Source organism: Poecilia reticulata, chromosome 18 (genome assembly GCF_904066995.2).
Source record: "Poecilia reticulata chromosome 18, P_reticulata-male-v2, whole genome shotgun sequence".
Classification (NCBI taxonomy): Eukaryota; Metazoa; Chordata; class Actinopteri; order Cyprinodontiformes; family Poeciliidae; genus Poecilia; species Poecilia reticulata.
In genome coordinates this window covers 12,777,473-12,849,561 of record NC_088847.1, presented here as the reverse complement: position 1 = coordinate 12,849,561, position 72,089 = coordinate 12,777,473, and the positions used below count along the sequence as shown (strand labels likewise).

The 72,089-nt window shown below is 38.1% G+C and overlaps 1 long non-coding RNA gene across 4 annotated transcripts; it reads right to left on the bottom strand.

Annotated features, from left to right (window-relative positions):
- Positions 1 to 12,910: 12,910 nt before the first annotated feature.
- LOC145548699 (uncharacterized) lies at positions 12,911 to 70,338 on the bottom strand. 4 transcript variants are annotated; one of them, XR_014084703.1, is made up of 6 exons: positions 69,868 to 70,338; positions 65,480 to 65,620; positions 54,152 to 54,250; positions 15,634 to 15,902; positions 14,062 to 14,227; positions 12,911 to 13,625 (listed from the first exon to the last, which is right to left on the bottom strand). It is a non-coding gene; the product is annotated as an uncharacterized LOC145548699 (long non-coding RNA). The 4 variants fall into 4 exon arrangements; XR_014084705.1 differs by lacking the exon at positions 14,062 to 14,227; XR_014084704.1 differs by lacking the exons at positions 14,062 to 14,227; positions 15,634 to 15,902.
- Positions 70,339 to 72,089: the final 1,751 nt, after the last annotated feature.

Genomic DNA, 72,089 nt, shown 5'->3' with positions numbered 1-72,089 from the left:
AAACCAGACTGTCGCTTATTTAAATAAGCCCAAGCACCGGCGTTTCTTCGCCGCGCAAAATTACACATTGCTCACTCTTTGCCCTTGGGTTTGCAGACTAAAAACAGGAATAACACAAAAGATGCTTAATGTCAAATTTCACACAACAGTAAGTTGCTCTCTAAGCAGAGCAATGAATCATGTATGACTGCGCTGCTCAAAAACTTTATCCCTCCCAAAAAAAAAAAAAGCAGTGTCGTCTCGTTTTTTCACTCTAAACTTGTGTGTGCTCTGGCATGTCGACTCGAGAGTTTAGTGAGCTGACAAAGGTAAAGTCGTAGGAAAAAACAATTGTTTAGCTAAGCATGTTATAGATGTTTTTTTTGTTGTTTTTTTCTAAAATCTCCAAACTGAATGGAGGCAAAATCTACTTAGGTAAAGTGAGATTTAGCCTGTATGCAGCCACAGGATCAGGATCCATTCCTAAATTCGCATTAAAATGTTCAAAGCTGCCTCATGATGTTGTTTCTCATGTTTTCAGGTTTGTTGGCCACACTAAAGCCAGGGTTTACCAGGTTGGTAGCCTAAGGCTTAGGGACCTCACAATAATCTATAACACAAAGAAAGAACAAGGTGCAAAGTTGAATTTTCAAATTTTTGAAGTTAAATCTACTAGGCTTTTGCCGTCTTGTTTTTAATTTTCCAACCGTTACCGGTCAGTCGGTTCCTTAGTGATGGGCTGAAGAGTTAAAAAAAAAAAAAAAAGGCGTTTTGAAATTTCAATTGATATTTGTTCGATTCCATTCCCTTCATATTTGTGATGATGATTCACCAGAGCATGATGTGACGGTTTTAACGGTTGAGCCAGCTGGTTCAAAGAAGAAGGAAAAAAAGTATTAAGGTTAGCTGCGCTATTCAAGGTCACTGAATGTCCCAGTGGTCAAATCATTATTAGCCGAGTTGCTCAGGAAGTTGAGACAACTCCCTTATTCTGTTAGCCGCTCCAAGAAATCCGCATCCCAGGGTGAGTAAATCTTCCTGGTGCAATCGGAGACCCTGCATGGTGTTGCGTGAGATTGAGTTTTATTATTAATGAGTTGACGTTTGTGCAGCCTTTGCATGAATTTTGTAGCGTTGGCTGGTATGTGCAGTGAATCTAGTTTCTCTAACTTGCAATATTCATGCAACAGAGTTTTTCAAAGGGCAAAGTTAAAGTCGTGTGTCTTTGCATCATTTTTTTTTTTTTTACTTGGATGTACGATAGCATAATTTCCTTTGCTCAGTTCTTCCACACTCGCCGTGTTTGCGCGCAGCAATACCACCCAGAAACACAGACGTCGAGAGTTGCACAAAATCTCTAGGTATGTTTGTATTTCTAGAACTATTCAGAACTATTTCATACAGAAGTACTAAACCATCAGTCACACCAACTGTAATTGAATGAACATTTATGCATTAGTTATCTTTTTTTTCCCGTTGCGTGTCTTGCTTGCTTTGCTCACCCGTGCGTTCTCTTGTCATATGTGTCTTGGCACAGCGAGTGGAAAATAACATAACGGAAGACGGTTCTATTTCACTCCTCGCTTCCTGAAACTGCTTTATTATGCACCACTGCTAATAGCTTGTGACTGAATGAGTTGCCGTTTAGTCAAACTTTTTAAGTGAGCTGTGTGGAAATGATGCGCAGGTATTTTAGAAAGGAAAGTTAAGAAATGTTAGGTAGAAGAAAGAGAAAATCCAACTGCGTGGTTTTCTTTTATAACGTAAGGGGATTTTAATTCAGACTCTGAAGCCCATCTAACTTTACAAAGCAGATTTCCTTTGAACCTGATGCACGTAAAACTGAGTATGATGGTACCCAGAGGATTTTTGCCATTTCAAACTGACCCCACTTACATTTCATAGCTGAATGTGTATGGGAAAAATAATATACAAAAATGTTTGGAAATTTTTGCAGGCTTTTTTTTTTTCCCCCCATAGATTATATTTTAAAGGCTGCAAAGCTTTCAATCTAGAACCCATTTATAAATAATGGATTCTACTTTGAATTTATATTTAAATCACAATCCATACCACAATTTTACTCATCCGTTTTGTTGTTTTGACTCACTGATGCAATGCTCACGTGCTCAAAAAGGCCAATTTCACTACTTTTTGAACTGTAGACAACTTTGAATTCACGTGAAAGTGAAACGGTGGTTTTAAAACGGATCTGTTTACAATGTGACAGTACGAAACCTGCTGCGTTTAAATGATTATAATTGGGACAAAAGTATCAACGCTCACAAACTATGCTTTAAAGAATCGGATTTTTTGACTTGGAGAAACAAGTAAGAAAAAACCCCCACCCTGTTTTCTTTTATTTCCGATGCCAAAAGGTGGTGGAAGGGTCCCAACAGAAAAAATCTCATTTTTAGTACAGCAATTCATAATTATTAGAAAAGCTGGTTACAACCCAAGCAGTAAAGGGTAGTAATTTTGTACTAATATTTACAGAATTAGAAAGAAAAGATGGAAAAAAATGTGGAATATTAATTTAAAATTAAATGTGGAGGAGTTTTTAGTCCTTCACTTATGTAGAATAACCACAAAAAAAAAAACCTTAGAAAATAAAAGGCCCTACTGAAATTCAAGCTAGCTCCGCTTCTGTGAAGTACAATTTTTGTATCTCTAAATTCTCCTTCAATCAATTCACATTGTAATTTAGAAAGGCCAGAATGAGGAAAGTATTAAATCTCCACCCTCTGAAAGTTGACAGTAGTATCTGTACAGTAGTAAAATATAAGCTTATTAGATTGATCCTGCTGAAAACCTTCTAACTGTGGGCCTTTTCTTTCAAGCCTAGGCTTCAGTCAGCTTCTAGTTTGAGGCGTATCATTGAATCTTTCATGTATGTGTCAAAATGTTCAAATGTGATTCGCGTAGTTGGGACAACAACATTGTAATAACCCCTGGAATAAAACTCCATCTTTTGATACCTCATCATAGGTGCACACCACATCAAACTAAGCATTGCTAAGCAGAGAAAAGCTCCAGGGAAAACAAACCATTAACTCTCAGAGAAGTTCATATAAAAGCTACTTTAACAACCCCAAGCAATGTGATTGTAAAGTTGAAGCAATCTGACGGTAAAATTGCCTTTTTGATTTAACTATGAAATGGTTTTTTGTCCTCTGTGGCACATTAGAAACTCCGATGATTGGACTAATCTGAGGGCGGTAACTGAAGGAAGTCTATTGCTCTGTTGTTTTAATGATTAAAGAGTTTAAAGCAGATTACTCTGTCAGAGCGGGAGAAAAGAAAAGATTTGTAATTTTGTCTGTTTCCCTCCCCGGGGTGTACATGTGGTTGGAATAAATGTGATGAAAAGGTGCAGGAGTTTATCCCTGGACTTTTTAACACTCTTCTTCACTTTGTAGCTTAGGCCTTTGTAGCCTCAACACATGATACCCAAATATTCCCGAGCCGAAGCTTCAGGCAGGAGATGAATAGTGCGAGCGTGATGGATACCGGAGGATTGAAGTGGGCAGAAACTGACTTATAGGGACATCCGATTGAAGGTGGTTCGTTATTTGGATAATAAAATGAACCTCATTCTGGTTATCTGATGTGACCACGCAAGCTAAAAAAAAAAGAAAAAAAAAAAGTAACCTTTTCACCCAGATACACATTGTAATAATCTTTTTTTGTATTAAAGCAAAACAGGCCACTCAGAGAGGAAGAAGCCTTGACTTCAAAAGGAAGAAAAAGGACCTTAGCTTATGGACACATGTTCCACTGACTGATGAAAATAAAAGCTAATTGTTTAATCGTCATTAGTAGAAGTTCCTAATCAATAACTAACTAATAAGCAAGGCCATCATGTGAATATTTTCCTTTAGAAAGGAAGGTAAAACTTGATCAAATAGAGAACATCTTGTGGAAACAACATTAAGTGGACATTATTTAAGCTAAAGCTTGCACACAAACAGGTTTTCCCAAATGGACAATGACCCATACAGCAGAGAGCCAAATGGCTACTAAGTGGCTTGAGGACCAAAAAAAACAAAAACAAAAAAAAAACAGTACTCCATTTATAGATTGGCTGTTTCAAAGCCACCTTCTTCTCAGTCCCATAGAAAAGGCAGAGGGGGGCAGACTTGAAAGGTGTGTGAGCAAAATGGCTCACAATGTCAGAGTCACTCAAGAGGCAGTTCTTAAAAAAATGTTAATGTTAAATCGCAGCTAAATAATTCCGATCCCTCAGTAAAAATAAAACGTAGCCGTCACCACTTGATTCAATGGTGAGAAACAATTAATTGTTTACTTGGACCTATTTGCCACTTAAACCCAGTGAATATGTCCAATTCTATCCCTTCATATAAAACAAGATGGCTAGAGACTAAAAGTCTAATACAAAGCTGCCCATATAATATCTGCAACCAAGTTAGACTCTTTTTGACAGTTAGGTTTTTTTCTTTTTTTTCATAAGTTTGCTGCAGTGCAACTGCAACTTTACTCTTAATCCAAACAACCTGAATAAAGCTGAAATATTCCCCTGCAGAGAGCATTGTTCAATATTCAGCATTTTTTCCCCCCACATAACACTGCAGCGAGTTGAATACCTAACATTGATTCATGAAACCTTTACTCCTGTGGAGATAAAGTGCTGTGAAAATATGCCCTAGTATGAATACTTTAACCTTGGTTAAAAAAATAAAATAAATCTTTCTGTCTGACAATTTAAAATAATTTTTTCTTTTTACAATACCTATTGCGTGACCCTTATATCTGAATGAGGACGACCTCTGGCCAAAAGAAGTTAACTCTGCATTAAAGAGTCAGAAAACATTTGGGAGACTTGCTTTGTTTTGTTTTACACACACAGAGGCATATCTTTAAGCCTTCAAAAATATCTATATTTCTTAGAACATCGCATTGGAAGACATTCTAGTTTTAAAAACACACATTGCTGCGTTGGAAGGATCAAATTATTTGTCTGTTTTGAGCAAACAGAACAACCAAGAAAATGAGAGAAAAGTAAGAGAGAGAAATAATTAAATTTAGACAGAAAAGTGGTGAACACTCATTGTTGCAAGGTGTACATCGGTGGTTGGAAAAAACTGATTGGAATAAGAAATGACATAAAGGCAATCATTTTATCTGGTTTTATTAGACCCATAGCTTGTCAAAACAACAAGACATTTTTACAGCGTGGTGTGGATGTGTGTTCATCCTACTTTACCCTGCTGCCTCCAAGTTAAATCCAGCCCAACCAGTCACTTGAATTTTTTTTTTCTTGCGTGATAGCAATGCGCTTCCGTAGTTTTCTTTACAAAGACAATAAAATATGTTGGCTGTCTGATGGTAGCTGGACTGTACTTTATCTAATGCTGAGGACCCCAAAGTCCTTATACCCCAAATGCAGTCATTCACCCATTCGCTTACAGAAAACAAAACATATATTTTCAAGCATTTAAATGTAATCATGTTTGGTCTACACGGATATGGATGCTGCTTTGCACTGTGGTTAAAACCATTAATAGCATGCTACTCTGAGCAGGATCCTACACAGAACGGGGCTGCACAGAAGGAAACGTCAATTTGGTTCTCTAGCTGTGGCGGCGTTCCTGACTGTCTGGATCGAAGCTGAAGTTGGCTTTCGATTGTAGCTTCTGATTCGGGAAATGGCTAAAGAGCGATTAGAACGGAGGCTCAGATGTATTTGCTGAACATTTTCTGTAAAACATTTTTATTGAACAGTACAATAGGTGCATAACGGCAACGGCTGTTCGTAACCAAGCAACCAAAATAAACAGAAGGCTAGATAGTGGCAAAAGACAAAAAATTAGATCCTGTTAAGCATTCTTCAAAATAAAAGACTTCCTCTCTCTTCTATTTTGTCAAAATAAATCATAAATAAAGCTTTGAATTTAATTATTTTTCACATCACCTTTTTGTAATTATGTACAATCAAGTTACATTCAGTAAATAATAATAAGCATTTAAATTATACTTAACATATGACTGTAATTAAGTAACTCCGTCCATTTTCTTTACACCCTTGTACGTTAGTGGGCTCGGGAGGGGTGTTGGTGCCTATCTCCAGCTGACATTCTGGGCGAGAGACGAGGTACACCCTGGACAGGTCGCCAGTCTGTCGCAGGGCAACAAAGAGATACACAACAACACACACACACACTCACACACCTAGGGACAATTTGGAGAGGCCATTTAACCTGACAGTCATGTTTTTGGACTGTGGGAGGAAACCGGAGTACCCGGAGAAAACCCACGCATGCACAGGGAGAACATGCAAACTCCATACAGAAAGACCCGTGCCAGGAATCGAACCCAGAACCTTCTTGCTGCAAGGCAACAGCTCTACCAACTACACCACTGTGCAGCCCTGTAAATAAGTAACTAATCATGGAATTAGATTTAACATGCAAGTGTTAAGAAATCACCTGATATGCTTTAAAAACAAACATACATCGACACTTCAAATCTGGAGTAGATTATTCTACGCCAGTGGCAGAATATTTCAAACCTAGTTTGTGATTTGTGAAACCTTTATCTGAATTGTGAAACTTCAAACGAGAGATTTAAAAACCTTTTCGTATCTGGAATGCATTATAAATGAACTATCACATTTACAATATTTGTTATTATTTTAGCCTTCTGTTTTCTTTCATTTATTTTGTCCTAGAGCACCTGCCTTTCTGTTTGGCTATTGTTTCTTACAGGGATGCATTTTAACTTGAGAGGAAGTCTTTTATTTTGAAGAATGCTTAACAGGATCTAGTTTTGTCTTTTGCCACTATCTAGCCTTCTGTTGATTTCGGTTGCTTGGTTACGAACAGCCGTTGCCGTTGTTCAGCAAGTGTACTGTTAAAAAAAAAGAAATCTGAACAGAAAATGTTCAGCAAATACATCTGAGCCTCCGTTCTAATCGCTCTTTAGCCATTTCCCGAATCAGAAGCTAAAATCGGAAGCCAACTTGACGTTTCCTTCTGTGCAGCCCCGTTCTATTTAGGATCCTGCTCAGAGTAGCATGCTATTAATGGTTTTAACCACAGTGCAAAGCAGCATCCATATCCGTGTAGACCAAACATGAAGGGAAACCTGACCAATTCATGTCAGCCACTGTACTAGCCTAGCATAATACCGCCACTTCCTGGACATAGAATTATCACGTTTTAACAAGATACGTATCACGTTTTAACAAGATAACTATCACGTTTTAACAAGATACATATCACGTTTTAACAAGATAAATATCACGTTTTAACAAGATACGTATCACGTTTTAACAAGATAAATATCACGTTTTAACAAGATAACTATCACGTTTTAACAAGATACATATCACGTTTTAACAAGATAACTATCACGTTTTAACAAGATACGTATCACGTTTTAACAAGATATGTATCACGTTTTAACAAGATAGTATCACGTTATAACGTGATATGTATCACGTTTTAACAAGATACGTATCACGTTATAACGTGATATGTATCACGTTTTAACAAGATACGTATCACGTTATAACGTGATAGCGCTCGCATTTTTTTTTTTCCTGCGTGATAGCAATGCGCTTCCGTAGAAAACACAACTGCTGTGAATGTGGATTTTTTTTTTCTGTTTCAGAATATAAAAGTGAAATTCAGTCGTATGGATGGACCCATCAGCTGTAAAGAGATATTACAATGACATTTTCATTTTTGGTCTCATGAGACTCTTGACTCAAGTGAGAAAGGTTTTTCACTATGACACTCAAGCTGGCAGAAAACTGGCTCATTAGCTTTAGCAGCAATTGTGACATTTTCAGTTGCATGAATGAAGACAAAAGTGTTTTTCTTTTTTTTTTTAACTACTTGGATTCATCACAAAGAGCTTCCAAAGAACCACTGGTAATACTAAATATATGTTAGGGCAATCACAAAGTAACAAAATGTGGATTTTTAAAACTTTATTTCATATTTTAAAACGAAGATTATAGCGAGAACATCAGTGAGTACTTTGGCTGTGCCAACACATTTTCGAAAAACGAGGAAGGAAATGATCCATTTGGAAACATTTCGAGTGAGATGCAAAAGAAGAAAATAAACTCTCAAACAAGTCGAAGCAAGATATTTATATGCACTATAAAAAATGTTTGCGTTTTTCCACTGTGTGAAACTAAACCAAACTAAACTTTTCTTGTTTTAGTTAAAATAGGATTAGCACATTTAGTTGCATTTGTCAAATGCCAGAATATTTGAATATGGATTTTTCAAAAAAATATATTTTTTTAAAGTATTGACATATGCTTTAACGGGAATACCTGTCAAAATAGAAATAATTCAACAGTGATTCTTTTTCTCACACCAGCAATCAAAACAGTTGTTAGCTCTTTTAAAAGCAGCATCATTATTTCTCCCCAAAAATAAATTAAATATTAGGTAAAATTGGTCAATTTGAACATAGGATGATAATCGCAGAAAATTTGTAGCTAAGGGAAACCTCCCTAAATATATTTGGATTTAAGAAATTTCTATATTACAGAAAGAAATGGCTTTTTGTATGTGATATAGTGTTTACTCCATTCATTATTATGAATGGGCACGATGGCAATTTTTTATTTTATTTTTTTAGTAAAATTTCACTAAAACTTTCAGAGAGAAAGAGAGAGACAGAGAGAGAGAGAGATGCAAAATCATGGAAAACACTGCCACCTTCGAACAGTCCCCATCTCCCCCTCATTATGACTGTTCCTATCAATCCATTCATTTGGAGATAATTAAAAAGTTGCCAAAATAACAGGACTCAAATCTGCAGGCCAAAGCCATTAAAACACTTTCTCGCTCTCCCTCTGCCGGTGCAGCTGCCAAGCGAGGTGACACTCCAAAATGGCCAGCTGTTATCAGCGCTCTCCATACCAGTTGGTCTCAATGCTTTGGAGAATTTGTTTAATAAGATCCCCCACTAACACCACCCCAAAACCCAGCGCTTCCTTCCCGTGCAGGCATGCCAAAAATTCCAGGCACACGCGGATAAGGGAGAGCAGGAAAGCCCGACTGTTGCAAGAAAAGCACTCAGTCGCTCCGTTTAATGCGTGCCAGTCACAGCAGAATAAGAGCAGCATAAAGAGTTATTGCTCATAGGTTGTACTTTTTTTTGAAGACGCTGTTCTCAAGTGTCAACTAAAGCCTGGTTGGAGAGGGAAAAAATAATAAGGTAGATTTAGCGCCAAGCATGATTCAGGGACGTTCCTTTTTAACTGGAAACTATGTTAAGCGAGAATGATCTTCAAAAAGCAATAATTAATCAGGCTGGGCTACCTCGAGGTCAGAGCGAAGCCGATTAAAATGTTGCACAATTTTATTTCCGTCTCTTTAGCTTGTCATGCGTTTTGTCTTTTTCTTTTATCCTTGTGCCCTTTTTTCTTTTTTTCTTTTAATGATTCAATGCCATGAACGCAAAACAAAATTGCAGCAGATTCAGGAAAGTATGGAAATAGAAAGAATGAATGAAATGATGCAAACATCTCGAGTGTAACAGAGGCTGGGGAGGTTCGTCCTGTTGTTGCTGATGGTGTGAGAACACATTTTTATTTATTTGTTGTTTTTTTGCTAGTATTATGTTTTAATCGTTACACAGTTAATTACTCAGCTATGTGAGTACTCACAGAATGTATAAAAATAAAAGATGACCAAGATATTAAACTGCAGTTTCTTATACAAAAAAACAATATATATATATATATATATATATATATATATATATATATATATATATATATATATACAAATATTTTTTTTGTTAGTTGAGGGCTAACTGTCACTATATCCTGACAGTATATGATACAGATAATCTGTGAAAATATTGAGCTTCTCGATCTCATCCTTGTAGTCAATAACCCGCTCACGGTCAAAAACAACCAATCAGAGCTTTCGACCACTAATCACCCTCGTGTACATGCTCCTCATGCCCTCCCCCTTGTTCTTTGCAGCTACTTCCCTACAACTAAAACTGCCATAAATGCACAGGCTAATAAGCATGGCCACTGATGACGACGGATGAACAAATTGTCTGGAATGCGAAATTGTTTGACCTCTTCTTGGCTCTGACTGACTTGGGGCTAAAGCTATTCTGTTTTAGACAACAGAAGAAAATGAACAACACAGGAGACTAAATTTCTATACATCAGTTGAAAAGCATTTCAAGACTTCAGATTAACAAAAACTGAAAATAAGAGTAAACTGATAATATATTTAACAAATGTCACCATCATCAAAAGCTAAACCAGTTGATATTTCACTTTGGATGTAAAGATGCAGCAGCAAGAAAAGTTGAAATCATGAGTGTATATTCAGCAAATCCTTCTTGGGGGGGCGAACATATCAAAGGGTTGCTCTCCTGAGGATGCAATCAAAAAATGCAAATGCAAGTAAACTCCCCATCCTGATGTAATTTAACTGTACAGAGGGAACTGGATAATGAGGAAAATTCAGCGCACATGTTTCCACATTTTGCATATGCTTTTGTGGAGACGCTCATGACATGAAACGTAGTTTTTGCTAACTGGAATTAATTGTCTTTAGCACATGGCTCGCAGTCTAATTAGCCGAGGGGGTATGCTGATTGCGTTGATGGCGCATTGTACCGGGTCAGGGGTGGTGTAAGTGAGTGCTTTAAATGCATGAAATCCTGGGAAATCAAGATTGCTTTTTGTCCTCTCTTTACTGCCTCCAATCTGGGGTTTTAACGAAACTGTTATTGCATCCCACCCACTTCTCTGCCGCTTTATGAGTGCTAGCTTAATCACAGACAAATTTGGGCATATTTGTCAAACAATAAAAGAAAAAAGATGAAACAGCAGAAATGGTTGGGATCTGTTTGTGCTAAGGTACAATCGTTTCGTCCTGAAGTCTTTAGACGACCTTTTAAAATCATTATATGGTTTTTACACCGACCGAGACGGCCCAAGTTATCAGCTCCTCTGACAGCCATTTACACTGCAGTATTTCTGCTACTTGTAGGCAAATGTGACACTCATTTGAATAACTCACACTTGAATAACTCTCTGGTCAGCGTTTAGCATTTAAAGCCACATTAATGTTTTCCTGTGGTGCTTAAATCATGAGACATCTGGCTCCTGCTCTTTGCCAGGCTGCGCAGAAAAGTTGCTCTTCAATAGCTTCCCTGTTAGGACAAGATATCAGTTTAAATACTGTATTTTTCGGACTATAAGCCGCTACTTTTTTTCCTACACTTTGAACCATGCGGTTTATAGACCGGTGCAGCTTTTCTGTAGATTTTTCTTCAACCACCAGGGGGCTCTTTAGCAAGAAGTGAATCACTGGAAGTCAAAATTGGAAATCAAAGAAGAAAGTGCTGATTTTCATTTAGAACAAGCACATGCTAGCAGCAGGCACGACAGAGACACGTCTTCAAACTCATATGATGCAGCTTTAAAGTTGAGGGCTGTCAATCTGGCAGGACAGGAGGGAAATAGAGCCGCTGCACGTAAATTCGGTGTGAACGAAACCATGGTTCGGGTTTGGAGACGGAGGGCAGCTTCCTGAATAAATCCAGCAGATTTATTAGGATGTTGCCCTCTGCTGCATCCTTATGGAAGACAGAGAGCGGCGGAGATACCAGCGACTTATAGCCCGGCGCGGCTCTGTAGTCCGGAAAATACGGTAGTTTTGGAAGGTTCCTAAATGTCATTTAATTGGACTCATTACAGGACATTTCAAGCTCCATCCATTGATTTTTCTATACATGTTTATTCATGCATTCAATCACAAGGCAACATGTAGTGGAGGCTCTTTAGGAACAGCTCACTAAAAAGCTGATCAAAACTTCGGTTCCCAAACGTCTACTCAGATTTTGTTGCATAAATTACTAAAATGCTTAATATATGTCACTATGACGGGAAAAAAAAAAAATCAAAACCAAAATTATATAAAATGTTATTTACATGGAACAGCAAAAAGTGAAGCAACAGCTTCTAGAAAAAAAGAGAGAACAGAGTGCTACAAAACAATGTGTAACATGTGACTAAAAGAAAAGACCCATCAGAAATTTACAGAAGGGTTAAATCACACATTACGTGCATTGTTTCTAATGCTTGATATGAAACTTTTCCGTCACTGAACTCACATTAAAATGTGTCCTAATTTTTCTTTTAAGCATATCACCCAGCATGTGGCCTCTGTCTGAACGGAGGCTACAAAGCTTTTGAAAGTTCAGGTTGAGCAAGAGGTATGGGCTTTGAAGGAGACCAGAGGATACTTACTTATGCTCATCTACCAACCCTGAATAGGAGTATCTAGTTTATTTACTTTAGATCAACATTATTCACTTTTTCTTCTTTTGCTCTTTCCTTTGGTTTGTTATTTTGTTTGTATTTCCTTTGAATTCCTGTAAAGCACTTTGCTGACAATGTGCTGTATAAATAAAATGACCTTTACCTTTTTACCATTGCATGTACATGGAAACATGCAAACTCAAGACAGAAAGCTGTGTGAAGTAATTGTTAGAACCACCAATACACACTGCACACCTGGTTTGGATCACAAAAAGAACCCATTTGTCAGCTGCTACATGTCATTCTCAGGGGAAAAAAAACAAACAGTATCTGCCAACTATGGAGCGGCAGATAATAGATCTGCCAAAAATAATTGAAAATATAATCTCCCTTAAAAATATATCTATGATATAAACATCAGTATAACAAATCAAGCAGCAATATATACTGTGAGTTTGATTACAAATGTTATAAAGGTAACACTGGTTGTAATATGTAAATAAAGAAATACTTAAGAATTTTCTCATTTTCTGTTAGATTTAAAACTACAATCTAAGTAAAAAAAAAAATAAAAAAAAATGGATTCTGTTTTGCTACAGTTCTGAGAAAAGAAGACACATTGCATGAAAAGGCAAGTCCTGAAGGTCAATTTTGATAGGTAAGGTTTATGGCTGGTTCTTTTTATTGAAAATATCTTTTCAGGAAACATTTATCATCAACACAGTCTTACCGGGAAGCACACACAGCGATCTCTAGAACCGAAATGTTGCTTTTTTTTTTTTTCTGATTGAGAAGACTTCTCAAAACAGATCTAGGAGAAACATTACTAACTTTGGAGAAAAACGTCTACAAATGTCATCCCGAATCTCTAAATGCCAACAGACGAACAGATCAAGAAGTGAGCACAAGAAACCCGGAGATATCAACATCTGGGAGTGTGATAGTTGAGTTACTGGGATTGATAAACAAGGCCAATACTGTGATAAGGTCCATTTAACACTTTACACTGTCTTATCAAGGCTGCGTCGGAGCCACAGGGCTGAGTAGATATGCACAAGTGCGGATCTCTCTCTCTCTCTCTCTGAGTGTGTGTGTGTGTGCATGTGTGTTTGATGGAACCCGTCAGATGTTTTCCCCCAAGCCACCCAGATATCATCAGTCATTATCCTCGTCATTCATCAAACACTGCAGGTGCACGTGAGCATGTGTGCTTCACTGGTGCTCCCCTCCTTCATCCCTGCTGCCTCTTCGCTGCTGCTCCTTCACTCACTTCCTCCACAGAGTCCCTCCAAACACACGGCTCCCCGGAGGCCGCAGGAGATGCAGATTTGTACATTCTGGGTGAAGAAGGCTGATGCAGGGACTTCTGGAGAAAAAAAAGAAGAAGAAAAAAGGTAAAGTTATAAATAAGATGGGGAAGTACTTTTGACAATACTTCAATTTGTGGATTTGCGCTGCTGTCCACATTTTGAACTTTCACAACATATGATGTCACACACCCAACTAGTCAGGAATCGGGTTCGGAAAAAAGTTTAAGCCAGGGTTAAATAGTATCCCATAATCTATTTGAAAACATTTTATGACGCAGTAAATAGTTTCTTCTGGACAGATATCGCCAAAATACAATAAAATCAAAACCGTGTTTGTGATGGAAAAGTAACGAAGCAAATAACCCAGAATGCACAATCGCCAGGAGGAAGGATGATGGTGGGAGAATCATGTTGTGGGTGGTTTTTTTATTTGTTTGTTTTTTTGGCAGTGACTGTGACGTTGGTCAAGGGGTTGATGAAAAAAGAGCAGACCTGTGGTTAAAGATGCTCTCCATTCATTCTGACTGATCTTGAGCCTCGTTCCAAAGAAGAAAAGGCAAAAACTCTCGATGTCCAAAGCTGGTAGAGACATATCCCAGTGGCAATTGCAGAAAAAAAATGGGTTTCTTCTATTGCTAGGTAGCATCATCTCAGGGGGCTGCATATGAATATATATACATGGACAGACAATAAGGTTTTAGTCTATCATAGAAATTTCCAATAATGCACACTGAAATCTGTGGACGTAAGGTGACAAAATGTGAAAAAGCTCAAGGGACATTTGTAGGTGTGGAAACATTGTTTGACTTTTCAGTTTAACAATCTGCCTCCTGAAAATACATAGTTTTGATATTCACAGATATGAAATAATAAATTCCAATGAAATAGAAGTCATGAACCCGAGCATTGCTCTGGCTCTCGTATGAAAAAAAAGATAAAACTACTGCTTAGCAACTACTACGCTGCTCATGTGTGACATTGTCCACATCACTACATTAGACGACATAGATTAATAAACCATGTTTATTAAATCAATCTGATATGCACTGGTTTGGAAAAAAACGACAACTCATGAGCTATAAATGTTGAAGGTAGACATCTAAAGTCTGAATGTCAAAGAGTTTTTTTCCCCAAAGATTAGACAAATCAGTGTGAGAGCAGCATAAGACTGTGAAACGTTTGAAGGTTGATTGGACGGTTAATGGAGCTCTCTCTTCACTCATGGTAAAGATTTGCAAAAAGGTTAGTTAAATAAATCTTTCATTGCTGTACTAAGATCTCACTCTCAAAGTACATTTGTTCAGGGTGGAATAAATCCCACATTAAAAGAAATGTGTTACGTTTCAGTCACCAGTACCACATTTCTAGGCACCCGTCCTGTTGAAAAGCATGAAAAACGAAAATGGATTTTATGGAAAAACACAAAATAGCTTTTTGTTTTTTAAATAATTTAGCTTGTTTTTCAACTTCCCAATCATTTTAGATTTTGATTTCCTAAAAGCTAAAACAAGCAGCAACCCTCCCGATCCCACTAAGGGACAAGGGTGTAAAGAAGATGGATGGATGGATGAAAGCTAAAACACACAATCTTTCCAAAACTAACAACAAAAACAGTCAATTTCCCTGTCTTTATGGGCTTTAGATCATTTTACTTAAGTGAAAACAAACAAAAATCATCCTGAGTTGTTTGGTTCAGAACCCATGTAAATGTTTTATTTCTTTAGTTTGGGGAAATCAACGTGTTACTGATCACAAACTGTGATTTCAGCGCCTGTTTCATTCCAGATTCATCAGTCTAGACTTTCTAAGTATTATGGAATTAACAGATCTAGTTTGTCTAGAAGTCGTCCAAAAAAAACTAGATTGTTCACCTGACTGCTGAATCAGACGGTAGTTTCACCACAAGGAACAATAATAAACCCAAATATGGATATGTATTAAACCCATTCACCCATAATGTGATACAAAACAGCTGCAAAAATCTATAAAAGTTATAACTTTGAACCATTTCACTCAAGATAGCTACCCCGTCCCCCCCACACCCCGTTTCACATCATTCTTTACCTTGTAATTAGCTGTTTAATTCAAAGCCACATCTTTGCATTACTTGTTGATATACAGACTCGTTTGTCGGCCAGCCTTTGATTTCTGAAACCATGTTTCCCAGACTGAGTTGGCTTCACCTCGGCTCCAGTGCTGCCCATTGGCTGACTGAAGGCTCTAATTGGGTGGCTTGCCTGATACATGGCAAAGACATGTGCAGCTGCGCCGTGCCTCTTCTGCTCTTTCGGTCCCACGTTCCCACTTGCCTCCAAAAACTTCCACCGCCAGTTCTGAAAGAGTTGGACAACAGAGGATGTTTTCCTGTTTGCATGGTTGGCAGAGCACACTGCTAAACGCTAGTGTTCAGCAAAAGGGATCCATTGGTGGAGGCACCGACTGTGATGACTTATAAAGTGGTTGCAGAGCAGCACTTGTTAGCAGCCTTCTCTATTACCCCCTTAAAACTAATATTACATGGTCCATCTGTTGTTGTGTTGCCCCCCTCTCCACCAAAATGAAGTTATGCTAATAGGACATTTCTAAACATCGTTTTTAAATGTTTATTACAACATCTGCATTTTTTTTCTTCTGTAAAAGTGTGTTTAGTTGTCAAGCTTTTTTTTTTTTCAGTCAAGCAAATTACATATGACATTATCATTAAGTTAGCACATCTCAATTGCTTTTTACCCCAAACATCCAGATGGTGACCAATGAAATTATTCCTCTAAACCAAATTAAGGATGAGAGCAAATGTACAGATGGAAAGTAGAAATTAATTTCTTGCAAAGTATGCTTCATATGTGGATTGCTATCACATTAAAGTTCTGGTTAATGCCTCTGCAACCTGTAACGTGCAGAGAGGGGGTGAGAGAACCTATCGATCATTCCTACCCACTGAATCTGTCCCAGTTTGCTGCGTTAAAACTAGAGATGTGCCGATCAGGTTTTTCCTGCCGATACTGATACCGATCATCCATGAGGTACTGATCACTGACACCGATACCGATCACATAATTATTATTATTATTTTTTTTATCATAAACACTACCGGTTACATTATGTGGAAAAAGGAACCATGAATTCACCTTAATTTAGACAAAAACTTGTTTTTAATAACTTTATCCAAGAATAAAACTAAACAAAACAAGCATTATGCAAATTGTACTGCTATTGGTAATACTATCTTTAACAGACTTTTAACATATGAAGGCACTGAAGAGGCTAAATAATGCAAAGAGCCAAAATAAAACCTCTCAACATTGCCAAAAAATTCAAGTATAAAACTTAACATTCAAAGGCAAATACAGGTTCCATTACAATGAACAATCCTGAGTTACTGAATGAAAACTTCCTGATAGCATGGCGGTTAGCTGATTACTGCTAGTTCTGATTGGCTGTTTCTGACTGAGTAATTATGCAGAGCAGGGAGGAGATCGATTATTTTTTTAGAGATTATCTGTCTCATGGTAGGACAGCGAAAGTTTTAATACGTATGTAAAATGTATTTTTTTTAGGTTAGATGCTGCAGCTTTAAACAGAGGTTCGGTGTGAGAGTCACTACCAGGTGGAGGAGAAGCGGTGCTCCATCTGTGAAATATTACTACCTGCAGCGGTTCAACAGCGAGAGCAGAACCAGCGTCTTACATCGCAGCTTGAAGACTTAAATAATTTTGCGGGTTATTTGTTTAGCTTTCTGACCGTCATGCTAATCCGGGTGAGTGTTTGTAGCTGTGTGCTGCTTTACCTGCTATCTGATCCTCCATATGTCTTTTTTACTGCAATGAGCCTCGATGTAGCCAAACTCCTTCAAGTATGGCATTGTTTTTATGTCCTATTAGCTTCGTTGTGTTGATGCATTTTGACCTGCTTCAATTTTCCGCTGCAACACGCAAACGTCCCCATTCACTCAGTGCGTTATAATTTCCTTAGGATTTGTTGCTGCGCGTTTGCACAGTGTGAAGGAAAGAGGAGACCAGCTGCACAGGCAGGCTGTGAAATGAGAATCAGGTGATCGGTATCGGCAACAAGAGCCAATGATCGCCGATCACCGATCATGCACTTTTTCATGGAAATCGGCCCGATTATGATCGGTGACCGATCGATCGGCACACCTCTAGTTAAAACCAAAACGTTTCATTCATTCGAGGATTGTAGGTAGAACGGCACAAAGTTGTTCGTATTTTATTTACAAGTAAAAATCTGAAAAGGGTTGCATTCCTTTCTAGTAACCTCATGGAAGTCTGACACCCCTAAATAAAATTCATAATGATTTTATAAACAGGACATGGGGAAACAAACGGCACCATGCAGACCAAGATTCTGTAGAGCTGCAGGACTCAGGTGATGGGGCAACCACTCGATGTATGATGTATAAATCTTTCAAGTTATTGTTGAAAGAAAACTATAAGTAGTAATTTTACAGTTTTCTAAATCACGTAAGGGAGATGGAACCAAAATAGTATCAGGATGCTTTTCTTTGAAAAGCAAAAACAAAACATCAAAATCAGAGAAGCTGGTCAAAAAGGATTAGGATAGTTGCTGTGGCAACCAACATTGGATAAAAATCTTTCACTTTTGTTGGAGACTAGATTGGTGGTTCTTCTTCCTGCGAGACAACAACCATTATCACAGAGCCAGAGTTCCAGTGGAATGAGTTACATCAAAGCACATTAATACAATTAGTAGGCTAAAATGTTCCAGTTAAAGTCCAGATCTAAAACTAATGAAGAATGTCTAGATTCCATTGCATCTAACTATGCTTGAGCTACGTTGCAAAGACGAATGGGCAAAACCTTTAAGACGCACAGTTGTTATTTCTGCAAATGGTTCTCCTACAAAAAAATAAAATAAAACAGCCTCTCTGGGACTGAAAACAACATGCCGCTCTACATTTTCAGGCTGCTCTTCGTATAGAAAAAAAAATCCATACATCATTTTTCTTCCTCTTCAAAATAATGAATTATTTTGTGTTTGTCCATCACATAAAATCCTAATAATTTACGCTGAAGTTTGCAGTGTATTTACCTCTTAATGTGTAAAAGTGCAAAGCCTATGAACGGTTTTGCGGGAGGGGTCAAATAGAAAAAAGCTCAACAGAAGCAGCCACAACTGTAGCCAACCTGTCTGCACTTTCTGTAATTTAGCTTCCTAAAGTGAGGTAACAGTGCCAGGCCAAGAAAGACGAGGGAGGCGGAGGGAGAGGGGTGTGTGTGTGTGTGTGTGTGGGAAGTTGAAGAGAGCATACTGACAGAGCTACTGTAGCATGGGGAGAACCTTTACTCTGTCAGTGTGTCTGCTGTTCCTTCTCTCTGTCACTATTTCACACACATACAGACCCAGAGTCAAGAACATTTACCACTTGACCTCAGCGCCGTTCAATGCTCACATTCAGCTTTTCCCAGCCTGAGGAGAATTTCTTGTCCCTTACTGGGAATTGCAGATTTATTGTGGATTTTATTTATTTATTTTTTTACACTGGCAGGTGCTTTTGTGAGACATAAGATACTAGTGGCAGCTCTAAGTACTATTTTTATTTATTTTTTACATTTATTTGAAGTTTACTGAGGAAATCTGCCTTTCATGTCGGTAATAAAATCCGTATTTATTGTGTACAATGATTCATGCCAGTTCGTGAATAGCCAGGACGGATCTGTCTAAAACGGGAAACTGCTTATTTAACCGAACTGTAAATGTTTATTCATTTTCATTCAAAAACATACAAGTTAACTACAGGGTCTCCCCTCCCCCAAAGCACATTTTGGCAAAAAGGTTTATCCCAGAGCTCAAACAAAACTTGCTCATAAACTGTCTTCCTTGTAACTGAAAGGAAAAGATCAAGCCGCAGAGAAAACAATGCGAGTCTTTGTTTACCCGTGGATCCTGGGTCAGTTTTGGATCAACAGAGCTGCTATGTCACTGTGTTTGTTTACAGCAAGTCTTTCTGAATCCCGTGCAGCTTTTACTGGGGCGTCTTGACTCGCTTCGATTCCTTATCAGCAGTCAAAGCTCGTGGGTATTTTTCATGTTTGGAGCCATCTGCCACAGCAAATGCAAGAAGAGAAACATTTGTCGGAAATAAATTCCGAAATTGTGCCTCAGAAAACTGTAAACTTTCCGTTTGAGTTACTTATTTTGCAGCCGATCGCCGAGAGATAAAGGAATTGAGTTAAAAAACACACCTCTCATTTTCTAAGACAACAACAAATGTTGTGGTTGATGAATATTGATGTTATTAGGAACAAAGAAAAAGTTTGTAGTCTTCCCACTTTTACTTTGTTGAGCCTCTCGGTGTTAAATCCTTTAGTTTCCAGGGCTCCTTTGTTTAGATTGAGACATGTTCCCCTTAGTTCCAGTGTTCCGATGCTGATCCCAACAAATGAGCCCCATTATCATACAGATGAATGGAAATTAGCTAATTATTTCACCTATCTAATGGCCTCACGCCATGTAAACAAATGAATGAGCTTAAAGCATCAGAAGCTACTCAAACCACATTCAAAATGACTTACGGATGTGCTTTGATTGGAAAAACATGCACTAGGTAAATTTGCCTTTGTATGTCCCTTTGTATATAATAAAGAGCTCTGGTAAGCTAATTTGCAAAACATAACAACGTTAAAAGAAAATATTTGTTTTATTGTCATTTTAGAAATTGAGAAGTTTTCAGGCTCTAAAATGGAGTTGTTCATGCAGTGAATTACCTGTGGAAAAAGGTTCACAAATTGTATTTTTAAATTCTATTAATTTCATTGTCTTAACCCAACTAAGACAAAGGCGCCATTGCAACATGTGAAACCGTAGAAATTCTGATCATAAGGGAATTGAGGTCACAGTCTAGTACTTATCACAAGATAAATAATACATTAAGACTGCTGACAATCTCACCCAGATGATTTTTTGCGGTAACACTTTATTTGAAGGGGTGTGCATAAGACTGACATGACACTGTCATAAACATGACATACTGTAACACTTGTCATGAACATAAAGAAGTATTTATGAATGTTTATGACAGTTGTCATGAAGTGTCATTTGGTAAATAATGACACTTTTAATGCAAAGTTGCTCTAAAAGTTGCATTAAAAGTCCATTGAAAATGCCAACTTTGCATGATTTTGTAAATTAGGATATGCAAAGTTGGCACTTTTAATGGACTTTTAATGCAACTTTTAGAGCAACTTTGCATTAAGTGTCATTATTTACCGAATTACACTTCATGACAGTTGTCATAAACATTCATAAAGACTTCTTTATGGTCATGACAGGTGTTATGTCATGTTTATGACAGTGTCATGTCAGTTTTATGCACACCCCTTCAAATAAAGTGTTACCTTTTTTTTTTTTTAAATGCTATTTTCAATAAACACTGTTGTCTACAATGTCACAAAAGATTAGATCAAAACTTTTTTTTTCTGGGAGAGGTTACTCATTTCAGACTTTCTTTATACTGCATGAGGTCAAGGCCAATGAAGCAAGTTCTTGTGTCAAGCAGAAAATTAGACATGCACCATTTAGTTATGGAGTTAAACTTTTTAAATCTTTAAAAACGTACATGTAGACAAACAGAGCCGTCTCCCGGTGTCTGCTATCTCAAGAGTCTCCCTTCTAGTTAGAACTATTTGATTTTGTTTTTTCTGAGGATCCATACGCTCAACTCACAAACGGGTCCTTCAACTTGAGAGCTGCTGGATCCACTAACTGGAGCAATTTCTCAAAGCAATGTCATGAACTCTGTTGTGTCCTTCCCTTGAAGCCAAGGTTTTACTTGTTTTATGATGTATTTCAGAAAGCGACTGGTTTTGATGCATGGGAAGAAATCTGCACTCTTTGTCTATTTCTCTCATTAATGAGTTCCTTTTCCTGAAGTTATTTCAATGAAAGAGTACTTATCCTATTCCCGGTTGACAATAGCGTAAGTAGGCACATACCCAGTCAGCATATTCCCACCAGAGAGGAATTTTTTCCTTTTTTTTTGTCAAGAAAAATAACGTGTAGGCAGTCACAGACTGCGGCTCCAGACAATAAGTAATCATCAATATATTGTTTCTTGTTGTGATTTAGAGAGGTCTGGCTCCCGAGGCAGTGTCGATGTCAACATTGTGTTTTAGAGTGACTTGTTTGCTTTGAAGAAAGGAAGAAATCTTGGTTGTGGACTGTTTGGATTTCCTACTGTAAGCATTATTTTAGTTTTAGCTGAGGGTTATTTTAGAGGAACTGCCTCAGTGCAACGGCTTACATTGCAAGTTTTACAATTTCATAAAACCTCGGTGAACCTGTAGGCAGAACTTTGCCAAAAGAATGTTGTAATTTTACTGAAAGAAATAATTTTTTTTTTTGGGAGGGTGATATGTCTTCTTTATCCTGGCTTCTTGGTTTTGACATTTTCTGTGCATAGATGTAAAAACTAATCATGTGGAGAAAATTGGTGTTCTCGATCCTGGCAATTACTATTTAAACAGCTTAGTCATAGCATTTATGGTACTCATGTCCACTGCTGGAGCAGGATAAAATTACAGCCTATCAACTTTAATTCTAACCTGCTTCACCTCTCAGTTCCTTGCTTAGCATACAAGTCAAGCTGTATATGTGCAATTCTAAATGTTAAGTAAAAGAAAAAGCACAGAAAATGTAAATTTATTTTCTTTGTGTGGCTTCCTGTTTTTACTTGAACGTACAATCGGGTTAAGGTTTTTTAAACGTGCCTGTCCAAGACCACAAGCCGTACAAGAGCTTGAGTGCTATGTAATTATCAGCCTCTCTAATGGAGGTCCCTCTCAATCTTGTATGGCCTCAAAAGGCTAGAATAGGCTATTTTCTGTTACTGGTCTTAGAAAAAAAAACAAAAAACAACAGAGCAGGTCTGCATCAGTAGGAATAAAAACACAAAACAAACTAGAACACGTAGAAATTAACACAAAACAAGAGGAGCTCACTGTTGAATGAGATAACCCCATTTTTCTGCAATACTTTTTCAGATAGATTTTTTTGTTTTTGAAATGCAAAATGAAATAAAAAATCCTGGCAGTGTGTCCTGACAAAAAAAAAAAAAAAAAAAGCCTACCAGGTAAACAAGGGAGCAAGTACTGATAATGTGGATGGACACTCAAGAGAATGGAAGAAAACAAACATTTCTGACGGTTTGCCAAAAGATGCTCATCGTGAAACATTGACTTGACAACTGTGTTAGAAAATAATGTTGCTCTATTCTTCTATCTCAAATATTTCTTCAGACTAGCAGGATGGATGCTAAGCCAAACTACATAACCAGACAGCAATGTAAACCTTAGAATGGCTTGTTTGTTTTAGGGACCTGACAGAAATTATGACCATGACGTCATCAAAGGAGCTACATTTGGTAGATATGATTAAAAAGCACCAAGAATAAACAAAACTGCACCCATTCTAAAGACAGCCGTAAATAGAATAAAACAGAGAGGTACATAGTAGAAATGTTATCAAGCAACTATGGTACATGGTAAATGGCCTGTACTTGTAGATAGTGCTTTATTAAATCCAGGGAATCCAAAGCATTTCACACCACAATTAGTCATTCACCAATTCATGCACACACTGATGGTGAAGTCACAGCTGTGCTGAGGCAGACCTGGTGTCAGACCAGTAGCTTGAAGACCTTATAGACCTTTACTCTATATGTGGATTTAAAATTGTTTTCTGCTGAGAAAAGCCTACCTAAGCAGCAATTTAGCCTTGGTCTAATATGACAGCTTGGATCAAAACTTGTGAAAAAACAAAAACAAAACAAAAACAAAAGTTCTGGCAGCATTCAGGCAGAAATAATTAGTGCTTTGGATACAGCGTGCTGGTACTCTGTGTCACCAGCCAAATAGCTGGCTGGTGGTAACAGAAATACCTTTTACTTACACAAACAGTCCATGTTTTACTATGGGTTAAACTTCATCAACATGGTAACCGATATGTTATTCGGCGGACACTGTCCATCACACCGGTCAATGTTCTAAGTCTATCTTTAGTTAATTCCACTAGGCCTTCAACTAATCCTAAATATGTGATGATGGTTTGTAGGAAAGTAAAAATTCTCAAATACGACCTTGTTCATTTGCTCAGACAGACGGGACACAATAAGTGCTTTAACTATCTATTGTGAATAAAGTTGCATGATTATCATTGGGGACATGTTTTGTTTTGATAGAGGGCATGTAAAATTAGAAAAACAATATTTAACCTGGGAAGACTCCATGCTCAGAAAAAAAACACCCCGCTGATAATATGACCTTTAACTATTGTTTGTAGCTCTTGCATGAATCCTGTTGTGGTCTCAAAATTGAGCTAATCCTTTCATTAAAGCCAGGATTTAATTTTATTTTATTTTTTCCATAATTCTAATGTTTTAGATGGAAAAGCAAAATCCCTTTCGGATAAAGAGCGGTCTCATCACAGTGGTTGTTTGAGAGTAACTGCTTTGTGGAGTGATGATTACAGCTGGTTGTTTTCCAACAAAGAAATTAAAGAAACTTCCTAAAGAATGTTGACTGTTGTTAATAGAGTGGTGTGTCAACAACATTTACATTAGGTTGTTTGTGCAATGTTTGTTAAAGTAATTTCATTTGGCATGGCACTGCCATCTAAGTCTGATTACACTCACTTGCACTCACAGTAGTAATCTTTATAGGCAATAGTCTTAGTGGAATTTCCAATTAGCACTCGGTCTTGAGCTTTTGACCACAGAACTCACTCGCTACTTGCTAATTTCAACAGATGAGGTGATAAAAAACATTTCCCTGAGCCCATTTTCCGACAAACTTCCGAGTACAGAACCAAAACAGATTTTCTTTTTATCCAAAAGATTGTCGATTTGCAAAATACAAACTAATGATATGTATATCATGATTGCAAGTAGATGACATAAAATTTCACAGATTGGCTTCAACAGTAAAGTAGGACTGAGCAGGCAAATTTTTTTTCTGAGCAGCAGCCATGACTCTCCTAAGTGGTAAATTATTGAGCGAAACTTCCAGTCAAGGCTTTTGAATCAGGAGTAAACCAAATGAAATTCATAACAACTTTAGGATTAAACAACCTGTCAGCAGTGCCCTCTGCACATTTTTATTGCAAATGTTCCGAACCTTTTTCTCGGTAAGCTTTCCAGAGTTCTTTGTTCTTCTTTACTTTCAGTTTAAGAAAGGAAAGAAAGGAAGAACAGAAAAAGGAAGGGGTTATTAACTGTAAGTGGAAAATCATAATTAACAGAAATAAAGGGTTGAAAACATCAGTTGGTGTTTAATATTTACGTTGTGCTTCACTTTCTCAATTGAGTTACTGAAACAAATGCACTTTTTAAAATAATATTCTAGTTTATTGAATTTAACTGGATTTGTCTGTGGTTTTTTAGGATTTGTTAGTCAAGGCTTTGCTTCACCGGTGACAATTAATCACCATGATAAAGGAACCTTCAAGGCCAAATGTTGTACTGCTAATGTTCTCACTGAAACGTACAAAAAAATTGTTTTTCATGTGAAAATTTTGTCTTGAATTTCAACAAAGCACCCCTGCATTTTACGGTTCTGGTATTTTAGTGACAAGACCTTGAGCTGTCAAGCACACGGCATCTAGATGACACAAAATGTGTACAAATATAAACACAACTCACGCTGGTGGTGGTGCAACACAGGTCACGGGGTCTTCGAAATCAACAGTTTGTTCGCGCAGTCACAGCAAATGTTGTATGGGAATAGGTGAGGGGTCAGGAGATGAGAGGCAAAAGTTTGGTCTGATACAACTTAAGAAAAGGTTTCGGGGGTCACCAAAATCAATATCATCCTTCCCCTTGATAGCACAATCATGAGAAAGGCCAGTTTTCATGTGTTGTCCTGAGACAAACACCCAGGCGGACAGAAAGAGTTGCCCAGAAAACATCACTGGAGGTAAATAGAGGATCAATAAAAATAATATACTACATTACCAGCGGGCATATTCTAAATATGGATCCATATTAACAAGTGAGACTTGTCAGAGCCTATGCAGCTCGCAGATAAAATAAATATATTTCTTTAGCTTCACTTGTCTGCCTTTTTGATTGCCAGATGTTGGGCTTTGCATTCTACGCAATTTATCAGCTTTACTCTTCGAACACAGGTATGTTTCGTAGGTTTTGAATTTGTTAAATCCAGCTGTCATTTCAAGTTTTATTTTCCAAAGTTTAGACAGTGGAAATCCTTAATACAAGAAAAGATGTAAGAGCTGATCAGCCGAATTTTATTCCAACTCGTCGTCCACGGTCATTTCTGTTTGTTAACATAAAGTTAAATTGAACCCATCAGCCAAGAATATTGTATTACTTTTTTTTTTTTTATTCCTCTAAGAACCGCCTTCTTGCTATGAATGAATAGTAGTGTTAAGTGCTTGGGGGGTGGGAGGGGATGCCACGAGTTTACCAAACTCTATAGAAGAATGTTAGAAAAAAATGTGGAGAGAAAAGAACAAAACCTCAGATATTTTTCTCAGATGATGGCATTGGTCAGCTATCATTTTGGCCAACCCATCTTAACATGCAGACCAAAGAGACTCGTCTACTCTCTAAGATTCAGCCTCACCATCTTCTGACCCCAGAGCCATCCCCCAATGTGACAGCTCTGTCTCAGGCTTACATGCACTTTCCCTCTTCTCTGAGTCTTTATCCTTCTCTTCCCTCCTCTGCTCCTTCATCCATCACAGACCAACCCCCAAATGCTCCAACAGTCACCTAAGAAAGAAAGGGGAAAAAAAAAAAAAACTTCCACCTCTGCTATTCACTTCAATCTTCAGGCTCCTTTTTCCATGCAGCTATCTCTGCTCAACGTCAGCTGTCTACTGCTAATGGAAACCAGCTCTTCTTTAAAACCTTTGGGCTTTCCTAGACTGATAAGGTCAAGACCTTTATGGTCAGCGTCTCTGGCTTGTGTGGTTTTTGTTTACTCCCTGAGCTTGTGGTGTGTTCTTCCCTTTTGGAAAGTTTTTGGCATACCTTTCACAGTTCTTGTAACTCGGCAAGCAATAGTTAGTAGGATACTGTGCGTACAGTATGTATTCCTTACCATGCCACGTTTCAAAAATATGCACGCATCCCCGAGTTCTCTCCTCGACTTCAGCATCAGCTTCTTCCAACATCCAGCTGTCTGTATCCACTTCAAAGGCTGAGACAGCTGAACTCAAATGGCAGGGAATCCGGGATACAAGTCTGCCTGTGGGTTCTCTTCACACTCCCTGACCTGATTGTGCGCATCAATGTGTGACTGTGTGTGTGGAGAGAGCGTATGCGTGGGAGAACAGACGTGATGTTTGACAGGAATGCCTGAAAGGGATGAAAAGAAGACCCACTGACTTGAACATGGTTTCAGAGGTGCGCTGGGGTCAGGTGTAGAGGGCCACAAACAGATGACATGGCACAGACAAGGGGAAGATTGGCCCAAAGGGACGCCACTGATGGCCCATTGGCCCGCATACATTTTTCGTTTTCATTTTTTTTCCCAGACTGCCACTATCGACAAGACTGAGATTCAGATCTCAAACTAATTACTTACCAAAGCATGTTAAGATGGCAAGTGAATATTGGACCAGAAACCACAGACACATCTCTCTTTCTCACGTAGATCACAAGGATACACGTATAAGGGAGGTGCAATATTGTTATCGCACAGATAGTTGTATCATGTCCAAATTCCCAAAATGGTAAGCGTCACGTTTTAGTCTTTGCCGTTAGTTATTTTCCTACTGTTGATTCCATTGGATCGTTGCGTATTAAAGTGGACTTAAATTTATTTTGAGAATTATTGAACATCTATGTCTGCAATGGACTGGCGACCTGTCCAGGGTGTACCCCGACTCTCGCTCGAAATGTCTCCCTGGAGATAGGCACCAGCACCCCTGCCAGCCCCATTAGGGACAAGGGTGTAAGAAAATGGATGGATGGATGAAAATGTATGTATTAAGATACTCAGAAAAATTGGTCTATTGATCACAGATCTTCATTTAGCATTTTTCCAACTCAGTTCTGTATTCCAGATTGATTGCAATACTATGTCTGAGGCTCCAATAATAAGCATTGATTTTTCTTGCAAAGCATATTTAAGAGTCTGAAATACCTTCAACTCCAAAGATACTGTTTAAACAAAGTTGTGTTAAGATTATTTACAAGGGGAGTTTAGCTTACCACAGAATGTGCTTGCTTCTCTTTTGTTTCATCTTTTGCTCTGATTTTCTTCTTGCCATTTTCCTCCATCGCAAACACCGTGTCTCTTTATACGAGAACATCACTGCAAAGAGTGAAAAACACTCTGGTTGTTGGGTGAACCCAAATTCGCCAGTCCAACAAAAAAAAAGTACACAGGCTATAACACAGTCTTGCAAGCAGTGGAGATGAAAACAGGCCCAGTTTTATTTATTTTTTCCTTGGCAGAGAAATTGCTGGGAGCAGTAGATACCCCTATTCTGGACCTTTAAAGAAGCCTTGATCAATAGTGTAGTCTAACACTTGAGACAGAACTGGAAGACCCCTAGTATAAGTGTCATTTTTTGAACTTGTAAATACTGTATGTGCAATAAAGTTTATGGATTTTTTTTCAAATTCTAAGCATCTTCTTCCATGTTTTTAGAGGGATATGTGAATTAATTCATTTTACAACTAGATTTTGGGACTTTGTCAAGTTTTAAGTTTCTTTTCTTGGTAACACTTTATTTGAAGGGGTGTGCATATGACTGACATGACACTGTCATAAACATGACATAGCACCTGTCATGAACATAAAGAAGTCTTTATGAATGTTTATGACAGTTGTTATGAAGTGTCATTCAGTAAATAATGACACTTTTAATGTAAAAGTTGCATTGAAAGTCCATTAAAATGCTAACTTTGCATTAAATTGTCATTATTTACAAAATCATGGAAAGTTCACACTTTTAATGGACTTTTAATGCAACTTTTAGAGCAACTTTGCATTGAAAGTGTCGTTATTTATCAAATGACACTTCATGACAACTGTCATAAACATTCATAAAGACTTCTTTATGTTCATGACAGGTGTTATGTCATGTTTATGACAGTGTCATGTCAGTCTTATGGACACCCCTTCAGATAAAGTGTTACCCTTTTCTTTTCAAGTTTTCAAAATGCCATTCACTTTGGAGAGTTTCGATGCAGAAAGCTAAAACAAGTAGAGAAACTTCATATTGAAGGTGAATCTGATTTCTTTAAGAACAGTTGTACAGCAACTCCATCCAACAGGCTTCTTTGTGCCCTGAGGGACTCCTCAAAGGCATGTCAGTGATAGAAACAACCATGATGTATGTACAAAGATGAGTCATGAAGCTTTCAGAAATACTCTTCTTTGAATGACTCATTGTTATTCCCTTTGAATTATTTGAGGTTAAATATTAAAAGCATACAAAAAATAATATATTATGTTGAGTTTCTGACAAATAATAATAAAAAATGCCATTATGTCCTTAATAAAAACAGTATTTTAAGGCTTCAAGGCCTCTTTTAGTCTTACTGCTAAGTGACAATTAGCATTTTGTTCTCGTCCTGGTAGATGAGGACCTTGTTTTAAAGGTTGTGAAGTAATAGTATCCCATAATGATGATTCTTTGTTGAATGCACTGCCAAACTTGGTTTTCTTTCTTCCCTTCTTTTTTCTTCTGTTCCTTCTAGCTCACTCTTTCGCTGCCTGTGTATGTTGAGACAGGTTGTGTTTAAGTTGAGGAATGCGAATCCTTCATCCACCAATAGTCCAATCAGTATGACCAAGGGCATCTGGAGACACAGCTGGTAATTGGTGCAGTAATCGTATCGCATCCAGGGCCGACTGATGCTCTTTCTACTGAAATTGATTTTTGACTCACAGCAAAGGCAATATTAAGAATATTAGCAGGAAAAATGTAACTTCAACATGTGTAGTGGATAAGGGGCTGAGCACTAACCGTTTTCCATCTCTAATATTTTCAAATTTACAGCTAAACCAATGATTTTAAATGGACAATTTCTTTGAAAAATGCAGAATAAAGTGTCATGATAAGAGTATTGAAAAACCGCAAACATTATATTTCGTGGCAGGTTTGATTATATGATACAGGTGGGTAGTTGGCATTGAAGTTGTTATTGGAGCCTTTTATCTACTACTTCTCCAGATACTATCTTCAACAAAGTTCTCAGTAGTTGACATGAAGGCTCAGTAGGCCATCAAAAATGTATGTTTTCTCTACTGAACACTTTTATCTCTTTTATGATCACCTCAGAGATGTGTTCAAATCCCTCTGGGTTACTCTAATACACTGCAATATACCTCCACAGGTTATTTCAAATATGTAACCAATTCAAGAGAATGCATTAAAAAAAACAGTCACAAGGAAGTTGTGTTGACTTTGTCATGCAGCTTTGGGAAGATAAAGAAAATCTCCTTTAGCCACCTACAACTCTCTAGGTATTCATCTCCCTTGGTCCTTTGTATTTAGTCCCACATCTCCCCAGTCATTTCCTCCTTTCATTGGCCATCAGTCAAAATCCGGATAACATTTAAGCTGTTATTACTCGTACATGTTATTACTCTGCACGAAACGCCATCTGGACTGTACAGCAGACCTACTGAGCTCCTCTTCTACCAGTGGACCTCTTTGATCCTGAGATCAAGGCCTCTTACTTTAGCCACAGTTCAATTTTAAAACCAGACATGACCAGGCTTTTAAGGTCACAGCTTCTAAAGTTTGATACAGCGTTCTCCACTATTGTGGCTTTATGAAATTTGGAAGTGCATCTGAACAAAATAAAATATTATTAAATTTTTTATTTTTTTTTTTTAAGTAATTTGGCTCATAAGTTGTAACTCAGACATATAGATTTGTTACACAATGTGAAATACTACCAGTATTATTCTTTGTTTATCATGGCTTTCAGCTAAAAAAATAAATTAAAAAAAAATCTATAAAAATATTTTTAATACAGAAATCTTACAGATATTTTATGGACCTACTCGATTATGTAGAGGACTGTGTCATTGACACCCTCCACAAGAGGGAAAATCTGCAAAAGGTTATGGTGAAAAAAGTTGGCTGTATTTGCAGTGCTTTTATTCAAAGCATTTTAATAGAAAGTTCAGAAGATCAAAAAAGTGTGTAGAAAAATTGGCTGAAACAAATGGCATGACAGGAGCCATAAAAGGATTGCTTAACCTCTTAACTACCAAAACCCCCAAAAGCCTTGCATGCTGGATGTTGGTGTCCTCATGACAGTTGAGGTTAAGATAAAAGAAGATTTTGCTGGAGCTCTGGAGTGAAGTTTCCTCTAATTTGAGGAGCAATATCATCTGTTGGTGTTAGCTCACTGTGCTTTATCACGTCCAAAGTTATCGCAATGTTTTAAAAAAGAATTTCAGGGTATTTTACGCTGCTGACAGGCTTCATGAAAAATGCCAGTTTCATTGTCCAGAAGGAATGGGCCGAGTCCACGCTGCCAAAATTAAGAAGCACTGTTTATTGAGTATGGTATACATGCGTGACTGGCCAGTGACAGCCTTGGAGAATGCAGGATCTGTGAAAGAGCAGTCAGCTATAGCCACTTCTCTTCTAGAGCGGCTTTAACCGGTCTGCCCCAGAGTTTTAGTTCATCAGATTAACACATGGGTAAGGATTTCTAACAGAGAATGGTGGTTCGGACAACGCTCATGGAACAGAGGATTATGACGACCCTGGTCATGTTTGTCAAATAAGAAATGCTCCGACAAGGTTCAGTTAAGGAAGAGAGAATGCTACTCTGACCGAAGGCTAGATTACTGTGTTCTTCAGACTGGAGGCCATAGCTTCAGGTAGTCCACAGAGGGGACTTCTAAAAAGAACATTTTGCTCTCCTCCTGATGTTCCCTGGTGGCGGGATTCTTTCATCATTTTATCCACTGGACCTTTTCCAGGCTGTTTTTTATGTTATTTTTCTTCCAAAGCTTTTGGAGCTTTTAGCATACATCACATTACTTCCAATGTTCTAATTGACGTTGTGTTCTGAGTCTTATCGGGTTACTAGAGTCCACTAAGGAAGTGTGCCATTGTTTCTGCTGACCCCTACAAAAGTTACACAATAAGTAAACTGAGAGGTAAAAAGGACACCTATTAGAGTCCAATTTGAGTTTTCAGAGAAATGATGTTAAAATACAAAGGAGCGAACCAAATGTCATTTTTCTAAAAAGAGTATTAGCAATTGAATGGATATGACATTGTGGTCTTGCACAATCTAAATAAATTATGGTTTTTAAGGTTGTCATTGTCACATTAAATCTAAGTTGTGATCAAACCAGATAAATTAGATCACAATTATATCAAATGTCAGCTGCCCATGTGGAGAGTTGATCCTTTTCATGTGGATCTACATGAAAAGGATGGTGTCACGTGGTTGAGAGGAATATCATCAGGAAATTAGGTTGAAGCCACAGGTAACTGACTAACTGTTCAGACAGGATTGAGCCAAGCACATCAGCAAGTGTGTTAATAAATTTTGTCAATTTGTGTCTATCACATCTGTTCCAATACATCAGTGGGGGTCAGGTTTAAGGGAGCAGTTCTCACAGGGCAACACAGAAATGCAGGGCAATTTAGAGAAACCAGTGACCCTCACAATCATGTTTTCGGACTGTGGGAAGAAGCCATAGTAACCAGAGAGAATCAATATGTGCACAGGGATAACATGCAAACTATGCAGAAAAACAAAAGCCAGGATTCAAACCCTGGTCCTTCTTGGTATAAGGCAGCAGTCTACCAACTTCTCCACCATCCAGTTGACTCTTAAATAATTGCAATCTTTTTTTTTTTTTTGAGTAAGGGTGTGAACTTTAGTAAGGCACTGAGAGATAGATTGGACCAACATCTGAAGGAATACTGATGTCCTACTCATATGTCATAATAGACAGAGAAAAAAAATTGTCTGAGAAATCACTGCTTTGACTAACTAGTGCCGTGGCAGAATAAAATGATTGGATAGATTATTCAGCTACGGCAAAGCTGTGTTAGATGGGACCTACATGCTAGTGCCGTTCTCAAAAACCAGCCAATGGCTGATGACGGAAACTGAAACTTAAAATTTAAGTAAGTAAACTCATATTTATTCAAATAAACTAACTAAACACAACCATTTTTCAACTCTTACCTTCTACTTAAAAATAAAAACTGATGTCAATGTCAAATCTATGTATATAGCACTTTATAAACAAGTTTAAAACTGAACCAAAGTGCTGTACAAAAATCATAAAATAAATTGATGAAAAGGAAAGAAATATTACAAAAAAATATATGGTATTATTTTTTCCCTTTTATTTTTCATGGTAAAAATAAGAGTAATAAGTAAAAAAAAAAGTTCTACAGATCCTCATCTTTCTTCATATATTTCTTTTATGTAAGCTAACAGCGCTCAACAACCTTCTACTTAAAAATAAAAACTGATGTCATTAAATGCTCACACACCTTGAGTTGCTTTGGAAAAGTGTTTCCTTTTTCAACTAGTTAAGTAGTAAAGTAAAAATAAGGACTAACATCTAACAGAATTTGGGTGCAAAAAAAATAATAAAAAATCAGACACAAAAATGTGACATAACACACTCATGCCAGCAATTTATTGTGGTCGTAGAAACACGACCACAATAACAGGGTTTGTATTAAAATTCCCCAAGAATATAATTTTTTTTGAAGATGAATCTCAGAATAAAGTAGTTAGTAAGGTTTTGATCCTTATGCTGAGTGAAGACTGAAAACATGTGTGAGGCTGTTGTAAGGGAAAAATACATTCCTGCAACAAGTCAACAAAGCCTCAGTCAAACACTGATACTACTCGTATTGTTTTACTCTCTTACATTCATATAACTCTGAGGTAAATGAGCCAGCTTTCCTCCTTTATGACCCCTTACAGACGCATCCCCCACCTCACGCCATCACACACTATATTGGAAACTTAGCCTTTTCATGTTGTTTCAAAGACACTGCCCTGCAATAAATGCCGGGTTTCATCCTCAAAGGATTTTAAAAGCCAGACAGGAAAGGTCTGAATCTTTCATCTAGCTTTTAGCAAGTGTACAAAGACAGGAAGAGGTACGAGGGAGCTTGCACCGATATTGATGGTGATAGGATAGATGCGACCTCTCAGGACCCAACTTTAAATGGAGATTCAAATCCTCATACTTTTTCCTCAAGTACCTTAAATCTCAGACATCCTTAAGTTTTTGACCATTTAAAAAAAAAAAAAGAGTCTTGCCAAACTCTAATCGCATCATTTGGAGAAACGTTCCCTGATTTTAAAACTTTGGCTAAAGTGGTGCTTGTAACTCCGGTCTCCGGTGTGGCAGCAAAGCCCTGGTTCATCCTTCAGACCAATATCAGAACAGCTATGTGGACCTCATGATGGATAAGTAGCTTCTAGTGCAAGCCACCTGGAGACATTTGATTAGGTACAAGAGGATGTGCAATTCAGGTCCATGCAACCCAAAAAATTGATCAGTAAATTAGATTACGACTCCATTTGTTTGACACAGTCAGTCAAAATGTCAGACAATGAGAAAGTCTAGTGCAACCTCTGGTCCCATGATGAGAGAAAAATACTAAGGTGTAAATTTATAAGTCTATTTTAAGGTGGGCGTTGATTTAATTAGATAAAGACAGGGCACAATGCTTCAGATATCTGATGACAGAAATTTGCACATTGGGCTATAAATGACTCAAGATGATAGAAAAAGAAAATCCCATAAGTCATTGTGGCTTGGAAAACAAAGAATGTATAAACGGGAGTGTGAGTAAACATATTTTTTCAAACCAGGGAGTAAATATGGATGGCAGCACAAACAATAGCCGCTGTAGCTACAAGTAAACTCTTTTGGAAGTCCACTAATTGCGTTGTAATTGCACACATTGTGCACACAGCATGCGAGTACAAAACAGAATGCTTTGTCTCTGCGTTGCATGGCAACAGCTGAGCCCAGGTAGCAGGTGTGAGCATTATTTTATTCAGGAAGCGTGTATAGCCCCGTGCTGGCATCCATAATGGAGCCAATCCTTCAGGGCTGCATGCGCAGCTCCAAGCAGCTTGAGCCCTGAACGGCAAGGTGTGTTCACTAACACGGGGGTTTCATTAACCCCCATGTTAGCAAACAGTTATAATGTTGGCAGCTGCCAGATGGGAGCCAGGATGGTAGAATGGTTCACATCATCACATAATGTGGCAGGTGTTGTGCAGGGAAAATCCTGAGTGCTTAATGTTATTGTTTTGAGGGAGGAGCAGACAGAAAAGTACAAAATGGGGCAAGAGCAACGAGTGCCTCTTGGGAAACGATTCAGGAAACCATTTTCCAGATTTGATAAAGCCTATCGAGGAATACTTTATTAGTCATTGTGCTTTCATTTTAGGGTTCATCATGTTTAAATGGGATCAAATTTAGCTTAATGTAGCTCAAAGGTTCATTCAGAATAACACAGAATGATGATTTTAGGTCAAGTTAATCTGCATTCAGAAAATGTAATTGAACAAAAGTTCATTAAATACTCACTATTTTTGTTTTATTTTATACTTTTGTATCTGTACTTAAATGTTGATATATATATAAAAAAAAAAGGGAAAATTTGTGAAGATCTGCTCCAGCAATGGTTAAAAACGTCTCGCCCTTCATTAATTTAGGTGAATTCAGGAGAGAGTTTACCCAGAAATTAACATTTACATTGGATTTTCAAAGATCAGAGCTGCCTGTGCAACTCAGATTGGATAAAAACTGATACCTGCTGAAAAGACAAGAAAAGCAACCTTCAGATTGCTTTTCAATCTTGCATGCTTTGACCAAGCTTTTAAGTCCTTTCAATCTTTTAAGTGCTTACAAAACACATCAATAATTTCTTCCCAATTTCTCCAAAGCAATACATCTTGGCTGATCAGACCCAAAATTTAAATCGACATGAATGCCAATCTCCAGAAACCCTTTTGGTAATTCACATCAAATCAGTAGGTGGTCCTTAGAGAGACAGATTTGACTAGAAGAATCTGATTAACTGAGTCTGATACTCCAGCTGGATGTTGCTTTTTTATTCAAATTCACTTTTTAAAGAAGAGTCAATCGGCTCGATTAGACCAGTGCTGCAGCCTGGCAGCCAGAAATCGATTACAAAAAAAGATCTACAAAGTCAAACCAATAATTTGCAACACTGAACATCAAAACAGTTTAACCTAAATGCTGAGTTTATGATTTTGGGACAGAAATGTAACTTTAAAAAAAAAAAAAAAAAAACCATTTAGTCACACATGTTCCAGTCCGTTTGCTGAGAGAACAGACTATACTTCAAACTTTACAACGACTAAACCAAACCTCTTCCTTGGTCGACTTTCCATTACTGTTTTAAAAAATGACATCAAAACCCTTATAGCTCAAACACTTGATTTTTTTTTTCCCCCACTCAGCACACATCCAGAAGTTGAAACAGATTTACACCCATTACGTCCATTTAAAAATCGGACCGTATGAATTTGAAAACTATGTTCAGGGATGATCTAGCTGTTGCATAAGCCTTTTCCTCCCCCTTCGTCAATATTTACAAAGTAGAAAGTGGACAGTGTTCATCTTCGACCCAGTAGAGATTAATTTCCCAGAGGAAATTAGCGACAGATACTCAGCGCTGCAAATTTACCAAGTATTCAGAATTAATTACCAAGCCGAGTAAGTATTTACAGGGGGAAAAAAATTCATGTTTTATTGCTGTACCAATTGTAGTATATTTTAAATTATTCAGCATGCTTCTTAAGGGAGATAGAGCCAGTTACAGTTGCATGCTGAATCTGCCATTAAACTGAGAAATGTACATGATATTTGTATTTCCCAGGGCTATTTAAAAAGCACATCTTTTTTGGCTGGTTTTACATTTGGACTGCAGGCAGATAGGAGACAACTTTACTTATATACAGTATAAAATAGTAACAAAGAGCTGAATATGCCGAGTTTGACAAGTAGTCACACCGAAAGCTGCATGTGAGAGCGTCTCTGTGTTTATTTGTGAAGGAAATACACAAAAATTGCAGCAGGGAAATTCACTATTATAGGATACAGAACTGCTGGATTTCATACGGTTAACTTGAAATTACTGAGTGGGAACCTTTTGACATATTTACTGGTATCGTAGAAGGTAAACACAGCTTCAGTACTGAAATGAAACTTGCATTCAGCCTTTCACGTCGCCACATAACTATTACCATTCGTATTCCTTTTTCACTCAGTGAAATAGCTTCCAGTGGTTCTTATTTATATACCAGGTTTACATCCAAATCTTGTTGATGTTGCTCGGTATAAATGTGATTTTCTGCTGCTCACACGTAATGCAGTTACTGTAGGATCTCTGAAAAGGCAACGGATATTAAAACATTCAGTCTCAGCAGAGCCATTACCCCTCTAAAAAGAGAGAAGCAAGAAATGTATGCATGTAAGTGCAAGCGAATAAGGTCGGGGAGTTTTTTTTGGATCCGTTAGGTATAAATACTGCCAAACAAGAGTGTTTGAATGCTCCCTCCATGCGAAATTAGTGCAGCAGAAAATATATGAAATGAACAATTCATTCTGTTTGAAAGGACTTAAAAGCCTGGTCAAAGCATTGGCCAACAGTTTTGAGTCAGCCCTCATTCCTTCACATTATGCTCCTGAGGAGAGACTTTCTTGTATTAAAAGATGGGTTTCTTTTTTCTCTTTTGGTCCACATAACCATTTTGAGGCTTTTACTGAATCCCAGTCTATGGTAACATTGAACTTAATGTAATTAAGGTCATTTATATGCTTGAAGAAACATAGTGCACTATCTTTTCTTGTCAGCGATGCATATTTCCAATCGATCCCTGAATTGGGTTACTAGTTGACTGCTGGTGTACAGGGTCACACGATTTGTGAGTAAAATGACACAAAGATAAATACACGAAAAACGACTTTTCAAGAATTCACTGTATTTACGCTGTTTCTTGGCTTATATCAACTATGAACAATTATTTGTTAGAAATCTTTTTTTTTTTTTTACTGTCAACTCTTGTAGCATGAAACCAATTTAGAACAACTGCATGGGATTTTTTAGGGGTATATGTCTTCCAACCCATCAAGCTATTTAGCTTCAACAATGCTGATTAATTCCAGACTAATCTGGATTAATCTGTATTTTTGGGTTAATCTAAATCATCAGCTAGTACGTCTACGTTACAAAAACAAAGACAGTTTACATTCACCATGCTTCAGATGTCAATGTACATTACTTAGTACATGTATTAATGAGTATTTTGATTAGATTGAAAACATTAATAATATGAAGTCTAATATTAAAAATATTAAATGCATTCACCAAGTTTGTTTTGAATGTTTATTAGTTAAATGATACATTAACTAGTGATTTTTAATTCAGCTTTTCTGGACCTGAATTCAGTGCTTCTTTATGTTTATTGCTTTTCAATGTATATTTATTTTGCAAATCGGACTCAAAACGTTGCAAATCTTGTCATTAAAAGCATCAAATACATCGATAATGTCTTGATAACACTGCCATCAGAGTGGTCAGAGTGACATGAAGCAGAAAAATGTGTCATTTGTAACCACAATCTTAACATGAGCCACATTGTGTCAGGACTGCAAAAACCCTTCAAATGTCAGGGGTAAATGCTGGGATTAGAGGTATTAGAGGGTGTATCATTGAACCTAAATTATGCATATTTTACGGTTACGCTTGAAATTTAAGGGCTTTTTTAAAAAAAATGTACCATAGATCTGTTCCACTTTCAATGCCTTGCTTCTGGAAAGGTCTGTGCTTTATCATATAAATGCTACGAGACGGCGTTGATTCGTGTCTGATGAGAAATCCTGGAAGATTAAACCTTAGAGGAACGGAAGCCAAATCAGATGAGTTTATGAGTAGAGGTGAATCAGATTTATTACCACACCAAGACAAGACGTAGAATTTTTTTTGCCTGGATGGATCTCTTAATTGTATCAGTGTCGTCTGTGCACATATAAAACATCTATCTCAAAAGGAAGCGTAATTACAGCTTCTTCCTACTAGTTCTCTCTCGGTAATCTCTGATTTCTTGAACTTTTTGTAATTTTTTTTTATCCAACACTGCCTTGTGAAGAGAAATGTTATCAATTTACTTAGTGTGATAAAATATAAATGGGTAAAAAAATAAATAAATGGACTGATTAACAAAGGAGCTCAATTACAAAGTCCTGCATCGAACCCACATCATGCTCACAGTGGGTGAAATGAATCAGCATAGTAAGTCCTTGTGGGCAGGTAAGGACTGGAGCACTGTGTAGCTGTCAATTTATGCAAATGTGACTCTTTATTAATGGCAAGACGGTGGCTTTCCACCAGTGGCTGTCAATGTTTCGATGCGAGCAGGACCTCCCCTGTGACAGTGCTGATTATTTCAGTGATCCTGCTACGACTAGAGGGCATATTGCGCACGGCGACACACCAGCTACCTTTCTCACTTGACCCTGGGAAATGAAAAGAAGAATATGAAACATTTAAATAAAACAGGAAATGAAGTCCTCTCGGCAGGTGACAGTAAGCCCGGTCGGATTACGAGCCAATATCCTCATGGGCGCACATTTACAAACAGCCTTTCCTTCCAAATTCTTGTTACAGGGAGAGATAGAAATCAGGCTGCAGTCTCCTTGAGTCCTTCGGAGTCCTGAAGTTGGTTTTTTACCATGACAACAATACTCTCCATTTTTAAAAAATTATTATTATTATTTTTACTTTCACCTCCGTTTAAAAAGAAAGAAAAATAAAAAACATTCTGGTCAGAAAACATGCAAATTTTTTGTTATTTTAATACAAAATCTGCACATGTAATCATCTTTATTTATTTTTTTCTTATTGTGTTCAGGGTTTATCTCCTAGTTGTTCATTTTCATGAGAAATATTTTTCAAAATTCCAAAAACTAGACGGGTCAAATGCCACATAGCCACCAGCTGCAGAAGAGCAACTGCGCTGCCCCCTGTCCTTACACATTAAAGCAAAGGTAGCAATAGCAAAGTGTTTAGCTTTAATATGAGCTCAGAGAAAAAACATGATTTTATGGAAATCTGCAGAGCGAGGAGAAGTTAGGAAAACAAAAATAGTTTGTTTCCAGCATCCTATCCGATTGCTGTTTTTAAAGAAAAACAGCCCCCCAGTGGGCTACGAGAAGCAGCTTAGTCATGCGTCGGTGTTGCTTGCGGATGCCACTTCTGCACCAGATTTACGAGCATATCAGAAAGAAAGAGTCCGGCTTGTAACTTTTGTATGGGGGAAAAAGAAAAAGGGGGGGGGGGGGGCTTAATTGCGCTAATGTTTGTAACTAAAATCTGTGTAATCAATCGAAATTGAAGTCCTGGGCGTAATTTCAACACATAATAGGTGCATGTTTTAGTCATGAGAGCACACCTGCCCTTCAGTAGTCTTGCTGACAAAATGTTATCCTCCGCACACCGTCTCTCACACTAATCAGCCTCTATCAAGATCGACGGTTTAGTCACACCAACGTGAGTGCACACTAAAACCCAGGTTTAAGCTACACATTCAGTACGGTGTTTGGAAAGGAATTTGAATATTGAGATACATTGTGTTGTTTTGTTTGACTCAGACACTGAGAAAAAGACAAGCTGTTACTGCAGCTAAATGCTATGAGTAAATATGCAGAGGGTCTTTAGAGACTGGCTATATATATATACTACTCAAAAAAATAAAGTGAACACTTCAGTGTTCACTTAAATGTTAAAGTGTTCCCTTTATTTTTTTGAGCAGTGTGTGTGTGTGTATATATATATATATATATATATATATATATATATATATATATATATATATATATATATATATACTAAAGCAACATTAGCAGTTGTGGTGGCTCAGTACTCAAAAGGTAGAGCACATTTTCAAATTCTAGCTGTAGAAACTTTACACTTTCCAGCAAACCTTGTTGACTCCTTCACAGCTGTCTGTCGTCGCCTTTAAGCTACGTTGTCGAGGCCCATCAACCCTGCATTGTTCACTTTGAAGCAAAGATTACAATTGGCTAAGGAGAAACTAATCCTCTTCAATTTCGTTTTTTTTTTATCTTCAGGAAAAGCAGGGGGAGCTTTCTCCTTTTCTGTGTTACCTATCAGCAGTCACACATCTATCTGACAAATTTCTACGGAAAGATTTCTTATAACAGAAAAAAAAAAAAAGCCACTTTTTAACCGGAAGTCAGCCTGTGATGTTCCAGGCGGCACATTTTCATTCGTAATTTGGTCGCGTCTACCTGTTTCCACACATGCGGAGTTCTAAAAACTTTTTTAATTATTTATTTTTTCAGACACAGTTTTTGTCTGTCGCTTTGGAGCGTTTCTCGGAACAGAACTGAAATCTTCAAAGCTACTTGTTCAATCTTCAAATCATTTTGTCACTTATGCACATCAAAAAAAAAAAAGAAGCAATTTCTCATTCATTTGAGCAAGTTGCATATGCTTTTGTACATCATGAAAATGGTTATCTACAAGTCTCTGCTTCTTCCTACATTTTCAATTGCTGGTTGATCAATATGCATTATGGGTCTCTGTTGAATTGTCTCAACTTAAACAACGTTTAAGCAAAAGTGAATCTTGTAATCCTTAACGTGCGAAATGCTTGAACGGGTTGTCAAAACATCTCAAGCATATTTCTACACATTTCCGCTGGACTTTTTTCTAAACCGGTCCTGATCTGGTAAATTGCTCATAAGTGAATCCTGACTTTCTCTAACGTAGGTAACCGTGTGAAGCATTAGCTCAACTAATGATCAACCGGTTTTCTGAAATAGCAGACACTGGAAGGGATGGATTTGGACGAGGTCAATAGACAGAGAGATGAAGAAGATGAAGAGGAGTGAGGCTGCGAAGGAGGAGTTAGGAGGCAACACAGAGAAAGAGGCTAAGGACGTATGCCACGTTCCATCGCTCCGACAATGTCAGTATATGGTTTGCGACCTACAAAACATATCCTAGATGGAGATCTTTTGACCCTACTTTTCATTCCTTAACCCAATTGAAGACTTTTGCTCAGCATGAAGATGGAAAGAATAGGAAAACTAAACTGTAATTCCTATAGCACTGCATGTACAGGGTTTCCTTAAGAAGATTGTCTGGTGTTTCCATTTCTACATTTGTCTTTTTGTTTTTTTTGTTCCTTTGCTGTCTATTTCTTTCTGTATCACAATGTTGTGGTCTGTCAACAAATTACAGTAAAAGCATAAATGTGAACTGTGTCCAACCTCTTACCATTGATCTCCCGTAATTACAACTCTCACGACTTGTCATCAGAACTTTCTCCATAGTTTACCACAAAATATCCCTCCAAAGAACACAGTCATATTGACAACATGACTGATCAATTCTGACTGCCTTTCCCATACACAGAGAAACAAGGACTTGACATTCTGAAGCAATGTTCATTGATACAGACATTTCAGTTTGAGAGATGAACTAAGGATTTTGAGAAAGAAACTGGATGTTGCAGGTAATCCATGCTGTTTGTACAAATTGTTTTGATAAATGTACTTGCATTTGGGGAATGTCGAAAATGATTAGGAAAAAAAAAAGTGTCGAGGCAACTGAGAAAAAAATAGATTGTGAAATCCCTGCTTTTAGGGTACTATGGAAATACAGTATTTTCAAATAGATGGATCGACTTGTTTTTAAATGATCCCTTTAAATACCGATACAACTCCAGAAGGTGGCGATGACATAAAACAGCTCATCAAAATGTGAAGAAAATTATTCAGAGCCAAATTTGTGATTCCTCAGAGAAAACTGTCCCTATATTATTCTGCTTTAAAAGTAGAACAAGAGTAAAATCCATACAATGTATATATATATATATAATTTTTTTTTTGTTTAAGGTGTAGGAATACCCTCTCTGTCAAACACCGACTGCTGAAAATGCACCTTATTCCAGTTTGCAACACTGAAGTGGATCAAATAGGTACAGAAAATGCAGAAAATGGATGAATGGATGATTTTATCCAAAATAGTTTACTAATGGTAAAATCCATATTCATTCACCGCTTGGTCCAATAATGGCTTCAGTGATCAGGAATTTAATTAACATCTAGCAGATTCATTTGGAACAACTTTCAGGGATTCTAAATGCTTCCTTGTCATTTCCACGAGCAAACAGCAAAGGAGACGTTGGCAGAGTGACGCGTCCATTTTCGTGTCTAAACTGACACCTGGGGCCACCCAGTGTCCCTCCAAATACTTTGCCAGCAAGGCAATGAATATCAGCTCTGAAAGTGAGTGTTGCCATACACGACTTTGACTCGATTGCCAGTCAAATACTCAACTGTTTAACGCCTTCTTCCAAGAATGGTATTTGTAATTTCATTCTTCATTTCTTTCTCACGAGTGAGAAATTCCCCCCCTCCTCCCACCACCACCACTATTCTCTCTACTTGCCCAGGTTGAGTTTTTTTTTTATTACTATTTTCAAAGGTGACCAAGGCAGGCATTTTTACGATTCTATCATCAGACCCTAACGTGAACATTTAAGAAGCATAAGCCAAATCTATTTTACACAGCGATGGGGAGGGACGAAAAAGTGTGAAATTGTTAGAAGTTGCATAGCTTTGTTTGTTTCAAGAAGCTTTCTTCTCTGCCTAGTAGGGATTTCCAAAGGTGATCCTAATCTCTTTTATTATCTTTGAAGGGATTTTCACCTTCAGACCTTGCGAATAAGATTAATCTGGGAATAATAGCTAAATATTGAGTTCTGGCTATGACTGATAAAAACATGCTTTTTTTTTTTCTCTCCCCTTTTTCTGTGTTCCTTTCTCCTGTTTGAGGACAAACGAGCTCTTTTCAAGTTACCAAAGAGCAAAAAACCTTTTAATCACAAGTCAAGGTGACCGCACATTCGAGTTATCAGGCCTGACAGCATACTCATGTGGACATGCTGTCAGATATGATGGGAATAGTGTAGAAACTAGTCCAAACACTCCATCTACATACATGATTAGCCTTGCCTTGCATATACACATGCACGTTGAAATTTGTAATTAGTCTTTCATAACACCAATTATTTTCTCTGCTTCCTTATGGACAAGTAGACAATCTTGAATTAAAAGATGTAATTTATTTGTTGTTCATGAGGTGTATAATACAACGGGTCAGTTCAGCAGACAAAATGGTAAATCATTTCTAGATTTTAGCAATTTTGGGGGGGAAATGAGTTTCTGTATATTTTACAAATAATGGTTTTGCAAACCGACCTTGAAAAAAAATCAGTACTGAACGTTCCAGGGTTTAATAAGTTCGTTTTGTATCGCACTATTTCTTCTCTAATTTTAAGGCTATTATTAGGCTATGAAAAGCAAGGAAGGTTTTTATTGTTTTTTTTTTTGTTTGTTTTCATTAAAATAATAAACAGAATGAGGTATTTTGTGAATATTAAACAGGATATACTCTCTGGAAAATTATCTCACTCATGTTTGATCAGTCTTAGAGTTTTAAATTAAGAGCAGACATCGAAATGCAGTCTATGCAGCTATCCATCCGTTCTTCCGAAGTATTCCCAGGTCCAAGACGCATCATCAGTCCCAGTTAGTTCTGGGTCTGCTACAGAATATCCTCCTTTGACTACTCAAAAAAGAAAAACTGTGGCGCACTTCAGTCCACCAGCAGGCCATTTACTGTAAAATAACAACAACAAAAATTGAATGAGACCCTTACAAAGGTACGAACCTAAGAAACTCTATGATGGCAAACTGATATAATCTGGTAGGAAAACTTCCCACCTCCATATGGAATTACAATTCACAGCAGCTCTTCTGGGAGTCACTCTATACTTTGGAGTCATGTTTGCTTGCAGGTGTGAGGTGATGATTTTTTTTTTAAAGAGTTTTTTTTAAATGGTAATTGTTCAAACGTTTGTAGCGATGTGTTTTAAATATTTAATTACGATACATAGGGACAAATTCTGCTGATGAATTAATGAAGAGTAGCTCATCATTGTTAAATCTTTGACCTTATTATTTACCAATGGACTCTTCAGTTACTGCAAAGTAACTGAAGATTGTTTTATTTTTATTTGATTTAATAATGAGTATCCATCTGAAAATATCGGTTCATAATTTCTTGCTTCTTCCTACTCCTTTTTGAGCTTGTTTTTTGAGATTATTGTGGCACAGAAACGTGTCTTTTGCATTCCTCGTTCATGCATGTTATTTTATACTTCTAACATGTTTGAAATAAATAAAATAAAAAAGTAATCGCTGCCTTTCAAGCAATAATTTTAGAGGTTCAGGAAAGCATCATTCTGGTAGATGTACACCTTCACATAACATATAGCTAAATAATTAGAAGATATAGAAAGTGTTGGAATAATTATAGGTATAGCATATGAGCAGATGTTGGAAAAAAAAATGTGTGCATTTCTTTCAGGAGTATCACTTCAAACGTACGTTGTTCAAAAAAATAATAATCAGATGAGTTAAACTTTTGGCTTTTTTTTAACAAATCTTTGAAACTTTTCCCTTACTCCTAAAACACACTTCAAACACGCACAAACTCACGCAGTGGCATTTGCATTCGAGTTAATCCCAGATGTGTAATCAATGCAAAAATACTTGGTATCAGCAGCATGACGGTATGCTTCAGCACGCGGAGCATAGCAATGAGATCCCACCAAACCCGGCCTTACGAATGGAAACCTTATTAAATAAGAGTGGGAAAGGTCAATACCAGTTATTGACGAGACCATGAAGCATGTACTTCAAAGGCTATTCCCCTTACTCCAGTTTGCTTTTTACTAACCCATCAGGGAAACGAGTCCACACAGCACGCGTTAAACTGGTGTCCTTGAATGCTAATGATATGTCTTGTGGAGGTAACTTTGCTGTTCTGTGCAAGGTAACTTCCATATAGTGTAGTAAATTAGTCCGTAGAGGGATTAATGCAGTAGAGGACCTTGTGTGGTTTGGTATAACTTGAACATGTGAACAAGCATAAACTTGTAGTTTGAAGTTGAAGCATTTCTTGTTTACCACTTTGGGTCAGGATATACAAATTCCATTGAGACGAGTGATTCTCCAAAGAAGTTCATAAGATAAATGAAGAATATATATTTTAATTCTTTGTATTTATTTGACGGGGACAACTATATACATTTAACATGATATACGCAAAAGCACTTACAATTTGCAATGCTCTTCCACAGATGGGAATTGGACTTTATAAGCAGGACTAAAAGGTACAACATGCCACCGTCGTCTTTGATCAGTTCTTCCTTGTAGCGCACTGAGCCAGATTAGGGCTACACATGGGCAGTTTCAGGACACTTGCACAACTGGTTCTTAAAGGTTTCAGTGTGGTTCTGGTATGTTGTTTGTAGTGTTATTCCTCTAATATTAAAAGTACAACATCCATTTATACATCCGTCCATCCATTTTCTCTTATTTTTTCTTTTGATATAGTTAATTTCTTTTCAGTTTATGATCTCTCTCCAGATGAGGTGAGACAACCGTGGTAAAATTGACAATCATTGTGTTCTTTAGTACATGAAGTGGTGAGTCTAACATTCAAGTTGTTGTGACATGTTGAGAGACGCAGTTTGTTTTTTTTCATCTCCCCTATTCATACACATAAAATTTCATTTTTTTATCAAGGCTCTTATGTCAAAGGTATTGACTGCCTTTTTGTTCAAATTCATTCCTTTTTGTTTGTGTCGCACGAAACTCTCGTTCAACACAGACCTGCTGTAATTGAATGTAATTCTTTGCCTCATTTTACTGTCACTGGGGGATTGTTTTAATTGCTAACAATAAGCCCCTTCAAACTGAAACGTATTGTATGTGTTGAGTGGGGATGTCCTCTGTTATCTTCAAACTTCTTACATACATACAGTTGACCCGAGTTGTTCTAAAGGGGAGCAGCAGGTATCTCAAGAGATAGTCTTACATTAAGTTTTTTTTTTAGCGTTAGCGAGACATAATTGCTAAATTATTTTTCAGTCATTTTGTTTTATCAACGCAGTAACTGATAAATAGAATAGTGCAGAAGACATTTCTCAAAGGGTCACTGATCTCCATTTCAGACAAAATTTAAGATTGCACTTGCTCAAAATTTAGATTTATTTTTGCATTGTAAAATGCATACAATGTTTGTCACTTTGTCTAAAGTGTTTGAACGCTAATTCCCTCCATCAAACATCTGAGTAAAAGCCTCAATTCTGTCAGTATGTTCATTATACAATGTGATCTTATTATACGGATTATTCCATGTCTCATCAGTTGCTGTGTAACAAATAAGCAGCTATTTTTCGTGTGAGTGTGTGTAAACAAATCTGAATTACTTAAAACCAATTATCAGACCCCAAATTCCTCATGAAATAAATCTGGTTTCTCACATGCACAATTCATACAGAACTCTCGACATCATTGAATAATTTTACTGGCTCTATTTTTTAGTTGTTTGTGTCCATTCCTTACATGTGTAGCATGTTGCTGGTCAAATAATGCCAGTGCTGAACCAGGCAGGTATTTATAAATAGTAATAAACTCAACTAATTTGACGACTTTCTCGATAATAGAGTGGAGCCCCAACTCGGTATTGTTTTTTTATCTAAAGTATTACTTTTATTAATAATTGCTTAAGGCAATTTTAATTATTCATAGCTAAAACTCAACTCCTACAGCACAGCAACACTTTAATAGATTTTTAAACAGATTGTAAAAATTTGGTCCTCAAATCTCCCACCATGCTCAGCCCAGCACACAGACACCGCACCTAATGCGAGCAGGCATTTGGACCCTGCCTGGACTGACAATTACCACAAAAGCAGAGGGCTAATTAAAGTTTGATTAAGTTCTAAGTGTTCTTGAGGATATGCAGAGAGAGGGGATTGCTAAAGGGTTCCACCCAAGATCACAGAGTGTCTGTCAGAGGCAGGCGCTGTGAAATTGGATTGCTGGCTGTTACAAACCTTTGACCCTGAAGTACCACAATGTTTGGTGAATTCAGCAGCTGGGAGCAGCTAGAGGAAAAAATTGTAAAGCTGGATGCACTATAAAGCTGGATGTGAAGAAGCGGAATCTGTTCTCTTTTTTTTTTTTCCCCGCTGCAGAAGAAAACAAGCAAGGGGAATGAAAAATGTGCCGTTTATACAGTCCACATTTGTCGAGGTCTTAAAAAGTTCTATTTGTGATTCTTCCTCGGCTTCGAGAAAGAATGTGCTGCGCGGCAAACTGTGCACCTTCGGGAGCTGAGTTGCTCTTATAAAACAGGGACGTGTTGGGCCCTTAAGAGAAACAGCAGCCCTGCTTGCTCAATGGCACATTGGCTCAAACCACTGAATATCTGCCTTGGACTTGCACTGCATCTGCAAGTGGGGTTAAGGCCGGGCAGTGGGGCGCATTGCAAATTCATGACATGCACTTGCATATTAATGGGACACCTTTTCGCAGCAAGCAAACATATGCAAGAGGAGGCTCTCCAAGTTGTATTTTTTTGTTGCAAAGAACAAGTCAAGCAGAAAATCAGGAGACAATGGATGATGACCAGGCCAGGAAAAACACTAATGGCTGTTGGAGAGAATTTAGGGCCGAACGCTGTGCGCTGAGCTGCAACTTGTGTAGATTTCATTCCATGGCCCTGCTTCTGTGAGTTAGCAAAAGTAATTATGATAATGGACATTAATGGCTTTATAAGTAAGCACTAATGGCCACGGAGAACGAGCTTGTGCATTGGACAGCACCTGACCTTCATATGAGTTAAGACTGAACTCAAAAATCTTCGCTTGGCGCAGGGCGTTTTGTTGACGTCCAGCAACTTGAATCTTTTAAGCTCTACCTTACAACAACGAAAAACATATAGTTTCACCTTTGTGTTTCGCTCCTGCTCTCACCTTTTTTTCCCTGTTTAAGAAGATTAGGTCTCTTGCTTTATGTCTGCTTTCAAACCCATCCCTTTCCTTCCATCTGTGGTCTTTCTCTCCCTGAAAAAGGACAACGAAACCCAGTCTCAGCACTTCTAAAGCTGATTTCTTCCCCTTCTTTCTTTCTCCTCTCATCTTGCTACACCACTCTTGACTGGGGGGGTTAAGGGATGAAGGGCTGACTGATTGGGTGTCTGCACATCAACCTGAGTGCAAGGCTTTCTTTTTTTTTCCTCTCCAAAGACTCGGATCCTCAACTTTTTTTTTTTGCCTTTATTTTCTTGCCCTGTAAAATTTTGGACACCTCGTCATTTTCTTTCCTCGCTTTAACGATTCCCACTTCCGACTCGTCCCTCTGCACCTTTTGTCTCCTCGGCTCCGAGTCCCCCCCCCTCCCAGAGTTGTAAAAACTCGCGCCTCCATTTATCACTGTCAATTTCTTGTTTCAAAACTCAGCAAGGAAGCAAACATCGATTAGCACTGAATGGAGAATAGAGCATGATGCAAATTTCAAATTGAGGTCGATAATGGAATAATAAGTGTTAACCACAACCTCTTAATGAGTGTGGTAATATTGCCCTCTCTTCCCTTTACCTTGTGGAAATGAGCAGACCGAGCTGTGAAAGACATTTTGCTGTTGCTGACCTTTTTTTATGGAATTAATTAACACCTTACACGCCTTAGATTGTCTGTTAGAGCTTCAAAAGGCCACCTGAAAGAGTAAAGAAAAGAAAGTATGCCAATATAAAGGGAGATGCCCCGAGATAATAAAGACTGTTGGATATGTGAATTAAGCCGCCAGCATTTTGAAATAACTCACTCTGATTTAGCTGCTGAGAGGAACAGACTGTTAGAATAAAAGAAAAATGTATTTATTTTCTTCCTTCTCAACGATGTTTCACCTCATCTCACAGGTTTCTTCAATTCTACCTCTCAGTCGATCATTTGAAACATGAAGTGTCCCCATTTCATGAGAAATGTGCTTTCTCTGCTCTCGAATGGGAAGATGTCAACTTACCCAACATGAGTGTGTGATGAGTATGACGTTAAATGTAAAGACCTCGTCCACCCGTGGCTGTAAATGGGTAAGTTTAGCTGAGTAGCCATTTTCTTGGAGCCGTTTCTTTACCTCAGAAGCTAAATATGTAAACCTTACATGAATAGCATGTTCTCCTATGTTTCCAATTCTGAACAGGGACCAGGAGAAATTGTCTTCGGTCGCATAAGAAAAAAAAACAGAAGCCAAAGAGTGCTAATCAAAAGTCCACACACATTCTGATCAAGTTAGGGAAAGAACACTTAGCATTTAAAATGTTTTTTTCCTTTTGTGTGTGTGTTTAGCAGCAATAGCGGTGGAAATAACTGCGTCATTTGTGATTTTGTAGAAAAAAAACATTTCTCAATGTTTCTCAAAATAAATACTAAAGGCTGGAATTCATAACCTATTTACAAGATTTCTAGTGAATGTAAAGGTTGGAATTACTAAACAATACACCTCAAAATAAAGGTGAAACTTATTTTGGGGACAGAAAGAAAAGAAAATTCCAATTTACCTGATATTCGTTCTTCATTTTCCATCTGAAAACAGAAGCCATTATGGGGAGGAAACCTGTCATGCAGAAAATAACTATGACTATGTAATTATACGCATAAGCCCCTATGCTAAAAACCAAGCCGATACCAAAAATGCCTCAGGTTTTTAGAGCCATTTTATCCATCGATGCATTTATTTTCAAAACCAATTTATTTGTGTTTAGGGTTCAGGAGGGGGCGACGACAACTACGGTCTATCTCCGGCGGTCAGCGGGTGGGAGGCAGGGTACACCTCGGATAGGTCCATCAATGGCAGACACACACGTAGCAAACCACCATCCAACCACAGACTCGCATCAAAACGATTTTACAGTGGCCACTAGGACTGGGAGGAAAAAGTACACAGGAAAAACCTATTCAGACAAGGAAAACATGCTAACTCAAAAGCCTGGAGCAAGTAGCCTTAGAGCTGTTATATTTGTTCAGAATTATTTCTAATGTATGGTTTAAATGGCCAAGTTACGAAACATATTCCCTGCTTTGCCACCGCATGTCAAGATTCCCGTTGTATTGTTTTCGCTGTTCAACACACAATGTTCATTATGAGAAGTAGCTCCACAGCATTTGGTAAAGCAGTCGGTATGCTCGTTTCAAGCAATTTATGCTTGAAACGAGCATAAATTCTCGAACACATTTGTTTATTGAATACGGACTGGAGTCGTGCACAAGTACTACAGTTCTTTAAAACAGTTCTTAGGATTTGTGAAATCTTCTGTTTTGATATTCTTCTGAACAGCCTGGTAATTTATAAAACCTAGTGTGTCCTCTGAGTAACATGTATATCATAAAATAGCTTCTGTTCTGGATTTCTAGTTTGACTCGACTCAACTTGGGTATCTACAAATTCAGATCTTAATGTTTTTTACACATTTAAATTTTTTTTTTTTTAACTTGCCATGTTCAGCATTTTACAACAAACAGAAATTTTTTTTTTTTTTTACTCAACACATTTGACTTTATTCTTCAGGAAAATTCCCATATGACATTTTGATGAGACATGGGATTCCCTTTGACGAGTCTTCAAAACCAACTCGGATTTGGTCTGTTTTTTATTTTTACTTTCTTTTTTCAGTCAACTTCCCTTGACGGACTTCTTGCTCGACTCAGACGTATCCGGACTGACGTGGCACTGGACTTCACCTTGCCCTGCCAGACTCCTTCAACCACTTGCCACTTGACAGTTTTGAATACCTGACTCCGGACTCGGACTCATCGAAGTTGACAGGTGACAAATGCTCAGCCCTAAAACGCAGCTTTGATTCTCCCCCAGCCAGTTTGTGGGTTACAACAATGGACTCCAGAGTCTGTTACCTGCGGTATAACCGGTTGTGTGGCTGTCATGTAATGTCACACCGCTTTTTCTTTTTTTTTTTTTTCATTGACTGCATACATGTGGATACAGCATATACAGTCTGCTCCCTTGGGCACATGTTGCCGATTTAAAAGCCCTGGATGTTTTGAGGTGTCTGTTTCTGATCCGTCTGTCTAGTAGGAGCAACGAGCGAGAAATTGGTCATCTGGTACTTTTGTAGTTAACCAGAGGGAGAGCACGGTTGAGCGGCGTGTCGCTTGACGCCGTCTTGTGTAGCTGATCAAAAAAACGCTTTTATTTAATCTGGGATACATTTCTCTGCACAATTTCCTCCTGTCAACAAATGGTGGGCTGTTTCATCAGCCTTTATGTCTCTGGTGCTTCTTTTTTTTTGCATTAGATGAGTGAGCATCTTTGTTTTTGATTCATGGTTAAATCAATGCTGTATCCTTCACTCAATTTAGTTTTTCTCCGAGCAAACCACGGAAAAACATTGCACCAAAAAGAGGACGCTGACGTCTGGTGACTGATCATGTTTCACATTGACAGAGAGAGAGAGAGAGAGAGAGAGAGAGAGAGACAGGAGGGAAAACAGGGCAACAGCAAAAAAAAAAGTTATACCATTCTTTTTTTTTTTAAATAGACAAATAAAAAAACAGGGTAAGGATGTGTAAAAGAGGTAGAACGAGACAGAGTTTGCCCCAGCTGGCACAGTCTGCTGGGAGCATGTTGTGTATTTGGGTCAGCACATTGCATCATCAGCATTTCTCCCAACCTGCCTGAGCTAAACAGAGAAGAGGCCAACCTGCACGATGAGCTGCATTATTAAGAGTTTCTGCCTCTGCATGGAAGGTGTCTGGTGTACAGAACCCAGGCACACAGTCAAGAACTACTCAGAAAGTACCATTTTTACACAGGACAGCCTAATTTTCTGACACTCTTTTCATTAGATGAAAAACAAAGACTTTTCCTGGGCCTCCACGGCGGCCTAACGAAGCCAGCATAAATAAGCTTTCACTTTCTGCTGTACTGTCAAAATTTGGGGCCAGTTATTTTCTTCAGTGGTATTCAGTCAGTCTCAACATGATTCCTACTCCAGGCAGATTTTAATTTAACCCTTGTATGTAGAAAGGGTTAAAACCTGTATCATTTGCCATAGTCCTCCATGTTTGCCTCAGTCCTTGCATGCACAAGGGTTAAGGTAATGTTCTCATTTGACCAACATGTTTCTTATAACTGGAGGTATTAACACTTTTGGAGTCCCAATTTGATTTGAATGGAGAGTTTCTGGAGGTAACTAAAGATGAGAGTAATTGCCAGGAGGCCTTCCAACCTCGGCTCATCACTTAAGATAAATTGTTAAAATAGCAGTGCAAACATGGAAAAATCCAGTTGTAAAAGGATTTGGATTCTGTAATTATAAGAAATGCTTGTAACTGGTTAAGAATGGTGTAATTATATATTTTTTAAAGATATGAATAAAAACAGATTTTTTTTCTTCTAAAATGATAGCCTTGAACAGTGTCTGATTATCAGAAACCAAGTTTAAACTGACGTCTGATTCAAAACTGTACTCAAAATTCAATTCGATACCAATTGCAGATGGAATTCAGTCCATCTCTAAGTATAATTGTAATGAATGGACCCCCTCCCCACCAAGACTCCATTTATTTGTGTAGAAATAAATCAAATAATATTTCATTTAATTGCATTCAAACGCGCCTTTAGCAAAATGTCCCTCAGAAAGTACCCTTATTTCACAACGTTGGTCTCAGGAAACAAAGAAGAAAAAAAAACTTAATTCAAAAACATCCATAAAACATTGAAAAAAAAAATCCTTCGATAACAAAATAACATTTTACAGTGTAATTTTAAATCTGATTACTAGGACAAATATTCTCTGTGTTTTTCCAGGCAAGCATCTTTGAGTATCCTCAAAAGTGCTATACAAGTTTGATGTATTATTACCATTTATCATTCTTGCCCTCTTCCTACAACCATGTTCTCCTGTGGCCATGCATCAAACCACTGCTGTCTACAAATCATGTTTGATGGCGACTCAGATAATAATGGACTGAAATGTGATACTTTTAAAATTCTCCGTTTGGCGTTATTCAGTTCACACTCTTGGATATAGTGCTTAAAACTTTCTGCTGACCAAATACATTGCTAAATGTCACAAATGAATATGAAGAGTAACAAATCGGTGATCTAATTTAAGGGTTGCCACAATAAATTTTCCACGCCACGTTTTGGTTACAAAGCCACAGTCTTATTTTTTGTTGTTGTCATTTTTTGGGTCGCATTTGAAGACATTTTTGTTTTCCAACTATTCTTACTTGTCTAGTTTATAAGTAGAATAGCGGTTAATAAATGGGCTTTTATCCATCACATCTTCTGTAAACTTAAAAAAAAAAAAAAAAAAAAAAATATATATATATATATATATATATATATATTTTTTTTTTTAACCAGTTCTGCAGGGGCACTATACAGCATTAAATTAAGATTTAAAAAAAAATCTTCAAAAGTATATAATTTAAAGAAATTTAAAAGCTGCAATTTCTGAGTTTGACAGCAGCAAACAAACAACAACAAAAAAACTGTCTTTGGATGGGAAGTAAAATATCTTCATTTTACTGCAAGGCATGGTAGATAGGAAAGAAGAATGTGTGGAATGGACTTAGTCATCCCTGATGCTCAGTGCGTTTCCTCTGCACCTGGTGGTGTAGATGTCCTACAGCTCAGGTTGTGGTAGACCAATAAGTCTAGGGCCAGTTTTCACTTTCCTCATCGATCTCAAATCCGGCGTGGTTTTCCTTGTGAATAAAAAAAGCAGGGTTGATTTCTGCCCATCTGTATCTGATTAAATCAGCTGCACACACAGTCCAGCACAACATTTATTTGTGCATGTGCTGCGTTCAAAAGACACGAATTGCATCGAAACATATACAGTATATTGGTTTCTAGTCCAGGCCTAAACCCAATTTAGGATTTGAGGTAAGACGTCCTTGGAAAGTGAAGCTCACAGACTCTCTAACTGAGCTTAATTTTATTTAATTTTTTTACAAAGAAGTACCAAGATTTTTCTAGATCTGCAAAACTGGTAGAACCGCATCCTGAAATACTTGGGGCTGTAACTGACCAATAAAACACACCATGCTGTATTCTCCACCGGTTTGTTTTTTTTGACATGTTTGTCACAGATTTATTTGAAAATGAAAAAAAACTAAAAACAAAAGAGCACTCTCCTATCAACACCGCCGTCTAGTTCCCTGGAACAACATTTCAGGCTCAACCAAAAAGCCAAACACCTGGCCTATTTTTAACAACGCACTATATTGATGATTTCGCAGGACTGTGGGGTAACGCCTGCATTTTAATTGCATTTTCGTGGCATCGGGGAATAGATGCAATTAACTCAATGTGGGTGGACTTCAATCACAAAGATGCACTGTAGTGAGAAAAAGGTTGTTAGAAGGTAATTATGACTTTGTGATTATTCATTATGCCGCCGTGGTGTGTGTGCGCGGTGTGCGCACACAGACGTGTGTTAGTGCATTTGCACCATAATCAGGATTTTATACTACCTTATTAGGAAAGACTTATGCTTAAAGGTGCATCTTTTGCTGCTAACAAGGTTGTTTAACAGTCGTTAATTTCACATTCTTTAGAATTTTTTTCTTTTAAATTGAATTTTAGATTTCAGCAGACACAAAAAAAAAAAAGGGTATGTTTGATGTTTTCCACCTGAAAGCCATTAAAAATAAAGCAGAAAGGTTAACAAAGGCGAAATGATGAAAGTTTTATCAATGCAGAAAAATATCAGAAAAACATAAAGGGCTTTTCTTTCATTATCCAAATTTTAATTCCTGAACGACTCATGGGAAGCTTTAGCTTCAACTCACTGTTTCTGTGTTATTTTCCATCTTCATGAAAAATAATATATTTTTTATTATTATTAAAAAATGAGTTGTGTCATTATTGCAGCATCCATTACTCATAATGTAGATCGGGTGGAATTTCTCCTCACTGCAACTCTTAAATACCAAATCTTTCCCTGTTGCTTTGGAAGAAATGTAACCCTTGACTTTACCGCCGCAGCAGGAAGGTTTCCACACGACTTTTCTGCATATTCAGCCTTCATAACTTGCCAACATATACATGCAGGTGTCACCGTGCAGCCGCCGTTTCTCTCCCACACAGAAGGAGGCCGGTGTAAAGCCAGGAGAAAGATTGGATCTGCTGGCCTTCGAACGCAGGATGAGAAATGAGATGCCGTGCGTCACGCTAATAGCCGCAGCCGTCAGGGGTCGGGTGAGCAGGGTCTCCCCCTGCTGCTCGGGGTAAGGACTCGGTAAAGTGATGGAAAACCATTTTCAGCACATACATGACATGGCTAATGCTCTGCTCACATCAGAGGCCCAGCCATCATTCTGCACCTGGGCTGACAGATGGGCCGAGATGATGAAGAGTTATCTCATCAAATTCGAAGGCGCTTACATCACTCTAACTTTCTCTGACATCTTCAGCGTGTTTTACGTTGAAGGAGAGTGGATGCATTGTCGTGAGGGGGATATTAGCTTTTCACATATTGCAAGTTAGCTTTTTTTTTTTCCACTGCTTTGTCTGATATAAAAGTTTGTTTCATGACAATGTACTTTCAGTCATTTTTTTGGGTGTGTAATTAGTCAACATTGCTCACATTATGTCACGCATAATGTGAGCAAGTTACGGAAGATGAAGGAAAATAAGCGCATGTCTAGGTGCCCTACTGAAGCGTTGTCCTTGCCTCGTGACAAAAGTACACGAGTTTATGGCCCACCCACTCCATTATGTCGTCGGGGGAAATTAAAGCTCGCCAAACAGATTAGATGTCACTGTGCTGAAAATGCTATTTTTCATTTTCACCCTACAGTAATCGCCAAGGGATGGGCTGGGATCTTTAAAGTGCGTGTGAACGAGCTGTGAGTTTGTGGGGGTGGTCGGAGGAGAGTCTTGGGTAGGGCGCAGGACAGCAGCACTTGGTCAATAGCTAAAGACCACTGCTGTGGTTGCTTTTTGGGGAAAGGAGGGCACCCGAGAACTTACAGGTCCACAAATGAGGAGCAATATGTAGTGTAAGGCATTCGTGAGGGAGATGAGCTTTATCAGAGCGGAGGCACAACACACACTGTCCAGCCAGATTACAGAGGAAATATGGCTCACAGTAGATAAGCTTCATCTTCACTTGGCATTGACGACTATCGGTCTTGGCATTACGGTTCGCCAAGCTTCCGGTGTCACCGCGACGAAAAGACGCTTCTCAGATCACATTGTAAGATTGCATATTGACTCTTCTTTTACTTTTTTTTTTTTTTTTGTTAAGGCTTAATAGAAGGGTTGCCTGGGCTTTTCTGCTGTGCAAAATGCTAGAGACCCGTGGCGAGTAAGCTGGAAAAAAGACAAACACTTGAGTGGAGCCGCGGAATAAATTCGAGCTGTAGCCTGTACAACACTCAGAGTAAGCAGGGAGGACATGCTTGTGATTTGTTAAATCATAATCAACCCCATTCTTTATGTTACGGCCTGCTCTGTAAAGCAGTTAGTGATGTGTTTTGAAAGGCTCCATAAACAACGCTGACCTTGACTACGACTGCGTTTTTGTTTTGTGCCCCGCCGTGGTGTTCCATTATGTTTCATGATGAATTTATGCAAGCCCAAGGTTTGACTTGCCTCAGATTCATTTATGTATTCTGGTAGGGAATACTGTCTGGCTGACCTTCATGTCAGATATGTGTGGTTGGATCATCCACCTATACTAACAGCAGTGGAACGAAAGCGAGGAAGAACAAGTGTAACACCTGTTTTGGAGGCAGAATAAATAATGCGATTTTTTTTCTTCTTCTTTTTTTTTTGCAGACTCATTCTTTGCTGCAGCCACTGAAGCGCAGGCCAGTGAGCACATTAATCAGTCCAGAGACTACATCCATCTGTCGCGTGGGCAAGGCTCGCCACATGCAGGACCCGGGAGCTGTTGGCACTGCCTCCACTCGCGTTGTCCCCCATTACTTCTGCCCATTTTAACCGTGTTACCTATCAGGCAAGGCGGTGAGGGAAGGCGAGAAACTTGGAGTGATGGTGCCTTTCCTGTCAGGAGAAGCTTGTTTAGCTTTCTGGGCCGGTGATGAAAGATGGTTTTGATGCGTGCACATCCCCAAGATGAATAGATACAAATTTCTGGCTGCGTACCGTCTTTTTACATTACTTGGAGCTGAATGCATTCATACTCAATTCAGTGAATTAAAGTATCAATTATTTTCAGTAATCCACTTCTAAAAAGTGAAACTCCTATATTATATAAATTCAATACACATTGAGTGATATATTCCAAGTAGTTGTTCAGTTTCCCAGTTCATGTGAGTATTACATAAGGCAATTAAAAGACATCCAGTAGGCGCTCACTGACTCACTTCACAAGATAAGTAAGTCACAAAAGGTCACTGCGAGGGATTTTGACCATTTATAGAGTGCTGTGTGTGTACTGATGGGAAAATATGTGGAAGAACGAGGTTTAATCCAAGGAAAGTACACAAGCAGCAGTGATAAATGCAGCTTTTCTTCTTGAATCTGCGAAGAAAAGCAGATTCAAGACTTTGGGGGGGGATTCAAAAGGTAAAAACTGCAGTTGGAGTCAGCATGCTAACAAACGGTAAAAACACTGAACAGGCTAAAACTCCTAATGTGTCTCTCTAGGCACTGATGCTACAGATTTGACAAGCACTAATTGAGGTAAATCAATTTTATACCTCCTAAATCAAATCAACCTGAATCCCCTTTATTTATTTATGCTTAAAACTATGGCACTGATTCAATTTTATTTGAATTTATTCATATTTAGACCATGATTTAATAATAGAATAGGTTTATGACATTTCAAAATAGGAGAAGCACCGACATTTCTCTCTGAAGTCCATCCGCCGCACACATTCCTCAGATTCTTCTTTGGATCAAGTATCAGATTAGTTTTATTATATATTATTTTTACTAAACAACAAACTTCTGAAGGTAGTTGGTTTCACTTTGCGTTCAATTTAAGGGCATGTGAGACTGAATATTATATAAGCATAAAGCCGAAACCCTATAGCTATAGAAGAACACGGCTTTGTCACTTCATAATTACATCTTACTTAATTCTGAGGAGAGGTTAAGTGAATCCTGATCGTGACGACATTCAAATCGCTCAGAATGTCCCCGCAGTTTTCTTCACGCGTTTCAGGAGCTGTAGTTTGATGATGAGAAAAGAAAAGCAAACTATTTCAGCACAAATAAAGCGCTTCGCTCCCTCCCGAGAGTTCATTTGTGCAGACAAACACTGACAAATTATTGAAAGCACAAGAATCCTTTCATCCATACATCTCCACGTCTTGCTTCCACAGAGAACACGATGCTGAATACTCGGCCGTATGGTCGCCTTAAAACATTTTATCAGCATGGTTTCAATGTCACCCAGAGTTTGATTAGCAGTATTTATTTATTTATTTTTGTGTGTAAAATAAGCAGTTATTCCACTTTCGCTTTGATGTGTGGAAACAAATCATAAAAAATCACTAAGGCATTCACACAAATTAATCCTTCTTTACCACATATTTTCCCTGCAGGGCAGCTACTGCATTGTTCCATTAGGCTGCAATCCGACAGAATATAAATAATTCTGTTTTCTATTTGCACAGCGCTCCACATGGCATTTTAGGGTTATAAAGGAACTGCTTCGCTTTTATTGTAGGGCTGCACCTCTGTGCATGCGCTTGCCACTTGCTATTAGGTCGTTGTCAACCGTTTAGAAGCTGACACATAACAAGAGGCTTTAAAATCCGTCTTAGAGGCAGTCGAAAATTGCCTACGCAAAGGTTTGTTCCAGATTTTATATAACAAAATTATTGGTTATATTTTTCTGAACTTTATGAGAATTAACCATATCCCTTCACAGTCACAGTTTTACTACAAAAGTGAATAAAAACGCTTACATAATATGATGGAACATGAACTGCAAATTATTTGGATTTCATTTTTGTGTTTGGCATATTTTGCAATAAAATATAAAAATATAAAAAATATAAAAAAAAAAAAAAACACACACACAACAAAAAGTGTTTAACTCAGTCTTCATTTTCAGTTTCCCAAATGGATAATGAGGATCATAGTGTGAAGTTGTCATCTAAGGTCAACACCCCCCCACCTTCTTCAAACCAGACAGAATGGGTGTCAATCAACTCGACTACATTTGTGCTGGTTTGTGCAGCAAAATGTTTTGTTTGTGCTGCTTTGGCTTTGAAGATATTAATGAAAGTGTAAAGGTCAAAAGGTCAACCAGCCCCTCAACTTTTATGAAATCCAACTTTCTTTATATCTTAAAAATGATAGCGGCACAAATGAAAATTTTTGCTGCACAAACCAGCACAAATGTAGCACTAACATTTGACACAAATTTTGTTTGATTTCATAAAAGTGTGGGGGGGCTGGTTGACCTTTTGACCTTTACACTTTCATTAATATCTCCAATGCCAAAGCAGCACAAACGATAATTTTTGCTGCACAAACCGGCACAAACGTAGTCAAGTTGATTGACACCCATTTTGTCTAATTTGAAGAAAGTGGGGGGCTGGTTGACCTTGGATGACCTCTACAAACATTTCTTTATATCTTTAAAATGATAGCGGCACAAACAAATATTTTTGCTGTACAAACCAGCACAAACGTAGCACAAATGTTTGACACCAATTTTGTCTGATTTGAAGAAGGTGGAAGGGCCAACATCACTCTGGTGCTAAGATGTGCGTGAAGATGCGAGTTTTGCACATCACTCATCTTTCAGCACATTCAAAATATCTCAACACCTTGATGAGGAAATCAAAATCAATTAAATTATTTTGTTCTAAACCCATGCAACGCCGTCCTACGAGGAAGGAAAAACTTGGGCTCGATTCAAGCAAGGGCTTGTTTTTCCTCCCAGGACTTTGAATGTCATTTTTTTTTTCTTTTTTTCGTGTGTGTTGTTTAATTAGGGTTTGCTTATCATAGGCGTATGGCACGCTACTGAGGGGTGACAACACCTCAGTGTTGTAAAATTAATTATATCACTAATGTGGACCCTGTGCATGTGAAATAGCTGAACTCTCCCCAAATAGCTCATTAATCTTCAGACAGCCACTCCTGGACTACGTGAAGTGGTCCTGAATTTCAATACTCTACCTTTCTGGCACAACCTTTTCCTTCTCTCTCCTTCATTCACCAGACCAGCTCAGGGGGGAAGCAGGAATGTTGGCAGAGAGAAATAATATTGTCTGCCATGGTGTCTCTAGGACTTCTCTTCCTCTCTGAGTCATAATTATATACACCTACACAGTTTGCCTTAACACTCTCATAGCATGCACACTTGCACAGGCTTGGATTTTAAAATGGAGCAAAGTAAAGAAGAGCTAATGTATTCTGTGATTATTAAAAAAAAAAAAAAAAAAAAAGGAACCACCTCTGCATAAACAAATCACTTCAAATCAAATCATCCTGGTGATAAAAAAGTGACTTAATGAAAAAGACCAAAACAAAAACCAAAAGTTATTTCTTAGGCTTCCAGAAAGAAAAAAAAACAAAACAATCCCTGCTCAAATCCAACTCTATTCCAGGTTTTATGGCCGGGTTTGCTCTGCCCTTTTCTGCATTCCATTAGCAATTTCCTTTTTTATTTGCTGTTTTGTCTATTATAAGGCCATGAAGGCTTTTGCTTTAACTGCACTGTAAGTGCACTGTCCTAACAGTCATTTCTTACTTTGCAAAATGACTATGTTTTTCTTATCCTACACAACAGCCAAAAAGACGCACAAAATAAAAGTACACACGCAGACTTCATTCTTTTTAGCAATTTTCTGCTAATAATTAATAAGCTTGATCAAATTTAGACTGAAATTGCGACCTTCGCCTACCTGATGTAGGAGACAATGGTCTCCAATAGGAGAGTAGATTAAGGTTTTCCCTCCAACGCCTGGCCCACCTGTAGTTGCTCTGTGTGCTACGCTAACGTACGTCCCCGTTGGCCTCCAACGTGCGAGTCTGGCTAAGCAGTTCAGGCATGCTGGACTCGTCTTATTTCAACTGAAAACTAATGAAAAATGTTGAATGCCACTGAGAATCAGATTTTATACTTTTTAATGCCAGTGAAGGCCTTGAAAAATGAACAAAATCTATTTGGTTACTTTTAGTGTGTTTTAATCTCCAGAAATCCTGCAGAGCGAATGTGCAGAGCGCGTCGTTTAGTGTCGACTTTCTTCAACACTCGGCGAAGTATGACTCAAATTTAATCAAAGGGCATCCTAGCTAATAAGCGTGAAACAGATTAAATGTGAAACATCAATGAAACTATTCATTGAATTCACCTGTTGACAAAATCTAGGCGTCAGTCTTGATTTTGCAGTTTATTTACACCGTGGCAATTCAACAGTCCTCTCAAAATGTAATCATCTTCCACCCACTTTTTAAATAACGTTAAATAAACAAGGTTTGTATCTTGTTTATTTAACTGCAGTTTTTCATCAAAAGGTTCAAAGCCAATATTTTCACAAATCAGAATTCATGGATGTGATGCTGACTAAGGTCGGCCTCCGTCATTTTTATAATAATTTACTTGTTTGACTACACAGATAATTTATTTTAGCAAAAATAGTGGGATTGCTCTAACAGCAAGAGTGATATATGTATTCTAACTTTATGAATAGTATGTTTATCTCAGAAAAATAATTTATAAGCTGGATAGCGAATCAAGGAAAAACTAAGATTTCCATCTTTACAACTCTTAAAGCGTCTGTCATTTCAAGTCGAATTGATCTTTGCTCTAACTTTGCATACAGCAGTTCAATGAATGAGCTGTGTCTCCGCATAATGACAGTAATTCACTATTAAATATTAAAGTTTTCAACTACACTGTGGTTGTGTGTTTCAAGTACATGACACTGTGGTCTAAGACATTCAGTCCACCACACATTTTTCCACAGAAATAGACGTTAAACAGGGTGATGATTAAAAGCTATAACATTTGAACTGGTGCGTTTTTATCAGATTTTCATTTCCATTGTTCATGATAAAACTACCGTCCAACAGTTAATTTTAAAATGAAGTCACCGAGAAAAAGTCAACTTCCTGCTCACATAGTGGTCCAGGTTTTAATATCCTGGGGTCCCCAAAAGAACTCATCACAGAGCAACGCGGCAAATACTGTACAGTAAGAGCCGCCATGGCCAATTTCCACCTACTTTATTGGTATCCACTGTTTTCCCTCTCCATCTGTTCAGCACATCTCAACCCGATGTCTCTTACCTCTGCTGCACTATTTTTACCTGCTCCTAGATACTGTCTCCCTGCATATGACGTCAAAGCAATTGAGAGGAATATAGGGAGAGAAAGGCTTTCGGAGAAAGAGGCGTTATTAACTAGTGTTGGCATTAGAGATCGCTTTAGTTAGCTTTCTGCAGCCCTACTTCTAGGAAATTTAACAGTTAAAAACACAGCTCTGACAAGAATAGTGGGGAAACAACGTTCCAGGAAAACCGTTTATCCACAGTCATCAGCGGCCGTGCTAACTAGCTTGAGCTTTCATGGCAGGCTCTGCTGTGGAGAAGGAGTTGTAGCGTAGCAGATAGCAAGGAGGAGAGTGTGAGCGCCGCATACATGAGCATACCTGACAGCTCTAAGACCATCCCCTCCTGGCTCTGATTGGTCATTTCTGGCAGAGTGGCGTATTTCAGCAGATGATTGCAAAACAGAGGGAGAAGGCAGAGGAGCTCGACTTTTTTCACAGATCATCTGTCTTATTCTACACTGTCGCGTCAAAGTGCAGCGTTACCAAATACGTAAAAAACTTCTTTTTTTTTTTAAATAAAAGTTGTACTGCAGATTTAAGATGAACTGAGTATTTAGAGTGCAAGTTAAAATAAAGTATTAAGTCTGTAGGTTAAAAGTCTATTTCAAGTCTTGACTCATTAAAGTGAGACTAAGTCAGTGGTTTTCATCTCCAGTTCTCAAGGACCGGTGTCCTGCAACTTTTTGATGCGTCGGCTTCAACACACCTGAGCCAAATAATTTGGTCACAGATGCCCATGAAGGTTGGAGTTGAATTTCCTTGCTAAAATCATAACTCAAATATTTAGGGCACGAGCCAAGTCTTCAGAGCATGACTCAAAGTCTCAGGTCTTCAGGTCTAAGTCAAGTTTTAGGCCTTTATGAGCGTTAGCTTAACACGAGTTCTCATCTCTGGTACCAAAAACGTAGAATTATTGAACGGGAAAAAAATCATATTAAATGAATTATCCTGAGTCCTCCACGATTGTGTACCTACAGTCAAATTTAATAGGTGGCTATTTAAAAATAGAGAAAAAAAATAAGTGCTACACAAATAGTTTTTGTGCCACACATAGGCTGAGAACTTGACTTTCTCTCCCTGGTGCTTCGTCTAGCTTTGAGTGACTAAATAAAAGTGGGTAATTTTTGAGTTTACCGCTAAATATTGTGATGAAAGAATAATCGGCTGTCATTTGCGTATGTGTGCATCAGCGGGTTTGGAGCTCTTTTACATGTTTACACGCTTTTTGAAGTGCAGGTGTCAATGTGTGTGTGCTCGGATATGCGGCTGTGTATTTTAGCTCAGCAGGCGCTGCGGTGCTCCTCGCTGGCTTACAGCATTAAAGTCCAACCTTGTCCAAGGTTAATGTGTCACTCTTGCTGTATATTTGCATTCATTCTTATCTGCACCGCACCACTCAACGGCGTGTCTGCTGCCCCGACTGCGGCTCAAACTTAATCGCCTTTGTACATTACAGATGGGCCACCAACAAAGGATACACACAGACCCAAACACACACACTACACTTTTTACCCACTGCTGAAATCCCCTTTAGAAACCACACCTACTGCTATTAGAAATTCTTAGAAGTAGTTTATTTCACACTACCTTGTTGCCCTCAAAGAGTTTCCGCTCTTCTGTTGGCTTCATATTAACTTTATGGAACTGAACATAAGGGCAACATAGCCATTCCTCCATTGCAAAGTTGCGATTCGGAGCTTGTACGCAAAGCTACAAGTAATTGTTCGCACTACTGCTTTTGTTTTGGTTTGTTATCATACAGTTTCGTACCTGAACTCATTTCTGTTTTTTTCTTCCCCTCAGCAAATTAGAAAGCGGAGAGAATATTTGTGCAGTTGTAAGTCTGCATTATAACCAAAGCAAGCCAAAAATATAATAGATTCCTAATTAATTCATTACGTTTGAAACAGAATGGAGTTATTTAGATAGCATTTCTCCCATTTAGAAATGCTAACTATAAACGGGTTGTGCTTCGGTGTAAGGATAATTCATCATTGCAGTAAGTAGGCCACATAGCACCTTGGTTTTATCCAAACATTCATTGGGGTGTTTTTAAACCTTGTTCATCTTTTTACTCGTTTGGGACTCTGCATTGCTGACCGCACCAAAGTTAAATAAAGCACTGCTGTGATTGTAGGTAAGAGAGGCTTTTAGGTCAAAACAAGCCATACGACTAATCTGCATTACGTAATATTAACATACGAAACTTGAGTAACTGAAATAGTAATCCAAGAGGAAAGTGATGCCTAACTCACATCTAAATTGGCTCTGGGACAGATAAAGAAAGCCAACTTTCTGGAATTACACTGATCAATGTAAAAATGTGTGCACTATGCTAAGCGTATCCCAACAGGTGTCAACAAACTGCCTATTGAGACAAAAAAATAAGTAAGCGACTCATAGTCAAAGATAGTTTTGACCCATTGTGGATTAGAGAAAATCCACAATAAAGTCAAACTTGTACACATAAAGATTTTTAACTCACCAAAATCTCATGCTGTATCGTTATTCTTATTCGGAAAAAGAATAGTTCAAATGCACCAAAAAAATTTCTAAAAAGCTATATGACATTTATAACAACAATCAGTATGTAAACTTCTGAGCAAAAACAGTTGTACACACATTTATCAGCATTCTGATGTAATAAAAATCGATGTACCTTCTGCCTTAGCACAAAACCAAGGTTTGTTGGCAGCCACCTTCTTCGTCTGGATTCACTTGAAGTAGGCGTGATGTCTCTCTGGAATTCCACCCTGAATATTCCTGGGAGCAAACTTTCTCTTGTGTTGTGTATACAGCTCTGCAAAAAAAAAACAAAAAACACACACACACAGTAGATTCAGCTCACTGCCTTAGTGCAATGTTCTAATTCATCATCTTACCTTTAGCATGTTTTGCCAATAAAAGCTGCTCAGGAGCCTACTCTCAAACACTGCTGCAGCTGTCTTGGGAATTAACTGCTACTACAAAACCTCAGCTGGCAACACGAGCAAAAAGAAACAAGTGTGTTTTATTTTAAACTGTCGACGTGGGCATTTGTTTTTGTATGCTTTGCCCCGTTTTTTTTTTTAAAGTAAAGGTAACTCTGTCCACAACAGTCACGTGTCGATGAGGCCACACGTTCCCATTTGTAACATATCAAGTACGAAGTGGAGCGCCACCAGCGGCCTGTTGCACGACTCAGTGAGCTGCGTTGAGATGTCTGTGGGGACATAAAGACCAGAAGTCAAGTCCCTCAAGAGGACATTGACTGATTGACTGACAGACAAGCTCCACGTTTCGCTTGTTTGTTTTTTTTTTTTCTTTATGTGCAGGTGTATGCGTGTCCACGATTGCGCACACCAGCACTGACTGGCTGGTGTCATCTCCCTTCTTTCATCAGAACTTTACCCCTCTTTCTCTTTTCCCTTTTGCCTGTTGCCGGTGACATCTTGACAGATTAAAATGCTTTGCTCTCCGGTCCCTGTATGGCTACACTCGTGAACCGCAGGGACAGTGAATCAATAATAATGAAAAAAAAAAATAGAATACACTGATTCCAGAACAGATAAGACGGTTCCAGCAAACATGTACTTATTTGGACAAATACCAGTCATCTAAATGTACTTTAAATTATGATCATTTACTCAAATTGAATGTACGGCATAATGGAATTAATTAGAATCATAATTGTCATTATTGAGTTCACAAACTGTTCATTATGGGGCAGCGTAATGTAATTGACAATCTGTTTTTCTTATTATTATTTCAGAATGCTCAGTTGCCTGCAACATTATTAAAGTAAAGCAAATCAGTCTGTGCACAGGGCCTAGCAAAAATAGTAATGCTTCTTGAAAACCGTATGACATCACAGTAATATACATCACTGTATTTAATAGTGAGTTAATGGAATAAATTAACTTTTCAATAATACTCTAATTTACTGAATATGACTGTATATTTAATAAAAATTGGTTTATTCTTCAGATACATCCCCTTTTTTCACATGTCATGTAAGGGCTTTATACCTTTGTGGTCTTTACATATTTTAAATTGTAGTTTGTTTTTCTACACCATAGCAGTTCCCAAACAGACTTAAGACCTCAGGATTCCTCATGGAATACAGGAAAAAAAAGGGGAGGGGGGGCTGACCATTATTGATTCTCCTAGGGTGCCTGAATGTGATTAAGGGAATTTAAACTCAAGCCTTGCTGACGCAAATCATGGCCAGAGGTAACATAATGTCCAGATGAAGAGGAAACACACCCTCCCAAAAGGGAGGTAAGCCCTTTTTGACCCCTGCACAAGCTTGGACAATTAGCATTGGCAAAGTGCAACTCCATAACAAAATCTCCAAAATAGAAGAAGTGCTTGCATGGCTAATTCCCTGTCGACGAGGCCCTAAAGCTCTATTTTTATTTTTTTTTTTAGGAGGCCATTGAGAATGCAGGTCAGGGAAGTAAAGAAAGCCAAGCTGCCATCACTACAGATACTGGAGATGGCTGGAATATAGCCAAGCAAAGAATTATGCTAATGTTTGCTCTAATAATAAAATGCTCTGGAATGCAATAATATTGTCAGTAGATAAGACATGTTCTCTCCATAGGCTTGTTGGGGAGGGATGTTAAAGCTATCCTGAAGGACTGACATGGATCTCAAACAAGCTAAATAGAAGGTAACTAAACTTAATTTAGTAATTCAGTTCAAAACGTGAAACATACGTGACACACACTGACGTACACCAAGTGATAATTTCTGCTCATTTCAACGACTGTAGCCTACAGTTGATGAAAACCCAAAGATTTGTTTCTCGGAAAATCTTGAATATTACGTAGGACTAACAAAAATTATTTATTTTAATACAGAAATGTCACCCTACATTTAAAATATGCCCATTTACTCTAAAATATGTGCATTCAACATTTAGTTGAGGCTCCTGTTGCTTGAATTGCTGCGCCAGGTCACCTGCAGAACAGATCCAGTTGCTGCTTTCTTTGATAGGTATACAGAGTGTCGACCTCATTATTCTGTTTAATGGTAGCGTCCATAGCATCCGACACACGATGCCACGATTGTGTTTTTGGAGATTCTAATAATAAATCATTAGGTCCGATTACATTACAATTACCAAAGCAGGGCTGAATTCTGATAAATTCATCACCATTCAGACCAGAAGCAGACAAAATCTGTTTGACTATTTACGAGAACCTCCAGGCCTCGTGCTGCCATACAGAAAAATGCCGGGCAGTTCTTGCAGTTAGTCAAGCTTATGTCTTAATGCATCATTTAACCAATTAGCCAAGTGCTCCTCCATCTCAAGCTTTTAATGTGCCACTGCTGCTGCCAGTGCTCTTAAACGTGTCAGGATTCTGTGTGAATACAGCGGAGGAGTGATGGCTTTCTGCAGGTTCTTCAGAGTTCAGAGTGTCAGGTAGATAAATATAAGGGCCAACCAATTCGTTCAGTCTCTTTCAGTCTCGGCGCCGGCATCGGTCTCCATTTCCGCAGGTCACTGCTGAATGACTGCAGATTACATCGGCGAGTCTCTGATGTCTGCGGGGACGTGGCAATCAGACTGAAATGACACGGGGTGGTGACAGGCAGACCCTACTCTCCGACACCCACCAACATGACACCCATTCACGGCAGCTGGCCCCATGACACTAATCTGATTCTAGTCTGTATAGAACCCTGTTTGGTGCCCTGCAGTTTCTTCTAAAAAAGGAAATGACCACCAGGCCAGGGGCATTCTTGTGTTACTTGCAGGCACTGCGGAGGAATGTGATCTGGGGTCATGTTTAGACACACATTAAAAAAAAAAAAAAGCTACTTTGCAGAGCATCACTAAATATATACATCTGCTTTGATGCTTTATGAAAGAAAAAAATGGAGTGGCAAAAATATTTGCTGCGTGAAATTAGGAGATATTTGTGACATTAATTAAAAAGCCTGTACTTTTATTGGCCTGTACCCCTGCTGGCAGTCTTTATCACTGCCCTGATTTTTTTTATTTATTTATTTTTTTGCTGTCTAAAAGTGTACACCATTAGGGAACACTGTCCATCCTTTCAATGAAACCTACTCCCTCCAACCACATAGCTGTGGGGAAGCATGAGGTAAAGATGAATCAAGTCAGCTGACTTGTTTAGAGACGAGAGACAGAGCCCTAATTGGATATCATCTCACACTCTGTCCCTAATTAGCACTGCTTTGCTTTATGAACTGATATTAAGATGCAGGGAGGAAAAAAAATGGTAATTAGCTAAAGGTTATTACCAGCCAGGGGCACATGGACAGGGAGCATGCTGGGCAATATAATTACAGCATACAGTTTTTGTTTATTTTGGCTGGTTATAGCACGCCTACTGTACATGGAGATTTTCCACAACAGATGTTCTAAATGATGATTACTTGCTTCAGATTGATCATATTAAGTTTCAGATCTTGACAATCAGTGGTACAACAATATAACTTTCAACTATTTAAAAAAAAACTATCACAGTATAATAGCAGCAAAAGGAATATACAGTGGATCTCAAATGATTTGCAAGTGTGACAGTTTCAACAAAAATAATATCTTTCATAAAAGTTACACACCGGAGCTTAGAGCTAATACTTTGTTGAAATACTGTTTGATTTTTTTTTTTCATGGTCTAGTGCTCGTAACTGCTAAGACAATTTTATGATCTCCTTAAAGGAGTTTGTATCAAATGGCCACTCAACGAGAAAGAACCCACTACATAAAAACCAGATTACTGTTTGCAGTGTAAATAGGGGCAAAAAGCTTCTTTTTCGATGTCTTGTAGTCTAATGAAACAACGCGATAGTATAGCCATAAAGACCATTGTCAATTTTGAAATTAAAAGGAGAGAACTTTAGCGTAGCTGCCACTAAACTCCTATCTCCGTGTCATGTTAGAAAATTTGTGAGCACAGGTCAATACATCAATTCTGTCTGCACCCAATATGAGAAGCTTACAGAAAAGTAAAATGTTTAACCCAAGTCCTGCCTATTGACATTGTGCCACCTAGGGAATCAACATAAACTCCTGAATTAGCATAGACTTACCCTGCAACGACTGGGTCACCTCCGGAAAACTACGGAGCGTCACAAAAAATAAAAAATAAAATAAAGTCAGCAGTTACAATGATGCTTTCTCACTGACAAACCCATCGTAGGTCGCCATCTTTGCTGTGACTGTTGTCCAGGTGGCATTTACATTTGAGCTAATGGGCTAGCTGTAATGCTAACCCACCAATAGAGGGAAGTTTCCGCTGTGACACACCGCTGAGTATTAGCATAGGGAGGCAGACAGAACAATGCAAAGCAAACAAATGGAAATAAAATGACTTGTGTGAAAAATACAGATAAAAAAATAAAGGGGGGATTTAAAGGGACACGAATGCTATGGGAAAACAGAAAACATTTAAAAGCAGTAAAATTGTGCACGTGTGCTTAAATATATAATTTGTCAGAACTAAGCTTAAAAAACAAATATAAATGCTAATTAAATCATTTTCTTTTTTAAAACTAAACTGGTGCATTAATTTATTTATTGGGAACATTCACCTATTTCTGCTTTGATTCCGTCTGTTTTGGATCCTCCGCATGAGACGACGACGACAGACTGGTCAGTTCTGTTTCTGCTTTCATTTTCCGTCATTATACACTGCTCAAAAAAATAAAGGGAACACTTAAACAACACAATATAACTCCAAACCAAACGTCAGTGAAATCAAACTGTCCACTTAGGAACCAACACTGATTGACAACGGGGACCCTCGTCGGGTCAATCAGTGTTGCTTCCTAAGTGGACAGTTTGATTTCACAGGAGTTTGATTTGGAGTTATATTGTGTTGTTTAAGTGTTCCCTTTATTTTTTTGAGCAGTATATATTAACTTTGGGTATTTTTTTAGACGTCTCTTTTTCAACCGAAAAAAAAAAGGAAAGAAAAATACAGCTACCAGTTTGAGCCCTGCATTAAACTTAAAATATAGAAGCTGATTAAATGTGCGATGAAAAGTACACACTTTTCCTCTTAACAGAAGATGTATGAGGTTTTGCAGAAATAAAAATCATGTAAATTATAAATACATCAGACGTGTGCATGTTGGACTGCTTGTCCAAATGTATTTACTTCCCACCTTCGTCTGTTATGTAACATCATCAGCCAGCACAGTTACCTGTGTGGCATTCTACCAAGTCGGTGCAGTACATCATAAAAAGATACCGTTCTGTTTTAGATCCTTGTGGGGTAAAAAAAAAAAAAAAAGCAAAAAGACTAAGATGTGACTTCTTATTCCCAGAAGAGCCATTTATCATTCTGCCAAGACAGAATGCGTGCCGCCTTGATGCAAGGTAGGGGCTTTGCTCTGATGGGAAGCCTCTGCTATATGGTCTCGGCGGACACTGATTATTACTTGCAACTCCCAAAGCTGGACTACACAAACACTGAGGATATTAACATCATGGTCAATCCACTGCAAACACACATGAACACAGGGTGAGGAGGAGACATCACAGCTTATTCAGAGCATCAATCTTACAGATCAGTCTACTATAAAGAAGCTGAGACAGTCAGTGTGTTTAAATCCAGACTACAAATATCCGTCTGTTTACTGCCAACTACACAAACCAGGATTTTTTTGTACCATGTTTGTGGGGAGTTGGGGAGGGGAGATCTGTTTGAAAAACATATTTGATTTTCATTGTCATACATACTGATATTGGATTGCTAAACAGGTAATGTTTATCCAAACGGATAAACAATATTCCAAGGAATTTGTTCTGCAGACAAGAAAGAATATCTGTTCTTTTGATGGTCTGGCCATCACTGCTCCCCCCTTTCTCTTTTCCTTGCACGACTGTGGGTTTGACTGCTCAGCTCAATAGCATGCAGTTTGCCGATTCTCCAAAAGAGGACACTGTGGAACATGTGATCTCCAGGGAGAGGAGGCGATTGTGGATGGATGCTATTTAGTTGCTAGAACAGATACAGGAATTGTGGAAGTCTTACTGTTTTATGTCCTATATAATTACATTCCGTTTTTATTTTTTGTTAGTCACTTAATGTTTCAAATACACACATGGTTCTGTAAATCTCAGTCATTTCTAAGTGGTCCTTCCTGTGACAGAGCAATCTGCTTCCTGTAATATTCCCTCTTATTTAAAGGACACATATCATCAGTTGCACAATGTTGCTTTTATATATTATATATATTTAGGCTTGTAGCTAAGAAATGCATGGAAAAAAACATACAAACAAAAAAGCACATGCCAGACAAAAACA